The sequence below is a fragment of the Cinclus cinclus genome, chromosome 20 (assembly GCF_963662255.1).
Source record: "Cinclus cinclus chromosome 20, bCinCin1.1, whole genome shotgun sequence".
NCBI lineage: Eukaryota > Metazoa > Chordata > Aves > Passeriformes > Cinclidae > Cinclus > Cinclus cinclus.
In genome coordinates this window covers 5,867,632-5,937,639 of record NC_085065.1, presented here as the reverse complement: position 1 = coordinate 5,937,639, position 70,008 = coordinate 5,867,632, and the positions used below count along the sequence as shown (strand labels likewise).

Sequence of the window (70,008 nt, the reverse complement as noted above, 5' to 3'; positions counted from 1 at the left end):
TTCATATCAACTGTATGAATCATGTGGCATCATATCAACCCCACCAGGCTCCCAGCTTGGCTCCTGAAGCCACACACCCAGGAGGGAGGGAGACCAAAGAGGATACTGAGGGGGTTGCAAGTGTCATATAGTGGCAAACTTTCTCCCAGCACTGAAGAGCTGCTGTGGAGTGAAAGCTGGTGGAGAAAGAGCAGAAACATCAGACAAAGGAGCCAAACATCACCACGTGAAGCCTCCTCCCACCTTCCTCCTCAGAGCAGGGCATGCCAGATCCTTCAGCCCACCCCACAAGTGTTGCCAGGGGCCAGCTTTCAAGCAGCAGCCCAGCTTTCAAATAGCACAAAGCATAATTACAACCAGCCTGACTTCCCAGCCCTCAGTGCCTGCTTCGCACCAGCTGCCAGCTGGAGACTCATCCCTTCCCACTCCATCCAAAAACTCTGCTGGCAGTTTGCTTCCCATAAGAAAAGGAAGTGAGCAACATCCTCTTTAGCCTTGTGTACCAAGAACAAATGAACCTGCTGTACTGCTGTAACTGAAGCTGTCTCAACCTGTCACGGTGCTGTAGATAGCACTCAGTGCTCACAAGGCTGATTTGTTTGTTGGAGCTGTTAAAATACTATCATTATTCTAAACTCTTGCTGTAGCAGTTGAATTAAACTCAAGAGCTCAGAGAGGTACACACCAGCATCCCAAATAAACTAAGCAGAGACCTTTGAAACACAGACACACAAAAGAGTTCAGTGGTCCTGGGACTGCTGGTGCAGACACTGAACAGCTCTTCACCCTTTCTGAGCACACAATCACCTGCTGCTCCTCATCTCATCCTGCTTATGGACTCAGCCACACAAGCAGAATGAATTGTTCATTCCATTTCCTTTAAAGCCTGGCGTGCACAGAACTGGCAAGGAATCGCCCAAAGCTTCACAAGCTAATGAAACACTGCAGAGCAGGTCCTTAATCTCCCAATTCCTTGCCTTAAACATTATTTCCTCCCTCTCAAGTCTCCAGCACAAGCCAAAGGCACCCTGGGTGTCCTGACTCAGTGGCTTGTCTCTGACCTGAAGGCATTTCCCGGCCAGGCATTTCCTTTCATGGAATACCCAGCAAGAAGCAGCAGGATTTTGAGTGCTTCTCCAGACCAAAGCCAAGGAAGACATTTCTAACTGCCTAGTGAGCACAAAGACACTGCAGAAGTTATGAAACTCGAGCAAGGAGCATAATCTGTAGCCTCAGACTCTGCACAGTGAGGCTCATTCACTCCAGGCAGGCACTCCAGTGTCAGTCTGTCCAGCTCAACCATGAGCAGGGTGCCAAGGCAAACTGGGGAAATGAGGAAAGCTTCAGCCATTCTTTCCAGACAGAAATAACTCAGCATTTCTCCCAGCCCAGCCCATCACTGAGGTAAGAAAGGTTCCTGACTCTTTCAATCAATCTTGCTGGACTCAGTCCATAGTTCCTTGGTTCTCACATGTAATTAACAAAGTGCAATTTCCAGTAAGTGATTGCAAATAAATCCTTAGATTTCTAACAGATAGCAGCTCCAGAAAGTCACACAGTGGCATTTAAAGCCCAGATTGAGATCAGCACTGGGATTTCCAGTAGCTGATTGCATTCCACAGCCCTCCATAAGGAGACTCTCTTTTCCTGCCGCTGAGCAGAGCCCAAGGAATTGTCCTGCAGTATGGAAAGTCACACAAAGGCAATTTCTACCACAAATTTAGAAGACAGAGTGAAATGTAAGCTCTTTTCATTTATCAGCCATCAGGAGGCAGTGGTAGATGTCAGCAAACCAGAGCACATAGTGGTTATGGAGAGGTATTAACTGCTTAATCCCCAAAGGCCTGTTCTCAATGACATGTTTGTGTTTTTTTTCTTAAAAATCTCCTATCTTCTAAGCCCAGCCCTGATGAGTGACAACAGAGATTTAGCCCAGAAACCCTCCTCAGTAATCTCGTGTTTGGACAAAAGTCTCTTTTCACTGCCCTGCCCAAACTCCCAGCTGTAACACTATGTGGAAATGATCACAGGCATCCTAAAGCAATAAAGAATTTGCCAAAAGACTCCCAGGTGAGGCTAGAAAATAGACAGATCCCACACCTCTCAGACAAGCTGTAACACCTGACACCATTACCTGCTTTGCATCCAAACCCAAATACTTCAGTGTATGTTCAAGGTCTGCCAAATGCTGTTGGAAAAGACTGCCAAGCCACCCCTCCTCATGGTCTACTGTAAGAAGTTTAAGTTGTCTAAATGATGCTCTGAAAACTCAGAATTGAGATGTTTCCACTAGAATATAATTAAGTATAATAAAAATCAGACATCTGATTGCTGAACTACAGGTAACCTATGATTACAGGTTTGGTGGGCAGTCATGATGTGGGCATAGCTCAGAGCAACTGTGATAACACCACAGCAACACACACAACTGGCACTTGCCAGGTTTAGGGTATTTCATAGAATCACAGAATGGTTTGGGTTGGGAGGGACCTTAAAGCTCATCCCTTTCCAGATCCCTGCCTTGAGCAGGGACACCTTCCACTAGACCAGGCTGCTCAAAGCCCCAACCAACTTGGTCTTGAGCATCTGTAACATTCTTTTCTGTCCCAAATCACACGAAGCATCCACACACAAATCCTCCTGGTATCAGAACATACTCCATGGGTTGCAATAAAGGCAAGAAGATGGGCCATGTTATCCATCTCAGACACTGTTTTCCAAGTGTTACCATTTGTAAAGTCTGAGGCACAGTGGGTTTTGCAGAATTACTAAAATATTTCCAAACACCCTGCCAGGAACTGCAGGAGTTGTTAACACAGGGATTAAAGCAGGTATCTGTACCTGGCAGAGCTGCTCTGCTCCAGCACAGAGCATGTAATTCCCACCTGGCTTTGCTACATGAAACTAGAAAAATAATCCCAAAGCCAAACCTTCTCCTGTTTTTTTCAAAAACACTGAGTCTATTTACACCAAGTTCATCCAGAAGTTAACCACAAGGAACTTGTGAATACAGGAACTGCAAAATATAATTTGAACACAACAGAAAAGGACTGGAAGGACTCAAACCCATCCTCACACAGCACAGCTCTGCTCTGCTCCCCCCTGGAGCAGGGTCAGAAACAGGAGGGAGAAGCAGGAACAGGCTGCTCTGTTCAGAAGAGGCAGCCAGCCCCCATTTTTAATCCTAGTAGTCTTTTTACACTTGATGAACATTTCTCCCCAATCAGAAAAGAAAAAAACAAAAAAAAAACCAAAACAAAACCCTACCACAGCGTAGTGGGCAAATGCACCACACTTCACCTGCCCCAAGAGCCCACCTGCACTGCTCTGGTTTATTCAGTGTGGTGTCTCTCCTGTCAAATTAAGCCCTTTCTCACTTGGGATGAGGGCAGTGTCCCACAGGGAGGTCAGGGGCAGTTTTGGCCTCCACCATCAGCTTCCTCCATGGCTTCCCCTGCTACCCAGACAGCAAAGGCTGGATCCTGCTCTGCTCCCTGGTGCCACACACCCACACTCTTCCTCCCTGGCAGCCTGCAGGCTCACAGTCCCACATGCAGCTCCCAGGACCCCCTGAGCAGACCATTCATTCACAATGCCAGCTTTCACCACTGCTCAGCCCAGTGACCATTATTTTAGCCTCTTTCACAACCTTGTCCGTGAAGAGAACCCAGCACAGTCAAGATCTACTCAAAATACATTCAGGTTCCACTCTGAAGAAAAGTAAAAAGGCACCAAATTTAAGGAAAGAAACCCATTTAAAAAAAAAAAAAAGCCACCACAAGCACCACAACTACAGTTTCAAAGTAGATGGACAGAAACCTAATGTTAAAAATCCTAACATAAACCCAGAATATCTAGAGGGAGAAAACAGACCCACCTCACCCTCCATTTGTAAGTGGAGAATAGGAAATGCAGACCCCAGGACCACCCACACCAAGCTGATGCTGATGACATGGAATTAGGGCTGATAAGAGGATTCAGAGGGGGAGAACAGGAGTCCCATCCCAACAAGGCTCTGCTGGTGCCCCTGAGAGGAACAGGACATCCCCCACCACATGACAGCTAAAATCCCAGTATTGAAAAGAAACATGAACTGAGATTAGTCTTGACATTTCTGGGTCTTGTAATCACAGTGGGTGACAAAAGCAGATTCTGGATCAGAGCTTTTCCCTGAGCAATTTAAACACAGCTATTTTAAGGGAAGACTGAGCTAAACAAAGGGGTGACAGCCCAAAAGTTGAAAGCCACAGGATGTAGAGTCCTGGGATTATGTGATAATCAGGCAGTCCAAGCAGTCTCCAAACATGTATTTTTTGGAAATCAGGGTGAACAAGCACTGTCCCTGCACAGCCTTCTTCCCCTCTCCCCATCCGTGGGTTCTTGTCCCCCCACATGCTATGGAGAGGCACTGCTGGCCAAAATTACTTGACCCCCCCCACAAGGTGAAAGCTCAATTCAGTAGGAGGAAATAATGAGGCAGGAAGCGAAAATTAAATCCTTTCAGTGGAAAATGGAAGGGAATGGTTTTTACATTCATCTCCCCATATTGGCATCTTGTCAAAGGATTTTATTGGGAAACCACAGCTGGAACCAGAGACTCTGGTGGGGAGAAAAGCTGTGTTTTTCCTACTTAAGGCTCAGTGCCTCCTGTGAGATATCCCACAGCAACAGGAGACCGGTTTGAGGTGAAACTTGAACTTTTGGTGCATTTCCCCATCAGATCTGTCCATGCCTTCCCTGGCAGCCAGTCCAGCCATGCTGGCAGAGGTGTGAAGTTGTGGTGCAGGGGCATTTCATGTTTTCCAGCCCCACTGGATCACTGCACACTTCAGGCAGTCGATGGCCCCAGCCACTGGTGGAGCCTCAGCCAGAAGAAACGATGAGAGCACTGGAGGGACAATCCACAGCCACTTCCAGACACTTCTGGCTGGTTCCACATGGTTCTGACAGCTCCACAGCAGGGGACAGCTGAGCCTGTCAGTGATGCTGGGGAAAAGTACTGAAGAATTTATCGATTTTATAGTATTTTAAGAATTTATGAAAACTTAAGAATTATTTATATCGCGATTACTACTAATTTATTATTTAAGAATGTATTTTCTTTTGGGGAAATGTATTTAAGAAAGGGCAAAATGCATTGAGGAGAGAAGGGGAAAAATGTGATAGAAGGTCCTGTGAGCAGCACGGATGGGGGAAAGAGGGGAGGGACAGGTGGTCCAGGTGTTACGTTGCTTTCCAGAAGCCCCAACAGAAGAGACAAATAAGTCTATTCTTTTATTTTTCTTCTTCTTTTTCTTCCTCTTCTTCTTCCTCCCCATGATTCGTTTCACCTCTCTTCTCCCCATCCCGGCTGCGGTGTGGGAGCGGCAGGAGTTAACCGGGGGCAGCTCAGCACGGCAGATCTGGGTCAGATCTCGGGACAAAACCCCGGTGCACGGCCTCATCCCTCCCCGGTGCTCGGTCCGGGGTGTCCCGTTCATTCCCGGTCCCTCCCCGGTGCCCGGTCCGGGGTGTCCCGTTCATTCCCGGTCCCTCCCCGGTGCTCGGTCCGGGGTGTCCCGTTCATTCCCGGTCCCTCCCCGGTGCCCGGTCCGGGATGTCCCGTTCATTCCCGGTCCCTCCCCGGTGCCCGGTCCGGGGTGTCCCGTTCATTCCCGGTCCCTCCCCGGTGCTCGGTCCCCGCCGTTTGCAGTCCTCCGAGCCGCCAGGGGGCGCGTTGGCGGCGCCATCCCCTGTTGGCGGCGCTCGTGCCCGGCGGCGGAAGGACGCTGGTCCGGCACGTGCCCATGGAGCCCGGCGGGTCCCGCCGCCTCAGGTGGGGCGGGCGGGGGGGATAAATGGGGAACTCCGCGGTGAGGAGGTCGAGGGGCTGCCGTGGGGAACCGGAGGCACTCGCGCTACGGGAGGCCGCGGGAGCACCGTGGGAGGCTGCGCTATGGGGGACCTGGGAGGGGCAGACGGAACCCGCGGTACCGGGGAGAAGGAGGCACTGGCGGGAAGCTCCGCCGAGGGGGCCGGGGAGGTGACGGAGCGACCCGCGGTATGGGGCCTGGGGAAGCATCGCAGGAACCCCTGGTACGGGGATCCGGACGGGCTACCGGAGTACGGGAGGGCCGGGGGGGCACCGGGAGACCCGCGGTGGGCGCTGCAGTCCGGGGCTGCCCGCGGTCCGGGCTCCTGGGGCTGTCGGCGGCTGTCCCGTCCCTCACCGCCCCGCTGTCGCCCCGCAGCACGGCAGAGCAGCTGGAGGGTCGCCAGGCCCCGCGGAGCTCCCGCGGGCAGAAGGATTTCTTCCCCGACGGCTCGGCCCGGCAGGCCGAGAGGCTGCGGCGCTGCTGCGAGGAGCAGTGGCGGCTGCTCTCCGAGGAGCGCCCGGAGCGGCCGTAAGTCCGTCCTTGGGAGCGCCGCTGGGAACGGCCTTCGTCGTGGAAGGGGTGATGCCGGCGGGCAGAGCACAGCTCGGGGGTTACGGCTGCTATCCTGTTGGTAGCAGGAGGTGTCGGTCAGCACAGTAAGCCCCTCGCGGTTCACCTGCACTCGGTGCCCGCGGTGGAGCAGCAGCAGTGCGACACAGCCTGGCTGTCCCTGGAGGAGCGCAGGGACATGCTGGCACACCTTTGACTTAAGAAAGTCCCGCACAAGGCTCTTGGTTTTCTTAGGTGCGTGTATAATCCTGTAGCCTTTGCGGGTAGCATGCACTGCCTTCCTGGGCATATTCCCAGTTACAGTGTCGTGTTGATGCTCCTATGTGGCCTTGTGCAAATTTGACCAGGTGTCAGTGTCCCTGCTTTATCAGTTTTGGTGATTTCAACTGTTTTGCCAGACTTTGGCACTTATCATTTGGGAGACATTCACACCCACCTCTCGACACACCTTCTCTGCTTGGCCTGCAGCTATTAATTTTTCCCTGTGAGTCCCCGTGGGTGGGATACAGTGATTTCAGGGTGTCTTGGTAGCAGCTGAGTAATTGTGTGATACAGAATCACAGAACGGTTTGGGTTGAGTGGGACCTTAAAGATCACCTCACTGCACTCCCTGCCATAGTCAGGGACACCTTCCCCTAGGTTGCTCAGAGCCCAATCCAGCCTGGTTTTGAACAGTTCCAGGAGCATGGCAGCTGCAGCTTCTCTGGGCAGTGTGTGTTAATTCCTCAATGTCCACATATCTTGGCTTAGGCCATGCATCTCCAGCAAGTTACTGTAGCCTATGGACCTGTCTGTGTGGTGCTGACTGAAGACACTTTTAATGGGTTGGTGATGATAAACGTGTGCTGCTAGGTCCAGAGGATGATGTCTTTCTAATGCCTTGTAAAAATGCCACCTGGAAATTTCCTGCCTTTTGACACCTTTTTTGAGCTTGTTTTGTTTCTACAGCAGGAGCTGATTGTAGGCCACATTAGCAGTAACAAACTAATCTTTATCCTTCTCAGGGGGAATCTAGTGAAAGCTGAGTGGAAGCCAGAACAGGGCATCGTGGAGCTGAAGTCCCCTGCGGTGAGTGCTGCAGAGTGTGTTCAGTGCCTTCATCTCCTGCTGCCTCACAGATTCCTTAATTTGCTGATTGCAAAGGGAGGGAGCCTGGCTGTCAGCAGGGAACAGCCAGAGCCCATCAGGAATTTGTGCTCCTGTTCCAGGGGAAGTTCTGGCACACCATGGGGTTCTCAGAACGAGGCAAACAATGTCTGCTGCCTGAGGAGGCTCTGTACCTGCTGGAGTGTGTAAGTAGGATGAGGGTACTAGGTCCTCTGCTTGGAGGAGCTGTAACAACTGATAAACATCTGTTTCTCAAGGAACTGTCTCTTTTAGTGTGTTGCTGATGGAATGTCTCTTTTAGTGTGTCCTGTTTGTCACCAGGCTGTGGGTTCATACCCTGTTGTCTCAAGCAGCCTGTGTGTCACTGACAGAGTGTGTTAGTTGGATCTGTGGAAGTTCATTCAGCTTAAGCAGAGATCTTCGGGGCTGCTGCTTGGGATTTCTTCCCAGTATATATGGCAGAAAGAAATTTAATGTGTGAAGTGCTGCTTAGGACTCAGCTGGATTCCTTTGGTGTAGAGAGGGGTATTTTTTTGTCTCTCCACTAAAGCCTATTATCAGTAGAATTGGTGCATTGATCTAAAGGGAACTTTTATCCCTCAGCAGAACACACAGATTTTGAGTGTCTGATGCCATCCCTTAAATCCTGGCAAAGGTAGGGCTTTTTTACCCCTGGCATTCTGACAAATAGTTTGTAAACAAGTTGATGGCAATAAAATGGTTTAGTCCCCCCAAAAGCAGAAAAGACCAGTGAGATGCCTTAAGCCTGTAATGGAAAAGGTGTGGTTCCTAGGGTTTTGTTTTCTTTATGAGTAAACAGCATTAAAACCAAAAAAAAAACAAAAAAACAAACAAGCAAAAAAAGAAAAAAAAAAACAAACCAAAAAAAACAAAAACAACAGGAGGAAAAAAGAGGTGTAGTTTAAAACAGCCTCCTGGAAGTCATTTGCTGTTCCCTGGGGAAGTTGCCTGTGGGATCTCTGGGTCTGTAAAGGAGGTAAATGCTTCTGAGGAGACACCAATTGCTGTCACCTGAAGCTTCCATTCATTCCTCTGCTCCAATTCTCAGTTATGCTGGCCATAAGTGCTTTTATTGTTGTGCTGTGTCCTGAATCACTCAGATCATCAAAGTTAAAATGTCACTTCAAGCAGTGATTATTTTATCAGCTGAACATTTTCCTCCCAGCTGCATCCTCCGAAGAGATGCAGGAGTTGAGAACTGGGTGGGAACTTCTTATCTGGGTGATCGAACTGAGTATGGGAAAGGGACTGTAAGAATTCCAGGTGGCACATGAGGAGAGATGGATATCATGTCAGGGAGGGTGCTGGGACCAGCTGTCAGGACCAGTTGGAAAGGACTGGTGTGAGCTTGCATAGATTTGTTCCTGTGATTCACACCAAGCTTCTGCCCTGCAGGGCTCTGTCCAGCTCTTTTACAGAGATGTGCCCCTGTCAATCCAGGAAGCCTATGAGACCCTGTTGTGCCAGGAGGCAATGAGCCTGTCACATTACCAGGTGTGTTGGGACCTCCAGCTGTTGCAGGAGGATGAAGGCAGAAAGCCCAGCCTCTGCCACACAAGCTCTTCCAGTGGCTGGAAGCAGGGTAGGATGATCTGGGAGGGAAGGGGAGGGTAGTTATCCTCAGTTGTTCCCATTCACCTTCTTCCAGATGTTCAGTACCTGTTTCCCCACATTTGCTTTGGGTACTAACCCTGGCATTTTCTCCTCTGCCAGCACCACATTGTGTTCACTCAGTCATAGTGGAACTGAAGTAAATTGTGTTTAGGGCTGTCATTTAACCTTCTTGCTTTCCTTTGCTCTAAGGTGTTCAGCCACTTGAAGCAACTGGGTTATATTGTACTGAGATTCGACCCCAGGTAACTAACTTTTCCTTTCTAAAGACCCTGAGACTCTCTGTACCCACTGCCTGGCCCCAGGGGATGGCAGAGAAGAGCATTTTGGCCCTGAATTCCACCTCTTGAGAGGTTTAAAGGCTAAAAGTGGCATTCTACCCTTCCTTGCTCCTCCCTCCTGAGGAGGTGATTTGGAACATGAAAGGGGGCATGAACTGAGGGTCATCCTGGTCCCACTTGGGCATTTTCTGTGCCTTTGGTTGCTGTATCCTGGGGACTGAGCAGCAAGTAGTTTCACTACCTAAGCCTGCTCTCAGCCTCCATGTTGGTCTCTCCTTCCAGCACGGTCCCATCTCCCTATGAGAGGCAGCTGAACTTGGAAAGTCACTGCAAGAGCTCTGGGAAACATCATTGCAAGAGGAGGAGAAGTTCCAGCCCCCGGTAAGGATGTGGCCCAAAGCCTTCTCCCATCCTCTTCGGGCCACATTGCCTCAGGAACAGCTGCTTTGCTGCAGTGTTGCCAGGCCCTCCTGCTGGGAGTGACCTCATTTGACACAGTTGCTCTTGGCTGTCCCGAAGTGGTGCAGCACCTTTCCAGAACACTTTGCAGCGTTCCCTTTTGTCATATGTGTGCTTCATGCCAGGGCTAAGAGGGTCACATTACCCCCAAGTGCCCCAACTGTGGTTCTGAGATGCCACAGGAGAAGGGTAGAGAGGTCATTGCAGAAGGAACATGTTCCAGGTGCCTCCTCCTACTCTTTTAGCAGGACCACAGCTACCACAGTGCACATCTTGCATTTATCCACCTCCTCAGTCCAACTTACCTGCCAGGACTCAACAACAGAGAGCAGAGTCACATCCTGGGGCTTCCACATGTCCACAAACTGACCATGAATAATTTTACTCGTAATTCTGGCAGTTCCCAGGAGGTGGCATCAGCCTTTCAGAAACGGGGTGGACGAGGCTGGAGAGTCTCTGTTTACAGTAAATCAGTGCCTGAGGAGTTGAGGAATTGTGGGAACTAGGAGATTAACTGCTGGTCTGAGAACTGTTCCATCTTTGGACTCAGGGTCTGAATCTCACACCAATAAGAGGGTGCTGGCAGGCAGGTTTCTGCCTGGCCTGTGCTGCTTTGGCTGAAGTCCATAGTGTTTGCATGGAGTTGTTTGGGTCAGTGTCTGGGGTGTGGACCTGGCATGGCAGGTTGGGAACATTGTCTATACAAATCAAGGCTGGGATTCTCTGGGGTGGTGAAGTCAAATCTTGAACAGGACTTCTCAGAAGTTTAATCTGCCTTTGGCATTCACTGTTTAATTTTGGCCTGCTTTTTTCTTTTCTCATTTGTCTCACAAACAAGGAGGTTGTCGTCAAGGGTTTGCAGATCTATCTGGGGGTTCCTTCCACCTTTGCTGTCTTTCCTCAGGCTTGGCAGACTGCATTTTCCCTGCATAACAGGGAGCAGGCAGGATTTAAAGGAAACTCTACCACATGCTCGCCCTGAATTTTTTACTGTTCCTTTGTCTTTAGGTTGCATGAAAAGAAACATAAAGCATATGAGGACCTTCCAGAAGCTGAAGGGACCTCTAGCAAAGGTGGAGATGACTATGGAAACTCCATTCCCATGGATGAAAAGCCCTTGTCAGTGCAGCGAAAGGAATTGGATGCTGGCAGTGCAGAGGGAGAGTCAGTGCCAGTTCCTCTTGATACAGGACAAAAGGACTCTCTGAGCTCCTCCAGCAGGCAGAAGAAGGAGAAGGAGGAGAGTAGCACTGGCACCTGTGCACCCCGCTGGGATTTTACCACCATCACCTTTCCCAACGTGGCCTCAGACCAGCCATGCATACATCTGCCCTCCCCTGACAACAGGCTCCTGCCAGAGAACGTGCCGGGCAGGGAGGTGGATGCAGCTTCCTGGTGCACACGGATCAACCAGAAACAGGAGAAGCTGTCACGGAAGGAGAGGAAGCAGCGGGAGAGGGAGAGCAGGTACAAGAGCAGTGTCAATGCTGACCAGGAGGTGAGGCACTGCTCCAACTGGCAGGACTACAAAGCCCTCTTGGAGCGGAGGAGACAGCAGAGAATTTGGAAACGACCGTCACACCTCTGGGACCAAGCTGTCACACCACTGCTGCGGCCAGAGGAAGTGACCTCGCCAGGTACTGGCTCTGGGAATTTGACAGGGACTATTCTCTTCCCCCACCCCAAGTTCTGAGAAAGAGTGCCTGGTATGCAGCAGCAAAAGGGATGACATGGGGAAGTTGAACATCAGTTTTGGGGACAGTACTTTTAGCAGGAGAATCTTTCTATAGCCCACTCAAGTGCCAGTATAAACAGGGCCTTGGGAGGGCTTCTAATCCATTCCCCATGTCCTGCTGTATTGCAGTCTTTCCTGCTGGGCCGTTAGGCATGTACAGTCAGGGCCAGCAAGATCCAAAGCAACTGCAGAGTGTCTGGGCTGTGTGCTGGGAGGAGATGAGGAAGTGGAGGTCTTTGAAGTAGCCAGTGGCGACTGTGGAGCTGCCAGCCATTGTCAGAGGAGGAAGGCTCGTGGGTGGTGTGGAGTGCTTGGGGTGTCCTGGAAGGGAAGTTGCTGGTCTGATTCTTTCCCGTTCCTTCTCCCACCAGCTGCGCTCCTCCAGCAGATCAGTGTGTTGCAGCCCTCCCACATCCTGGATGGAGCCTCCCGGTTAGTATCCAGCCAGTCAGCTTGGAGCTCTTGGGGAGCGGGGAGTGTCTTGTGACTGTCCCTGCTTGTGAGGTCTGTGAGGTGCTCCCAGCAGCACTTTGGGAGCTGCCTCACATCCAGGGTGCTAAGAGAAGCCAGTGCTCTGCTCCGTGTCCCCCTTGAATCTCTAGTGAGGGGGTAACGTTTCCATGAAGTACAGGTCCTGCAGCAACAGAGCCAGGGCTTTTCAGGCCAATTAAAACAGCAGAGTTCTTCTCTTATCCTGCCCTTCCCTTTCTGCACCTGAGCCAGGTATCTCCTCCAGAGATTTGATTGAATTTCACCTGTGCCTCATCCCTGGAATGTGCTGCCATCCCTGCTTCAGTGGTTACAAAACCTTGGCTTTGAGACTTTGGGTTCTGCTCCTGCTGCAGTCTGTGTGGTTCTTGTGTGCAGTTCCTGCAGTGCTTTGCTCCTGTCTTCGTTAGTGCTGCTTCTTGTGAGGGCATGGGATAGATGTGAGCCAGGATCTTGCTGTTGTCTGACTACAGGAAAGCTCTGGAAAGTGATTAAAATAGTTGCGGGCTCAGTCCTTTGAGGAGCAAAGCCTTTCAAGGGACCCAAACTAGTCAAAACTAAAGGGAGTGTTTGCTCCCTCTTTTCTCTGCTGTGCCTGTACCCTGCAGCGTTTCGATCCCATACCTGTGTGGGTGTGTTCCCCTGCAGGCTGCAGGAGGACCCGGAGGCCATGAAGATAGACTTCAACGTATATCAAGCAGACGCGGTGTCCAAGTTTAAGAAGACAAACCCTGGGAAGCCCCATGTCAGGATGTGTGTTCGGAGGTACCTTGAGTCTTGTGCTGTTCCTGAAACTTTGCAGTTGTTGTTGTGGAAACAAAGTGCTAATGGTCTGTAAATGACCCAGCAACTTGTGAGCTTTACGGATCATCAGAGTGTCTCGCTTGAGGGTGGTCCTGCCCAGGATTTCTTTTTTTTTTTTTTTTTTTTTTTTGTTCCTCCTTTGGAGGCTGTGGCTGGCAGTTCCCCCCCTTCTCCTCCCCCCCTTCCTCTCAACCCACACAATTGGTCATCTGGTTGCTTCTCATGCCTGAGTATTACCACGAGTCAGGAGAAAGAAGCCACAGCTTTTATGCAATGCTTGTGAAATTCAGGTAGAACCGAGTGCTACGGGAGCTGAATCCTCAGTCAGTGCAGATCACTGTGGATTTCTGCAGAGATTAACCTCCCCGGAGCTTTCTACAGCCTTTGAGCCATGGGTTCAGTATTTTGATCTTTGTCAACTGTGATGTTAAGATCACTAAGAACAGAAGGTAGATGTCCCCTTTCTTGCTGGATCCAGAACCTGATACTTAAACTCCATAGCTAGGTACAAAGTTCAGTTTCTGCCTTTTCTTATTTTGCTTTACTAAAACTGTCCCTCTGCTCTCTGCAGCTGTAGTAGACAGAGCAAGGAAGGTGGTAATGCAGTTTTACCAAGGTTTGTCATGAGTCAGTAGGATGATCCTTGTTGTATAAATATTTTCATTGATGAGCAAACAGACTCTGCAGAATTAAAAGGAGGGAAAAGCAGGTCAGATGTTGATCCCAGCAACCTAAAGATCTTCCCAGCACAAAGGTATTAAGATTGCAGTGGATTGGCCATTTGCCAATATCCTTGTGAGCCACATCTAATGGGCACAGCATGAAGCAGTGTGCAGTTATCCTTGTTTTTGGTAAAGGTTTCAACAGCTCCCAGTTTCTGGCATGCTGGGTACTCACTCTCAGGGCTGGCAGCCTCCTGCTTCGACTGAAATGGGTGGGGAGGATCACTGCCAGCTCCTCAGCCATAGGAGCTGTTTGTGATGGCTGGCCAGGACAGCTTTGCCTCTGTGTTCCTCTTGCTTGGAGAACAAACAGGATGTTTTTTTTCTCTCTGTAGCTTTGATGAGCAGATCCCATCCCTGCGGGCTTTGAAGCAGGTGACATATCTGAGTGGGGATGTCCCGCTGGTCTTCGCACTGGTGGATCATGGAGAAATCACCTTCTATTCACTGAAGGAGTTCAAGCTTCCCGTTGATGTTAATCACTGAAGTTGCTGTTACTTGCAGAAATGGGATGGGATAAAGGGAAGAGCTTTATTCAGGAGTTGTTTTCCTGATCAATGTAATATTACAGAAAACAGCCTGTAATAATTGGAACCTTGGGAAGTTGACAACTTTATTGGCTCTTCCCACCCAGACTTCGTCCACCCAGGTGGCTCAGGTATAATGTGTAATTTACAGCACATAAGTGTGTTTGGCTTTACTGGGCATTTCTGGGCTGAACTACACACTACTTTGATCTTGAAGCCACTGGCTCTTCAGCTTTTTCACCTCACAGACCACCAGCCTGCCTTTCCCGAGTCATCTTGCTGACTGTGGACCATTAGAAAACACTTTGCTGGTGATCCTTTTGTCACATGTAAAGAACCACTGTACTACACCAATGGAATGGTTGGAGTGTCACTGAGGTCAGTCAGGGACAGAATAAGCTGATCAGTGCTCATGGCCTGAGCCTCTTTGTCATTCAGCTGTGGCTACAACCATCAGATCAGATTTTGGTCTGAAAAAGGCACAGCCATAAACTCAGTCACCGGGAGAAAGTTTCCAGACACTTGAGAGCAGGAAACTGTGCCTTGAACACAATTTCAGCAGCCATAGGTCACAGAAATCCCCAGAGCATTGCAGACAGTAGCTTGGACTCTTGCAGCAGCTGTGCTGAGATGCATTTTGGCCACCCAGTATTAAGCCATGCTTAAAATTTGACCATCACTATCAGCACCCTGTATCTGACAATCTCACCAGGGCTGAACTGCACCCCCTCTCTTTCAGCCCAACATCCTCTTTCCTGGCTGTGGATCCTTGTTATTTCTTTTGCACATGGGAGGTCCCTGAGTGAAGAAAAAAAGCTACAAATTCCTCATGAGCCTTCCAATCTTCTCTCCACCAAGATATCTAGGAACCAAATTTGCTTTAGCCTCTATGCCAGAAGTGCCAGGTGCCAGAAGGTCTGCTCAGTGGGTGGAAGTGAGCTAAGCATGGCTGTTTGATATCAAAGTTTTCAGAACTGTAATAGCAACTGGTTTAGATCGTTTTTATTTGGTATTTTTAAAATTTGTTTTGGAGATGTGTCGAATGGTAAGCAATAAAAAAAATCCATTTCGAACAATGCAAGCTCCTTGGTGTGGTTCTTAATTCCCCTAGAAATATTAAGTGTGCAGAGGGAGACTGTGGAGACTACAGGGACCCGAGCAGCAGCAGCAGCAGCTGATGAATGCCTGCTCAAGGTCATAGAGCCCTGTGGCTGTGTCACCCCGGTAACCCTGCTCCTACGCCTCCGTGCTTGGCTGCAGCCGCTGCCCTGTTCCCGGGGAGGGCAGCGTGACTCAGAGCCTGGAGGTGTCCCTGCATCCGCGTGCAGTTCCTGTCGGCACACGACACCTCTTCCTCGTTCATCTTCCTCCTGCGTGGTCAGAGGTATCGTAGGTGCCGGGGCTCTTGCTGCCAGCGCCTGCTCCCGTTTCACACGCACGCCCCGGTTATCAGATGCTGGAAGTGGGCAGAGCTCTCTCGAGGTGAGGGTATGACGGCTCCTCCCACACTCCCTCCTCTTCCTCTTCGTCCTTCCAGCGCTGCTTTGGCTCTGGTAGTTCTCCTTAAAGCCGGGGTTGGCAGCCTCAGCTGACCTCAGCATTCTCCCAGACTGTTTTACAGATTAAAGGCAGTGGGAAGGGAGTTTCTAAGAACAGGCACAGCCAGGAAAGCTCCAGCCTGACCCACAGGGCGCATGTTTGTCCTGGAATTAGGTCAAACTCACTCCTGTTTCTTTTAATCAGTCTCATCTCCGTATGCTAAGGTGGAATTGTATCGATGAACTCTACGAGAGCCACCCTGTGAGTTTCAGTGGGGTAGACTCCCTGATTCAGCACAAGACAATTACAATGTAATAACCACTGCAGCGAGGATTGAGAAACCGTGGCTGCCTTGCTCAGCACTGTAACATCTGATGGTGCCTTTACCCACCCCAGAAAAGAAGCACGATCCAGGCTGATACCTGTGCTCCGTTTTGGCCTGTGATGCAGATCCGCTGAATGTTGCAAGATAAAAGAACTGAATATTTAACCGAAAAACATAACTTTTGGAAATGTGGGTGAAATACTGTCACTGGGCCCTTGTCAGAGGTAATTTCAAGCTTTTGCATGGATGTACAGTGGGCAACCTTCACCTGCCATTGCCCTCTACACAGATACAGCTTCCTTGTCCATCTGCTGCTTCCTGCAGCAGGCTGCGGGCTGGCTGCTGCGGGGCTGTGCCGCGAGACTTGTGCTTCTCTCTCCAGCAAAGGCTTCGACTTTTTGCAGTCTGACAATTTTCCCAGGCAAGGCTGTGAAAGCTGGGGGCTGGAGCCGGGAGGAAGGGCCCCGGAGCCCGGCCCCGGCTCTGCCGGCCCCCCGTCCCCGCCGCCCTGTCCCGGCACCGAGTGCCCGCGCTCCCCGAGCCGTGCGGTGCCGCTCCCTGATTGGCTGCAGGGACCGCGCTGCTGAATTATTCATGAGCGCGCCGGCTGAAAGGGGGGCGGAGCCGCGGTTCGGCTCTATTTGCATACGATGCCCCGCCCGCACGCGATGTCTGCACAGCGAGGCCCCGCCCCCATGGGCGGTCCCGTCGCAGGCCCCGCCCCGCCGCGCCCCGCCCTGAGGTGCCCGCGGAGCGAGGCCGCCGCCGCCGCCGCGCAGCTGAGGGGAGCGGGCGCGGAGCGGAGCGCGGCCCGGCCCCAGCCCCCGCAGGTGAGCGCCGCTCGCTGGGGCCGCGCGGGGAAGCGGGAGGAGCTCCCGGGGGGATCCCGGCGAGGGGTCCGGCCGGCTCGGCCCCGGCAGAGCTCGCCGGGATGGCCCCCGCCATGCCCGGCCGTGCCGGGCTGCGCGGCGGGGCCGGCAGGTGCTCTCCGGTGCCTGCGTCCCCGAGGGGGTTTCACTTCGCCGGTGCCCGGGCCGGCCGCGTCGAGGCTGCCCACGCCTGAAGCCCCGGCAGCGTCTCCCCGTGGAACTTGCAGCCGCGGCGCTGAGGGCTCCCGGGGGTTTGTTCGCTGCTGTGGCTGTCCCGCGGGTACCGCGCGGCAGATCCGCATCCCGGGATTCCCCGGGGGAGTCGGCGGCACCGGCCGCTCCGGGACTTCCTGCCCGGCCCTCGAGCGGGTCCGGGCCGGGGCCGCTCCCGCTCCCGGCGTGCGGAGCCTCCGCGGGGGCAGCGGGAGCCGCTCCCGCCCCGTCCGGCGGTGGGAGATGTCCCTGCCGCAGCTCGGCCCTGCAGGGCTCCAGTGCTGCTGCCGCTCCAAGCAGAGGGTCTTGGAGAAGAGCAAGAACTGCAGTGACTCGGACTCCCTCGGGATAGTCTATTAGCATTTTCTCTCTCTTTTTATTATTTTTTTTCTCTATGGCCGTATTAAATTCGTCTTGTTACTATTACTGTTTTTTCTTTCCCCTCCCCGAAGTTGTGAGAACTTGCTGGCTGAAGGAGCACGTTACTTCCAGCCGGCAGCAAACAGGTGTAATAAAACGGTGAAGCAAGTTGTTCAGCCTTTGTCTCAAGTTGCCCTTCATTGTGCCATGGGAACAGGCTGTTTCTGCAGTTTCCCCTCCTGGAGCTGAGGCTTAACCTTGTCGTTGGAGAAAGCTTTATGTCTTTGTGTTTAGTGTTGCTGATGGTGTAAAGTAGTAGAATCAGACTCCCGGGTCTGTGTTTCTGCAGCCAGTGGCACAAAGCCTTGTCCTGGTGTGGGGATAATGACAAGACAAGGGGGACAGCTCCACCGAGATGGTAGAAGTTATCCGTTGTCATGTCTTACTTGATGGGGAATGCTGCTCTTTGTAGTCATCTGAGAGCACTTCAGTCAACTGGAATATCTGGCTTTACCAAGTCCCAGCTGAAGCTGTGTGCCCAGAGCAGCTGCCTGGTGATCTTAGCTTTGATTCGGGAAGTTGGTGCTTCTGGCAAGTGGAATGCAAAGTGCCAGTACATCCCAAGGCTCCTCCGTGCATCCTGGCACGTTCCTTGCAGGGATAGATTGGCCCGTGAAAGGGATGAGGATGATCTGAGCCAGTAGTGAGCAGTCCCTAATCCTGCTCAGTGTGGCTTGTACCCTGTCGAGGGGCTCATGGTATTGGAAAGGGAGAAGAGTTCTTAAACATCTTCAAAGGATGGGGCTGAAGAACATCTTTTATTAGGCTTTGAACTAATTTCGTCTGCTATAACAGCTGACCAGAGAAAAGTACTGGAGGAGTTAAACCAGTTGAGAGCCCTTTATCTTCCACTGGCCTTCTGGTATGGTAACATAATTATTCCTGGGTATTGCTTATTGAAGAGGTGTGTCTTGGCTGACACAGAAGCTTGAGAAATGTCAAAGAGCAAGAGAGGTTTTAAACATATGTCTTGCAGTTAATACATGGCAATAAGAGTATGTGATACTGCTAGTACCATCATCTTTCTTTAAAATACCAAAGGGTGCACTGATTTGGTTTCTGTGCAGAAATTGTATGGAAACTCCAGTTCTCATATAAAAGTTTCTCATAGCTGGATCTCTTTGTGATGCTTTATGAAGCAAATTCTTTTGTGGTTTGCTCTATTGACCCACTGTGTATAAAGTGCTGCTCCAAAGTTACAAGCCACTTTTCTGTTTGATTCACACTTCTGAGCAAAGCCTACAAAGGCTTTTGCATCATGGGCAGTAGTGTTGTTCAGTGCAAAGGCTTTTGTTCTGTTGTAGAATTTTGAAACTTTGTGTTGTCATGCCCCCATGACAAGGAGAACACAATAGGAGTCATAATGACACACAAGGTTTGCACAATCCCCAAATTCATTGCAGGTGGGTGGTTCCTGGTAACTCCAAGCACCAGGCTGTTGGAAGTACATGAACTTGCCTGAGTTGTGTGATTAGTACTCAATTATCTTCAAAGAGTTTCTTGGAGAATCAATGTCTGATATTTATTTAATATTGTTTGTGTTTTGGGAGGGCAGCCACGTGCATATGGTGTTGCCACAGTCTGTTCAGTTGTTCACTGTCTATCTCTCCAGGTTCACTGAAATAAATTCTTTTGAGAGGGTCTTTTGGTTTTCCTCTCTGACTATTGTATGCAAGGTGCCCCTGAGAATTCCTGTTTATGAAACTGCAAGTGCTGGGGGTAGCAGTGGCTCAGCAGTTGTGTAAGGAAGATCTCTGCATGATCTCATTAAACTGAGATTAATGTTAGAGCATCTTCCTTCTCCTGGGAAAAGTAGGTGGAGTAGTAGGACTTCTCTCTGTGTACTGCAACTGCTCCTTCCCTTGCTTTAGCTGTTCTGCTTGGCTTGTGCTTTCTTCTTGAGTATCTGCCTTGACAGTGCGTCACAGCCAAGCAGGGTGGTAGAGATGAACAGTTAAAGAATAGCTCAGGCTCATTTCATTGATTTCGAGCTAAAATTGTTCTTAAATTTGTCCTTTCTCAGTGAGTCATGGCACCTGTAATCGATAAATGTGATAAATCTGGTGTTTAAGTGATACTTAGCTCAGTTCTGTTAGTGTGAAATCACTGGTGCTGAGGAAGAGCTTTTTGCTGTGCAGCTGACCCAGCCTCTGTTCTCTTGCTGCTGGCTGTGTTATAACAGCAATAAGGCAAACTCCTGGGTGCAGGAGAGAACCTGGTTCAGACAAGGCCATGGTAGTGACGGTTTGTTACAGCAGCACCAACTGCCTGGACTTCAAACAAAGCTGCTTGATAAGACCTCTTCTATTTTAGCAGGGTTGATAGTGTTATCAGCTGCATAGGTAGAAGTTCTCCCTTTAAGGACCTGTAAGCAGTAAGGAGTGCTGAGGAAGGAATGAGAAGGAAACCTAAATCAAGGCAGGATTTAAGAGTTCTTGATATACTTGCTGGCATTTTGAAAAGAAAGCTCTTGGACTGTATCCCATTGAAAACCTGTTCAAGTTGAGTAAAGGTTGCCAAGGAAGCACACAGATGGTACCCTTGCAACTCTGCTACGTGAGCAAAATAAACTCATTATGAGTATGTTTTTGTTGTGGGGTTCTCTTGAGACTGCATCCACACTTAATACTGTCTACGTAGTAAAAACTTCTGACCCGGGCTCCTCTTCTTGCAAGACTGGATTAACTTGTGTGATTGGGACTTACAACATTTTGGCTGGAAATTCCACTCTCATGGGAGGACATAAGGAAAAATTACAACAAACTTCTGCACAGGGTAGTTTCCTGCCAGCCTTTGTCAAGTTGATGGAGAAAATGATGGAGAGTGTCTCACCAAGCTGTGCACAGGCATCTAGATACATTGCTGTGTGCAGAAGCAAGGAAGCCACAGGAAAATGTGGAGCTCTGGATTGGTGACACTCAGCAATGAGGAACAGTTAATGCTGCTCTTGGGAAGGAGCATTTGTCCTTCTGTTGAATATGGGTTCACATGCCACCTCTCACAGCATCTGAAATGAGTGGAGCTGAGCAAGGAAGACAAAATCTGGTTGTGATGTTAAACTGCTCCTTAGTCTCTGATTGGAAACAGGAGTGTCTTGTGCTTTCATTGCCTTTCTATATGAATTGTGAGGATTCTTTTTTTTTTTTTTTTTTTTTTTTTTTTTGCTGTGTCTGGAGCTAACCCAATGAGGTAAAAAAGGGGACATTACTGTATTTAGCTGAGCCTTCGGGTAATGAAGCAGCAGGAGTTTGATGTTCTGGGCACTCTGAGCTCTGCTGTCAGGTGTCCATGTCCTGAGTACCAGCAAAACTTGGGTTGGCTCAGCCTTGGGCTATTGTTGCCTCTAAACAGCTGCCCTCGATGCATCTTAAAAGAAGAGAATGTTGCACATAGTTTCTGGTAAAAGACTTGTCTTTGTAAGCCTAAAGAATTGTTTCCCTGGAAAATAAGAACATTAGATACATGCAGACCTGGCATAGCTTCAGAGGCTACTGGAGAATTCCTCTCTGGCTACTGGTAGCCACAACTGTTACCAGATGGTTGTAAATGCTGACTGGCAGACAACTGCAGAGCACATGGTGCTGGAGTTTTATGTAAAACTCCAAAGGTGAGTGGGAGAGAAACTGGCCTTCTAAAATGTAAATGTACATCTGGAAGATAAGATTATACAGATTGTGGAATCTATTTCTAGAATTGGAAGAGATACTTATTGTACTAAAACCAAAATTATTTTCTTTGATAAGAGCCTTGTAAACTTGTGATGACAACCTGTGGTGAGGTAGATGCTATTCCTTCTTTGCCTTTGTTCAAAACTGCTTATCCTCTCATCCTCTCCCATAGTATGACACTCAAAAGTTCTTTGGTCAGAAAGAAACTCTGATACCAGTCTATGTGAGGTCACTTTTGTAGCTTGCCTTCTCTGATCCTCTCAGCCCTTCAGGGTGATGGTTCTTCAAGTGAGTTACTGCTCAGTTCAGAACTACTACACTTCTTAGCCTGTTGAACAAGTTATGGGCTGGAGTGTGAATGCTGGAGCTCTTGCATAAGCAGGCTCAAACAACATGCTCCAGGATGCCATTAATATTTCAGGATAAAACATTCTAGCAAGTTGTTAAGTGTAAAGTTGTGTGTCTCTCAAATCAAGCCCCCTCTTCTTTGCTCCTAACACTCAGTTTGTCTCTGCTGGCACAGCTGAGGTCTTTTGTTCTGAAGTGGGGAGAGTAATTAGTAGAGTTTCTCTGTGGGTTTTCCTCGTTTAACAGGTCCAGGATATTGATTGACAGTGGGAAAGGGTGCGTCTCCTTGGCACTTTCCTTTCCTTGTCTGGCTAAGGGCAAGTTGTGTGTTATACATGGGTGTGATGCACTCTTCTTTCATTGCACAGCACCTTGTCACTGCTCTGTAACTTTTGCTAACTTAAAGTGAATGTAGTTTTTTTGAAAATACATCCTTCTCTCAAGGTTGTCTAATAAAAGAAGACTTCAATCTGATGCTATGAAATTTCAGTTGAGGTGCTAAATCATTGTAGAAGGATTTACTTTCCAAGCAAACTACACTTTTATTCTTCCTCTCTTTTCTGAGGTCCTCATCCATTTGTTCCTGTGCATGTTCTTCACCCCTGCATGTGCTGCTGGCCCACAGACACCTGTAGCTGCCCTGCTCAGAGCCAGTTTTTCTGTGTTGATTGGTGCTGCCTGTGATTCTAGGTGGCTGGAATGTCACGTAGGTGACATATTCCTGTCGCCTAGATCCTAGTAATTCTAGGGACTAAGTGAATGGGGTGAATGGTCCTCAAGTGATCCTCTGAACCAGGGCTGCATTGCAGGCCTTTGGTGAGCTCAGGGCAGTGCTGCACAGGTGGCTGGAGATGTTGGAGTGTGAGCAGGAAAGGTAAAAGGGCAGCAGTGCAGCAAAGAGGTACGAGTTCAAGCTCAGGGAGTTTCTAAAGGGAGTTCTCAAAATATGCCTGTGGAGCATCCTGTTTATCACACCATTTCCTTCTTTTGGACCTTCACAGCTGGTGCAAGGCCTTGCTGGGAACTCTTAGAAAAACAACCTAAGCTCCTCAGGAGTGGCTGCTTTAGGTCATTATCCAAAAGTCAGTGTAGCTGGCAGGAGCACAGAAGCAGCCACCCTGTTTCCAGCTGTGCTATTTCGATCTGTCCAGGTGTGACAGCTCCTCCCCTCAGTCACTCACCTCCAGCCCCACTGTTTGAAGGGTTCAAGGTTCACTGTTCACTTGACAGTTCCTTTGGTGCTCCTGGTCCCTCTCTTTCTCATCATCCCCCTGCTCCCCACCTTGCTATAGGTGTATATGAACCTCCTCTGACCATGTATAATATCCATTCTGATCCTTCATTGCACCTCAGGAGTTCTGGCCCCTGCTGCACATGTGTGTCATGGCAAATTGCTCCCTGTCCAGCAAATTAAAATACTGAGGGAAGTGTCTGTCACCTGCAGCCTGTGAGAGATGGCCGGGGCAGGCAGGAGCACTGACACCAGGGTAAGTTGTCAGGATGTGAATTCAAGCCTTTGCTCTTGAGTTGGCAGGGTTTTACTTGTCACTTAGTACCTGTGCACACGGGAGGTGTGACAGCCTCCTGAGCTGTGGAGAGTAGGGAGCTGGAGCCTGGGATTCCCCGTGTGATTGCTGGCTTGGATCAGGTCTGATTTGTCCTGCTTGGATCCTCCTGTTGCTGTGAGAGACCAGGCACTGGGACTTGCTGCTTTGTGTTTCAGCTGCATGGCGAATTGCAGGTGCGAAATTCCCTTCCCCTTCCCCCATCTGGAGCAGGGAGTTGATATTTTACAAAAACAAGTTAATAATTAATGCAGCTCCCCTGCAGGCACCACAGCTCCCTTTCTGCCATGCCCAGGAGAGACCTGAAAATGGGATTCTTTCTCTCTTTGGCACAATAGCTGGAGGGTTACCTGGGGTGAAAACTGATGCTAGTCAATAATGCCTGAGCCTGGGAGTTGGCTTTTAGGTTGGGTTTGTCTGAATGTTTATGCAAATCTTGCAGTTTTGCCTTTTCTTTGGATAAGGTCAACTCAAGGGGACTGCAAAAGAGCAAAACGCTTTTTATACTCCTCTTGTTTTATCTGTACTAATTTGCTTTATCAATGTGAAAATGGAATTGTGAAGTGCTGCACCAGAGAGCTGTGCTAGACTGGTATCAGGTTTTAGTCACTCGATAGTGATGTTGTCTCAGTCTGCTCTGGCTGATTTGTTACCTGCTAAACTAAAATAAATAACCTACTTCTTCCTGCTTTCTGCTCAGGCTTCTTTTGTTTATATAGGCTTTTCTTTTCTATTTTGTTAGGATTTTTGTTGCCGAGATACTACAGCAAAGAAGATGAGAAGGTTCTTAAGACCCGGACACGATCCAGTGCGAGAGAGGCTCAAACGTGACCTTTTCCAGTTTAACAAGGTATGGGGCTTTCCTCAGACTTCAAGGCAAATCTGTCCTAAGCCACTGCATCCTGCAAAAGGAGGGATAAACTACTTGAGTGTGGGTGGAAAAGTTAAATTTAGGAGAGGTGCTGGTTGATTCTTTTTTCAGTTCTGTCCTTTTCTGCCCCGATGTGCCTGAGTAGTTTCCTTTAAGCTCCTGGGCATGTTCTCAATTCTGCCTGTCCTTTTTTATAAGGAAGGATATTGTGATGCTGTTGAGTGGCACTTGCTGAAAGAAGAGTCTTCACAGCAGTTTTTCTATCCTCTGAGTGGTCTGTCACTTGTCCTGCTATGTGTTGAGACTGTTTCTGTTATAGGTAGTCCTTGTAAGGAAAATAAACATTTTTCGAAAGATGCACATAAGCCACAGCTTGTTACACAGCTGTAGCCAGAGTTCTTTGTCCCTAAATATACTTTGGATTTACAAGTGTACCCCTGCTTTTAAATGTGCATTTAAATGGCTGTGTTAGCACCTAGGCAGCACAATGGCCATTAATAATGAATTTACTATTATCTTAGTCTGAATCTGTTTCAAGGTTTTTTCCTTCCCTCTGTGAAGAAGAAATGGCAATGGCTGTGCTATCTATCCTACACTCTGGGCATTTTTCTTTTGAGCTCTGGCCAGGAGCATAGTGCTTTTATCTTTGAAAATGCCTAGTATTAAATCATGGCTAGGCTAATGGCTACTTACCCTTTCTTTGGGGAGCAGAAATATATTTGTAGGTTTTTGTGTTTCCAAGGTTTAAGTGGAATTTTGCTGAAAAGTGTAATGGATAAATGAAATCAGCCTAGGAAATAACCTTCTTGATTCATTGGAATTGTAGTGTAGATGGATACTTGAAGTGGAACTGTGGATATTTGAGATAAATGATTTAATGTAATTGGTACTAAGCAGCACCAATTCCATGCATACCTTCCTGCCACTGGGGAGACAAAGGAGCTCAAGAGTGCTTTGGGTCTGTTTTCTGCCTCCTACCACCAGGAAATCCTAGTGCAAATGCAGTAGAAAAATCAGGGAATGCAGATCAGGTTTGAGTTCTTTGCATCTGGCTAAATACAGTGTCAGCTTCAGAAAAGACGTCCCAGGGATGGGCCAGAGTTGCTTATAAGCATTTAAAATTATATATACCTTGGAAAAACTTTGCTATTTTAGGGATGGCTCTTCCTTGAATATGCCTTTCTCTTATGTTTGGCTAAGCTTTACTTGCCAGAGACATACTAATTTGGATAATGCAAAACAGGGTTGAAAGAGCTAACTTTTACAGCAGAGGGAAACTTCCAAATACATTAGAAGCTGACATCAGGATTTGTGACTCCATTTGATTCAGTCCTGAAGGTAAAAATGACGTCTTGTTTCTAGGGAGACAAGTACTTTGGACACTTCATAATGGTTTACTCTTATTAACTGCTTGGTAATTAAAGGCCTTGTAAAATGCATTTGCACCTTTAAGCCACAGTAACTTGTTCTTTCCTAATAAAAATCAGAAGAGAATGAGCATTATACCAGAATCTTTTGCACTCTACTTTTTTTCTTGTGTAGAAGTGAGGGGTTTTTCTTTCTCAAGTCTTGTGTCTCCCTTTCGAGTATTTCCAGAGATAATGGGTCATTTGAAAGCTTCTATCCTTTCATCCAATAAACATCTACTCACAGCTAGGTAGACTGAGAAAATCTGGGAAAGTCGGACCTTAATTTTGAGCTGTTGAATGTTGTGGCTTCAAGAAGCCAAGAATCATAGTGCTTTGTGTGCCAAAGCTGTCCTGGTCTAATGTGCTATTAGAGCAAGCACATTAACAGGTTGTTTTTTTTTTTAAAACACTTGTTATTTGAGGTCTTTGAAAGACTTCTGGTTAAGAACCTGCTTGGGAAATACTTTGTGGGCCTGTAAAGTTGCTGATCAGAGAAATTGCATGGTGGATTTGCACCTCTTCAGTGTGTGATGCCATGACTAAAGGCAAGGTCTGTACCTTAAAGGTGCTGAGGATTCCTGCCCTCATTTTACACTGAAGTTGAATACAAATGCATGATGCACACAGACTTAGTGTTAGTATAGTGGAATGTATTTGACCACGCTGGCCTAGTATGGACTTCAATTTAAAAAGGCTATTTAATTGGTGGTGGTGGTGGTGGATTTTTGTTTTTGTTTACTCTGTCAGGTATAAATAGGCTGTGATCTTCTTAATGCTTCTCTTGAATTTCTGTTTTGCATAAGAAGTGGTCCAGATGATTTTAAAGGACTGATTGATGACTGGACTAGTGCTTCAAACTGTTTTCAAAGTTGTGTTTGTTTCAAAAAACACCTTCCCAAATTTTGCTTGTCACTTAGTTTTGTGTATCTATTTCTCTGTGTGAGTAAGAACTTCCCATACTTGTGTGTACCTGTTGCAAGGATCTGTTTTTAGCTCAGTGGATAGAATGAAGGATAAGGTATGTGGACTTGGCAGTCTACTTCGAGTTTATTCTGCTTTTGGAAGTAGTATTTGGATGCCTTTGGCTCAGTCCAAGCCCTGTAGAAGAAACATGTTCAGACTGGCATTGTCAGACTAGATGATGGGTAACACACAGGTGAACTAGCCTGTCTTACAGCTGAATGTTACCCAACTGGGAGCATTGCATTTAATTTATGGCTTCATGTTTTTTCCCCTGTTTTCAGCCTTCCTGCCCCTTTGCTGATGGGTGTGATGGAGAGCTTTCTTGAAATCTGAATTAGTGTCTAAGCAAAGTGGAGTTAGCACATACAGGTTTCATTGTTTCTTCAAAAGATGAATTAACAAAAGGACAGGGCTTGGATTGCCTGTGGTTGGGTTTATCTCTGCTCTGTCATAAAACAATCTGAGAGGAAAGCAGAGACAAGTGGAAGGAGAAAAACAGAGATGAATTTCATCAGCACAGCTTTAACGTGGGCTGGGAGCAACTATTCAGTTTGGCCACATTTTTCCTGCAGTAAATATGAGTGACATGAAGCATTTCTGTCAGTGCTGCTGACACCAGGCTTGCTTGAGTCTGACAAATCTGTGGAGAGTAAAAAAAAAAAAAAAGCTCCTACCTTTCCCCATAGAAACAAAGGCCCTTTTGAGAAAGAGGGCACATTGTGTGCACTCCAGTTTCTTATTTCAGCTCTGCTGAAAGGCTCCATTGTAACCTCTGCTGCCTCCTGCTCCCCTGTCTCCCCCTTGCTGCGTTTACCTGCTGGGCAGGTGAAAGGATTGGCTGATGAAAGCTGCCCAGGGGAAGAAAGGAGGGCAGCCCAAAGCTGGCTTGATGTGATTTAACAACTGGGTGCAAATAAGTACAGGGAAAAGATCTGGGTAATCAGGACAGTAAATGTGAATGCCTGGCCCTGATGGTGTCAAATGCAACCCAGAAGTCACCCTGAAGCCTTTATTGTCCAGCCTGGAAACAAATGACATAAGAGAGAATTACCTTTGTTGCATCTTTATGGGCATCTTGGTTGAAGATTCAGAGCTACCAGAAACCTTTAGTACATTTACTGCTCTCTGTGAGCAGCTGTGTAGCACACTGTGGTTGTTACTGATACTTTTCTTTTGTAAATTTGTCTGTGGGATGGGGGGGTACTTCAAATTTTTGGTTGAATGAAAACCTGGAGGAAAAAAAATCACCCTCCTATTATTATTACTGAATCATACACACCTGGTTGTGAAGTTCATAGGTCTCATACTTGAAAATTAAAGCTTCTATTGACTTGTCTAATGTGTTTACAAATTAACACATCAAACCCAAGTTATAATTAGGCCAGTATTAAGGCTGGTGTTGACAGCTTCCTAACAGGCACTGCAGTATTGTTTAAGTCATGGTTTTCTGAGAGTTGTGGCTAAAGCTTTATCATCTGGGCTGGATGAAATCTTAGAATAATCGCAGTTTCTAATTGATGTGTCACTGAAAATTGCACCTGGTTGTGCTGATAACATGACAGTGCAGTGACTGTGAACAAGTTGAAACTGAAACTATCAGGGGAGTTACACTGGTGTCTCCCTAACAAGTTCCTCACTTTGTTTTGGGTGAGAGTGGAATGGTGTTTATTGCCCATGCTACACCTGATTCATTTAAATGTCTGATTTGTTGTTGAGATAATGTTGCCTTGGATGTTCTTCCCAGAATTCGCACCATAGCTTTATACTCCCACAACTTTGACAATTAGGAAGCTTTTCTGTGTTGCCTCAGTAGCTATCACAGTGCAGAGAAATTCTTCTTTGCCCTTGCTGGATTAGGAAACTGCTCTGTTTCAATTCTGAGTCCATTGATAAATTCCTGATTTCATACAGCCTTCTCCAGGAAGTTTTATATGTGTAGCTATGCAGAGGTTGGTTAGCAGCAGCTTCAGGGGTGATGGTAAAAAGACTGACAAAAAGACAAAAATTTGTTTTTAATACTGCAAACTTAACACTTAAAATACCTTCTTAGAATATCAGTAGCTAAGGCTGGAGATTAAGCTGTCAAAAAAGGAAGTAAACTCAGTGGTCTTGGAGCTTGTAGTACTAATCTTGGCTTACTAGCTATAAAAAGTAAAAAAATTACTATCCACTCTTTTTCCCTAATGAGCAAGCATAATGAGTTGGCAAGCAGAAAATTGGGAAATGCTCCAATATTTTCTGTTTTATCTTCTAAAGAGGCTCATCTTCCCTTAAGAGAACCTCAGGCTGGGCTACCCAGCATTTAGAGGAGGGAGGTCTTTTCTTGTAGTTTAGGAACTGTGATCAAATGGGTAATACTGAAGCAAACTGGCAGACTCTGGAGTCAGCTGGATCCTCCTGTGCTGTGTCTTTGAGCAGGACATTAAAGTGCTTTGCAGCAGCTGGGGCACCTCGGGCTATGCCCGACCACGGAAATGAAACCGGCTCCATTTGATTCTCGTGCAAGGGATTAAGTTGGGAAATCACTATGCAGGAAATAAAGTCCAGGTGTTACTTTTAGACTGAATAAAGCATAAAATTTAAGTGATGTGGTAACTTTGCTCCAGACACGATGGAAATGAGGATGGGAGTGAGGTGCACGTGCCGTAGATGGATAGTTCTCTGCTTTTTTATTTTTTCCCAAGAACGAGTGTAATGGATTCCTCTTCTGCAGCTGGCCAGCTTGCCTTAGAAGAAGGTACTTTCCAAAAGTTTGGCCTGTAAGGGTCAGCTTTTTCCAGGAAGCATCCCTGTTAATCATCCCTATTAATCTGTGGGCACACCAGCCCTCTTTACCTGGCTGTGTGTTGGTACATACTGGTTTTGCCTAGACCAGAATAAGAGCTGTGCATTAGCACTTCTGAAAACCTCACTGAGCTGTTTTCCAAGCAGCTTGGTGACATCCTGTAAGCATGGCAGGATATTATTCCCTGGTGTGTAAATGCATCAGGCGTGCTCAGTGTGGTGTGTGCAAACACTCCAAATCTTCCTCCTGGAGCAGCTGTAAATTGTACTTTAGGGAAGACACCAAGGCCAGGCAAAACTGCTCCCTGTGACAGTGACATCTTTTTAGTCCCAAATGTCTTTGAGTTACTCTGAGGTGGCCTAGCAGGCTCCTGCTCTCATTAAATTTCAGTGTTCCTCGTGTTGCCCCTGGAAAATGGATATGGATTACATTAGCTTTCCTGACTGCTCACAGGAAATCTGCTTTGTTTCCTTGATGAGCACTGGTGTTCACTCCTAGCTCTGCATTACTTTGCACCATTTCTTCATGTCAGTCACCAAAAAGAGGTCAGGAAGGCTGACCTGTGTGGAATTTGTCAGATAAAGCTGATCTTCCAGCTCACAGTATTTGTGGCAGACTTTGCAATTGTGCTGAGCAGTTGGTTTACAGAAGTGCAGCTGATGTGGAGTGATGGAATGTGTTGTATTGACTGACTAAGCTGTGCTTATGCAGAGTTATTTATAATCTTAACATCAAGAACTGCTCAGGCTACTGTTTTCAGAATATTTCTCTTTCATTTCTGTTCATTTCACTTCTGGATATCCTGGCTGTGGAGCCAGGGATTCTTGGCATACGTTCGTCGTTAGGCTGTCGTTCAGGAAATCAAAAAGATTTGAACACCTTTGAGCAGATAATGTGCCATTAAGTGCTGTGTTTCAGAGTGCCATGCTATGTTGACTTTCTGCCCAACAATGCCCATGAAACAAGCCACTGATCATGATTTTTCCTTCTCTCCCCTAGACTGTGGAACATGGATTTCCCCACCAGCCCAGTGCCCTGGGCTACAGCCCATTTCTCCATCTCATGGCCATTGGGACACGATCAGGAGCCATCAAATTGTATCCTTTAAACACTTTGGGTGAGAGTTCTCTAACCTCAGCAGAATTAGTACAGCTTTGAAGACACTTCAGAAGTTAATTTAAGTATGAATTTGCAAGCAAGGGTTACTGGAACATTGAAAGTTTGCCAGGGCTTGGAGTGATTTTGGTCTGATCAGGGTGGGATTATCTTTCCAAGAGCTGAGCTACAGCTCCAACAGAAGCTGAGCTGATGCAGATATTAAACAAGACTCTGCTCTTGCTATGCGGAAGGTCAGACTAGATCTGGCCTAAGTTTAGCAATCCTTCACGTTGTAAATTCCAGGGTTGTTTAAATATTTGGGGCAGGGTTCCTTTTTATTCTTTTTTTTTTTTCCTAAAGCAATTCTGTTTCAAAGGTTAAAGCTGAAGTCAGAAATGCCTTCTACTTCCTGAGTTTTTGACCATCCAGGAATTAAAAACCTAAACACTGAAGGTGGTAATTTATTTATTTTTTTTTTAGCTAATGACGTCCAGTCTGGTTTTTTTGTGTGTGTGTGAAATGATTCTTATGGCAGAGACCAGTTAGATGAGCTGTAAAACAGGCATGTCACCCAGCCCAGAAAGGAAAAGTTGGTGCTGTCTCTGCCAGCTTAATCATTCATTGCTGGTGTTGTTTGTGCTCAGAGGCTGGGCTCCACATGCAGGCAGTAGCCATCTGTCTCCTGGTTACAAATTAGTTAAGCAGGATTGTAGTGTCTGGGAAACCACTGAACATCCTTGAGAAAAAAACAGGGTCCAGGCACCTCTTCTGAATATACTGAAGGAAGAAGTGAACTTCCCTGTTCTCCACAGTGAGCACAATCTGCAAATTTAACAAACATGTAAAATCAAAAGTAGATTTGCATTGATTCTTTGCAGTCCAGCTCACCGACAGTAAAATGTGGTTTCAAACTAATCTCTCTTCATCTTGCTTGTTAGCAAGCTTCTTCTCAATTAATTGTAGCTGTGGGTCACTTTGAATACTGTAGATCCTCAACAAACTCATCAGATATGGTGCTCCTGGGGTGGAGTTCATGGGTTTACATGAAGAAAACAACACTGTAATGCAGATTCACTTTATACCTGATCAGGTAAGTGCATTTTCAGTACCTCTGTGACATAAGTAGATCTCTCCCAAACAGGTGTTGGTTTTATTCCAGGGATCTGGGCTCCTATTACCAAGTGTATTCAAGTGCTGCTTGGTTGGGAATGTTTATCCCAGTGTATTTTGTGCTCTCAGCAGCGCTTGTTGCTGTGGAGATGCTCAGTAAAACTAAAAGAGAAGCTTTAAACTAAAGAGTAGCTTTATTGTTCATAACTGTTAGTCATTTATCTCCAGCAACATCCTGGGAATGGTAATAAGGCCCTGATAGTTCAGGCAATCTGCTGCAGAAGCAAGAATTTCCTTTTCCTTTTGCAGCCCCTGTTTTTTTAGTAGTACTGGGTGGTCTTTCCTCTGCACAGCAGATCGAACAGGAGCTGCTGCTGAGTTGATTTAATTACTTTCAGGAGATCAGAACAGCACGTCTAACCTCATCTGCTGTTAAGTTTGTTGCCTTTGTGTTTGGGGGTATTGAATCTTGCTCCTGGGGATTGCTGAGCAGTTATTGCCACACTCTAAAAATAGGAAAGCAGAATTTTCCATATGTCTGGTGGCTGTCTGACCACTTTCCCTTTCCCTTGACTGTCAGACTGGTGTCTTGGTCACAGACTTTGCTGCCTGATGCCCCCAGTGTAGCACAAGTGGCCTCTTTATGAGAGGTATTTAATTCTTGAGGTGGTTTTGGGTGTCTGTTTGCTTAACTAATGGTATAAACTGAAACTCCCATGGGGAGTGTTGCACCAGGTGTGGCTGCAGCAGGTAAAATGCTTCAATTTGAACATCCAGCCAGCAGGGCTGGGCTCATAAAAGGGTTCTGACACAACCCTCCAGAATGAGGTTGGACACGAAGAATGTGAGGAGTGTGGTGCAGCAGTGTATCAGCCCCACCCAAAGCTGGGGTGTGTTCAGCAAACCTGTGCTGAGCCTGGAGGAGGTGAGATACAGCCTGCAGCTGCATGGCCAGGCTTTACAGCACTGCCTGATCTTCTTTCAGGAGCCTAAATCCTTGTCATCCCCCTCAGTGATAACATGTGCCTTTATAACAGGGTTTTTAGCCTCTAGGCTACTTCGTGTCTCCCTCCATCCCCCAAATCCCATTGCTGCAGTGTTTGTCCACTGCCATGAAAAACTGAAACAGCTCCCCAGTCCTGTTTTAGCAGGGAATTATGAACAGCAGCAACTCTACTGCTAAGTTTACTGTGTTATATTTAACACTGGCATTCTGAAAAAAGCAAGTTGTGTGATTTTGCAGTGCCAGCTGGTGACATTGCTGGATGATAACAGCTTGCACCTCTGGAGCCTGAAGCAGCATGGAGGAGCATCTGAGCTGCAGGAAGAGCATCGTTTCACCCTCAGAGGGCCACCTGGGTGAGGCACAGCAGGGGCTTGGAGCTGGTCTGGGGATAAGCAAGCCAGAAAATTCTGCTATTGTTTAAGCTAGAGCCTGTCCAGTTCTTGCAGCCTGCCACTCCTCTGAATCCATTGTAAGGGCATCCATAGAAACCAACCAGGAGCTGGCTAGGGCATGGGAGACCAGCTTTTAAAAGTGCTCAACCAGTGCAAAGGGTGACAGCTTTTAAAATATTGTGCATTCACTGCTGTGAATATGGGAATTATTAATCTTAAGATTAGGTAAATTTAACCATGCCTTAAGTCAGACTTTGAAATGCTATTGTGCTTTTAGTTTCACTTGATCTTGCCAGTTTTAGGTGAGCTATTTTTAGGAACACTTAGAGGGGGTTCTGTAAAAATAAGATGTCTGGTTCTTTGTCCATGCACTTGTCAAATTACTGACATAATTTGTCTTAAGGTTAATGTTTTCCTTCTTAACAAAAAATATGCCTCCAGAACAAATGACACTGATAAATGTCCCTGTTATGTTGTTAACTCTCCCAAATTCAGTAACAAGAGTCTCTTTGCATCCCCAGCTCTCCACCAAGTGCCACCCAGGTAACAGCTGTGCTTCCACATTCCTCAAGGGAGGTGCTGTACCTCGGCACAGAGAGTGGCAACATCTTCGTGGTGGAGCTGCCCTCACTTCGAGTGCTGGAGGACAGGACCATCACCCCTGAGGCCGTGCTGCAGCGGTGAGTGAGCAAACAAGAGGTGGAATCCCATTACCAGACACATCCTTTGTTAAAATGTCACCCCAGATTATGTACTGGGGCCACACTGTTGTGTTAAGCATTGTCCATATCTGCCTCACTCTCATGAAAGTAACTTTTAGTCCTGGTGTGTGTTAAGTAACAGTTTCTGTACTGGTCCAGTCTGATGTTATCACTGTGGAGGGTACAGCATGTTTTCACTTGGGGTGAATCTGCAAACCTTGTGCCCTAGCCCTTGTGTTTAGTTTTGGAAAAAAAAAATATGTATTTTGTTTGGCTGTATTTTTTCAACCATTGGCTGAACATCTGATGCTGCTTAGATCAAATGGGGTTTTTATCACTCTGCTGAGTGCTGCTGAAAACTGTCCTACTTCACATCTCCTACTGACATTTCCATCTTACCTTTGTTGTATAAGAGAATAGGGTGAGTGGTTCAAACTGTCTTTACAGTCCTGGGTTCCAGTCCTGGAATTCATTGTAAACCTTGGCCTTTCCTTGAAGAAAACAGGACTGGGTCCATGTCCCTGTTGTTGGCCTGGTGTGACATCTCCCATACGATATTTCTGCTACTTGAAGGATTTGTGGGAAGATTGTAATTAATTGTTTCAACTTTGTAGCTTAATTTCTCTTTCTTACACTTTTTATTACAGTCCTTTCAGATCGTACCTGGAATTAGCTTCTCTTGGTTTTCTCTTCTGCTCCTGCAGGATACCAGAAGATAACTGCAACAGGCGATCCTTTGAACTGGTGGAAGCACTTCAGGAGCATCCTAAGAATCCTGACCAGATCCTAATTGGATACAGCAGGGGCTTGATTGTCCTCTGGGACCTGCAGAACAACAAAGCAACACATCATTTCCTGGGCAGCCAGGTATTGATTCAATCCAGACTCAGTTCAGCAGGGCAGGAAGGGCTCTCACTGACACTCTGAAGGCAAATCAGGTGCAGGAAGAGCCTGACAAAGCTGCTTTTTTTAGTAAGAATGGGTTGTTTGGGGGAGAGAGCTCTCTGGAGAGCAGTCATTTGTATGGCTTTTTTTTCAGCAACTGGAGAACCTTTACTGGCAGAGGGATGGCAGTAAATTCATTAGTTGTCACTATGATGGAAGTTACACCCAGTGGCCAGTATCCAGTGACAACAGGCAGCCAGAGCCTCTGGAAAACACTGTGCCTTATGGTCAGTAAGTGAGGTTTAATGTTGTGTAATTGTCCAAACTCAAACTAATTCTGAGCTTGTGTAGGATATTCAAGTCACAGTTCTCCCTGGTATTTAATGGCAAAATGCAGAGGTGTTTCTTGAATAACTTGTGAACTGTCCTGAGGGATTTCAGACCAGGTTTTCTCTTGGATTTGAAACTCCTTTGCATTTTTGAAGTCTGTCCTGAACATGGAGAGCAAGTCTTGACAATATTAGTGCCCCTTATGAAGCAGGGTGTTGGTGATTCACTTTTTTCTTTCAGCTGGTGTCCTGTTCAGCAGGAGTTGCTTGGATCCTGTGTAATTAACAGTGAGCTGAGTGTATTTTTTGTCAACCTGAGCAGTGATTAAATGAAGCTTCTGATTTGCTGGAAACCATGAAATGGGGATGATGTCACTTTTTGAGTGCAGAGAAGCTTCTGAAGCTCTATCACTTTATATTAGTGTCAGGAATGACTGTGATTTTAGCAGTCCTTCCTAGTTAATCAGCTCCTCCAGCAGCACTTCACTCCCTGGAAGTTTGAGGGAGTGGCTAGCCATCAGCAGCATGGTTTAGAACTTCCCCTGAGCCTGAGCTGTGTTTTGCTGCAGAGTTCTGTGGTCAGTGTGTCCCAGAAGACTTGTCTGATGTGGCTTGGTCTGGGGAGGCTGTGCTGGCTCCTACTAATTTCAGTGGCTCCCCTTGGGGTGGAGGGTGAGGTGACCTGGCTGAAGCAATCAGCAACTTGTGATGTAAAGATGCACTTCTTGAATTGTAGCAAATAACTTTGTTTTCTCAGGTCCTTTTCCTTGCAAGGCCATCTCAAAGATCTACTGGCAGACAACAAAAAATGGGTGAGTTTGTGGTGTGTCCCTTCAATTCCCCTATTTGAAGGGTAGTGTGCAATGCCATATGAACCCTTTAGAGGAACGTTATAACAACTTGTTGTCAAACTTTCTTTGACATTTCTATAAAATTTTTCTTGCTCCTCACTTCAGCACAGACCACTTTAACTCTTTCTTTCTCTTAAGGCTTCCTTACATAATATTCCAAGGAGGAATGCCCCGGGCTAGCTATGGGGACCGCCACAGTATCTCTGTTATCCATGGCAGCCAGCAAACAGCCTTTGACTTTACCTCACGAATTATTGACTTCTTTATAATCTTCAGTTCAGATCCTGCTGCAGGTATGTGGTGGAAGGGCATTACTGAGGAATTAGGGTAGCTGTGTACGTGTGTGGGAATCTGCCTGGTATAAATAGCATATGAAATGTGATAAAGAGGTCAGTTGTTTGGGGAGTTTCTGAGACTTCAGCAGAGAATCACTGAATCATTTCATTTGGCAAAGACCTTTAAGATCGAGTCCAGCTGTGAAAGATTCCCATTTAAAAGTGAAATGTAAAATACTGGTGTAAATAAAGGGTTAGTTACAAATGCCATACATTCCTCAGAAAAATTAGGCTACTCTGTTAATGAGAAGAGATCTCTTAGGCTTATATCTGTTTAAGCTGGACATTGGGTATAACCAGGTCATGAAATGAGAATCTGAATATTGTTGTTTGGAAATAGCACTTCAAAGGAGGCTAATAATTAAAACCGGAATTTACTCCCACTGAGACACTGCTTCTTTTAATTAGTACCTGGATTTGTGTCTGGAGCTCTGGGTAATAAATCAGCAAAGGGTGACATAGTACAAAGGGTCAGTATATGAAGAGCTTAATATCCTTATTGCTTGTGAATATGAATGTAAACTGAATAGTTCTCATTCCTGGAATTGAGTAGAGCTTGTCAGATTCTTGCTTCTGTTGAAGAGTTTTCTTGCCCTTACTTCTGCAGTAACTGTACATTCTTCCTTTTCATTAAACTTTAAAGGATTTTCCCCAAGCACTCTTTGTTTAGTGCTGGTGTAGTTCCTGCTTCTGGCTAACTTGGAGTAACTGGGTATAAAATGCTATTTCAAGCTCCAAAAAGGTGCAGTGTTGGAAGCTGGATCAGACTAAACTGCAAATTGTTTAGGAGCTTGTAAGTAAATCTTCTGTTACTGCATCTTCTCAGGCTTTCTAGTCTCTGATGTACCTGCTAGACTGGTTTCCAAACCAATTTGTCCTGTGTCCTGCCAGGAAGGGTGGTGACAGCCACCAGACTCCACATCGGAGTCTGTCGGTGCAGGCTGGATCCCTTTGGCCTGTTCTGGGAAGCAGAGCATGGATCCATGGGAGGAATGTCCTGGGAGAAGAGGCAGAAAGAAACAGCTTTTGGATTCCCTCTTGCCTCTCTTCCTAGATCTTAACAGAGCCTCTCAGGTCACTGAAAAAAGAGCAGAGAAATGCAGTGTAACTGAGCAGAAGTGCCTGTATGTGATACTGATTTTCCCTGTACAGCACTTTATAAGCATCTTCCAAGTGTGCAGAACCTACAGGTCTAAACCTTCAAGCTCACAGTGCTGATAAACTTGAGGTGCTGTTTTGTACCTCGAGTTCAATACCTTGTGGTGTTAACAAAGGACACCCTTTTACTTTCTGTGAAATTGTCAGAGCGGAGATTCTGGATGATGGAACAAAAGTCTTAAAGATGAAAGAAATCTGAGTTTTTTAGGTCAGAGTTGTACTGTTTAGAGTTCAGGTTCTGCATATGATTAGAAATCCTTTAGGATGAAATAACTGAACAAACAGGCTTTGTATTTCTACTTCCCAAGAATTGAATGATCCAGTTAGCACCACTGCTGATGGGTTCAGACAGGAGCTGCTACAGGAAATTGAAACTGTTGCACTCAGATGAGGAAGTTTTTTACAATAAAATTAGGTTTCTGTGGTTGACAAGCTTCCTTGTGGCTGATTGCCTAAGCTTAGTGGATCCACCTAGCTTGCCTTGTTTGCCCTTAAGCAGTCTTCCCTGCAATGGCAATACCAAGGTATTAATTGTATACCAAAGCCACTTAAATTAGTAAGCACAAAGCTGATGCATTGCAGCATGGTTGTAGCTGGTGACTTTCCATTACCCTGAATATGCTGTGGAAACAGTTTTTAAAAAGGCCAGCCCTTCCTTTTTTTTTTTTTATTTTTAATTTTTTTTGTGTTGTTAGTATTGGGTTTTTTGTTTGTTTTTTTTTTTGGGGGGGGGTGTGTTTTGGTTTTGTTTTATATTTTTAAATGGGGTGGGCGAGTGTATGGCAGTTCTGACAAATTCTACTGTGCCTGTTACTTCAGCAACTTAAAATAGATTCTTGCCATAAGAAATGTGCTCAGGTGTGTGTTTTTGCAGGGAAAAGCATTGTTAAAACAGAGCGCTTTTGGTTAATGTTGGCAACAGCAAACTGCAGGGCTGTTACAGTACAGGAATGGCATTATTTGTTTTACTATGAAGTCCTGTGGGCACCTGCAAATGATGGTACCTAGGAAAGCAAAGTAAAACTGAATTGAAAACATTTTTTTTTTCATGAAGAAACGGAGCTAATTAGTGATATGTTGTGGCTGGGCCTAGTCAGAGGTGAAACTATTGATGCCAAGTACTAATTACTTGAATTTAATTTTGCTGAGTGAACAGTGCTGGTATGTGCCTTCTTGCAAGTGTGTACCAGGTAATGAACCAAGCAAAGGAGGGAAGTAGAAGTACAGTTTAGGAGGGAAGGTCAGGGAAAAGCTGAGTTTGGTAGTTTGTTAATGGCTCACTGTTTTATCAACCCCATCCAGCTTTATATTCACTCTGATTTCTGTAGCTGTGTTAATTGTCACTGCTGTGAACTTGTCTGTGGTTTTGGTTTCCCCATCAGTTTGCTGCTGTGGCTGTCTTGGGAGCCTTGCTGCAATAATGTCCTTGTAGACTAAAGATTTTTTCACTCAAGATTTTCCATTGTAACCAGAAATTAAAGTTCTTGTTTGTGTCAGATGTCACCAGTCAAGTTACATTAACATATTTCCTTTGTAGTTGTTCCTAACACGCATAAGAATTATTAGGTGATGTACACATCTTTTAAAGGAAAGTCTAGAGGATGTGTCAAAACATATGAGAAGAAAAGATGAAAAGTAAAAGAGCTGAATTGTAAATACTTGTCAGTTCAAGGAGAGAAGCATTCTGCAGAACCCAAGGCATTAGCATGTTTAAGCAGCTTAGCTTGGATGGACTGTGGTCCTAACACAGCACTAAATGGGTCACTGCTGGTATGCATGTTTCTACCCAATGCTGTTAATTAGCTGCAGGTAAAGTCTTCTGGCTGTTACAGTAGTAAATATGAACTTTGTGTTATTTAGTCATTGTTAACAAATTTTTTACTCTGCAGTGGAATGTATTAAAATGGACTGTACTGTCACAGTCCCAGGAGTGATATAAAGAAACACAAATTTGCAGTAAATCTGTGTCTTCAGTAGGCTCAATACTCAATATGCCCAGTTAACACAGAAGTATTTGAAGTTTTTGTGCATCAAAAATGTTGATGTGGAGCTATGTGATGACAGTTTTCAAAGCAGCTTTACAGGAAGCTTGTTTGCAGTCACCTTGGGCAGTCAGTTTTGTCAGCCTCAATGAATGTTGTTTCTGCAGAGTTTGATGACCCCTCTGCCCTGGTGGCACTGGCAGAAGAGGAGCTCGTGGTCATAGACTTGAAAAGTGCAGGCTGGCCAGCAGTGCATCCCCCATACCTGGCCTCCCTGCACTGCTCAGCCATCACCTGCTCTCACCACGTCTCCAACATCCCACTGAAGCTCTGGGAGCGGATTATCAGTGCTGGGAGCAAGCAGAACGTTCACTACTCCAGTATGGTATGGCAGCTGTGTCCTCCCCTGTGCGTCCCCCCCGTGTGTTTAGGTCAGTGTGACTGCCCAGGGTGTGGGTGGTCTGTGTTGCTGATGATCTGCAGAGGGTTCAGCCCCACTACTCGCTGTCCTGCCTCTTAACAGGGTCGAGATAGGCTTTTTCCTAAAGCACCACCAGTACACTTAGACTGAGGAATTAAAATGTGGTATTTTTTTAAGCTTTGACAAGCCAGAGGAGAAGTCTGAGTGTTCCCAGCTGTTGGTGGTGACAAAGTTCTCATGTATAAGCATGAAGCTTCTTGAGGAAATGTGTAGAATGCCTTCTAAAATGCACAGTTGGTGTCAGAATGGGAACATCTAATCCAAACAAAAGCTGACAGCATGGACTGTTTCACTGCCACTTGCACTGGAGTTCATGCCCTCCTACTGGCTTTATATTCTCTCCACACTGTCACTGCCTGGGCAGTCACACTTCTCTTGCTGTATTTGTAGCCGTGGCCGATTGATGGTGGCACCAACATCGCTCCAGATCCTCCGCAGAGGGACTTGCTGCTCACGGGGTAGGTACTGACCTGAGAGCCATCAGGGAGCCCTTCCCAGTTCCAGTTCCCCTTTTTTGACTGACTGAGGTTTTCCTGTGGATTTGAAGTCTTATGATCTTTTAGGGCAGAGATTTCAGCTTTACATTGCAGCTTCTCAAAGCTGTGCTGCTGGCTTTGTAAAGCAAAATTATTTTGCTACTTCCGAGCAAATGGGTCATGATGTCCACAGATAACCCAGAAAGTGGCTGATCTGTAGTTTTGTTGTGTTATCCATTCCCCCTACTCCCAACATGTGTAGGAGTGCAGGCACTAATCCAGCCTGGTTCAAAGGCAGCAGTGTAAAAGTGGAGCTTAATCTTTCATGTTTTGGAGCATTTTTCCCTCTACCTTACACTCTGAATCTTAAAATAGGACTGCTGTCTGCTTTGATCAGCATGAACAGATCTAGCTAAATGGTGGAAGTAGCTACCAAGAGATTGTCTCATTGTATAAAAATGTACCATTTTTTTTTCAAAGTACTTTTGAGAATTTCCAGGGCTGTTCCTGAGATTTCATTCTTGATGGAGCATGTTAGATGCTCCTACCCTTGTGTTGGAAGACTCTTACAAATTTTCACCTGGAGAACTAATAGTAAAGCTTTTTTTTTTTTTTAAAACGTTATTTTTCCCTTCACTTGTAGTGACAGTATTTTTGCCTGGATGAGTTTTTCCTTCCATATGCTAAACTTTTTGCCTTTTCCATGTCTTTTTTGGCGTAATATTAAATTAGTGTAATGGTGTCAGATCACCAAGAACAGCTGGATTAAAGAAACCCAACAACCTAAAACAAAACCAAAGACCGCAAAAACACACAAGAAGCCAAAAATCTTTCTCTTTGTGGTTTGTTTTTTTGGTTCTGTATTTCCCCCTCTGTTTTACCCTCCACATGCCTTTCTTCTGTGTTTCACTCTCCACATGCTGTCTGTGATGTGTGCTCCTGTATCCTGCCCCCCCAGGCATGAGGATGGCACAGTGAGGTTTTGGGATGCCTCTGGTGTCTGCTTGCACCTCCTTTATAAGCTGAGCACAGTGAGAGTGTTCCTGACAGATGCTGATCCCAATGACAACATGAACACCCTGGGGGAGGATGAATGGCCTCCGCTCCGCAAGGTAAGAGAGCTGCTGCTTGTACAAACTTCCTGAAAACCTGGGCAGTTCTGATTCCTGCCCCTGTTAAAGACCAGCCCCTCTCTGTTCTCTTGCCTTAGGTTGGTACTTTCGATCCTTACAGCGATGATCCAAGACTTGGGATCCAGAAGATCTACTTGTGTAAATACAGTGGATACTTGGCTGTAGCTGGTACAGCAGGACAGGTATTGGAATATGAACAGTCAACATAAACATTGTTTTCAGTGCAGTTTCAGTGTAATCTGGGGATCTGCTAAATTTTGAAATGCTCATTTCTCTCATGGTAAATGGATCTGTTTTCTGGAAATGCTTCATGGGTCTCTGCTCTGGTGAAGCCCCACCTGGAGCACTGCAGCCAGAACAGGAAGCACATGGAGCTGGTGGAGTGAGTCCAGAGGAGGCCACCAAGTTGATTAGAGAGATGGAACAACTCTGCTGTGAGGGAAGGCTGAGGGAATTGGGATTGTTCAGCCTGGAGAAGGGAAGGTTTGGGGTCACCTAAATTCAGCCTTCTGGTACCTGAAAAGAGCCTAGAAGAAACATGATAGAAACTACTTACAAGGTCCTGGAGTGACAGAACAAGGGGAGTAGCTTCAAACTGAAGGAGAGTAGGTTTTGATTACATATTAGATAGGAAGAACTTCTTTGCTGTGAGGGTGGTGGGCACTGTAACGGGTTGCCTGGAGAAGTTGTGGATGTCCCATCCCTGGAAGTGTTTAAGGCCAGGTTGGATGCAGCTCTGACCAGAAAAGTTTCCCTGTGTATGGCAGGGGTTAGAAGTAGGTGATCTTTAAGGATCTTTGCCTTCCAACCCAAACCATTCCGGGATTTTCTGCTTTCTGCAGTTGGTGTTTCAGAAATTATCTGCTGTTATTTATCTGTCCTGAGAGGTGCTGTAGTTTAGCATCTTAGCAGCTTGGAGATCTGCCTGCACAGCAAAAGCTGCAGCAAAGTTGTTCTCTTCCTTTCAGGTGCTGGTGATGGAACTGAATGATGAGGATGCAGAGCACGTGGTGGACCATGCTGAAGCAGATCTCCTGCAGGACCAAGAGGGCTATCGATGGAAAGGTCACGAGAAGTTAAAAACTCGAGATGGACCTGTTCGGTTTGAAGCTGGTTTTCAGCCATTTGTCCTTGTGCAATGTCAGCCACCAGCTGTGGTCACCTCTTTGGCCCTGCACTCGGAGTGGAAACTTGTGGCCTTTGGTACCAGTCATGGGTTTGGGCTTTTTGACCATCAGCAGAAGCGACTGGTCTTTGTCAAGTAAGTGTCATCTTTCCAGGGAGGTCTGTGGTAATCCTTATGTAAATGATAGCCTGGTATTACTGACAAAGCAAGGTGTGATAAGTGATTTCTCAAGAGCTGTCACTGTAGCAAGAACTGCTTCTTTTTTCTCGCCCCTTGAAGATCTTCCAGAATATATAAATTTGTTCCAACATTTATGTGTATCCTGTTGGACACCTGGGAGTGATTACCACCCAGTAGAAAGTGACCATGTGGCTTCTTTCTCTCTCTTCCAGGTGCACACTGCATCCCAGTGACCAGCTGGCCTTAGAAGGTCCCCTGTCTCGGGTGAAATCCTTGAAGAAGTCCCTCCGTCAGTCATTCCGGCGGATCAGAAGAAGTCGCGTGTCCAGTAGGAAGCGGCGAGGAGCTGCTGGGAATGCTTCACAGGTGAGGGGTTCACCTTTTTGGGGTCTGTCTGTTTGCAGCTTGGAGCCTGCTGAGATTGCCTAGAGCAGGAGGTGGTCTCAGCCCTGCTATCAAATCGATAACTAGTGGTATGAGGGGAAAATGGCAATTTCTGATGCAGGCACGTTTTTAGAGATCAGTTCAGAGGACAAGGTCACTGGTGTGATTCTGCTGTGCCTTTCTATTCCTGCCACACTCCCTCTCTCTCCCTGCTGTGTCTATCCCTGACTGAGTGTCTTCTCACCTGTGAAGGTGCAAGAAGCAAATGCCAAGTTTGACCAGGATGCGTTGCAGGAGATGGAACTGGCTCCGGTGCAGCGCAAGATCGAAGCGCGCTCAGCAGAAGATTCTTTCACTGGCTTTGTGCGAACCTTGTATTTTGCTGATACCTTCCTGAGAGACAGTGAGTAGGAAAAGCATCTCTCTCTTCTTCCAAATGGGTTTTTACTTCTCCTGCCAAGGAGTGTATTAGAATTTACTGCCAGGAAAAATTTGTCACCTTCTGTGTCCTACTTTGTGCTGTGCTTAAAAACCAATATAGAACAAGAGCATATGTTGTCATGTAGAATTGTAATTTAGCCATTCTTGGCTGCTGGCTAATCCAAGGCAAATGGCCATTCATCTTTGAATCAAGTGTTTATATATGATTTTCAAATGTTCTGGATTGACATCTAACTTTTTAGTATAAACTTTTCTTTCTCTCTTTGCTCTGAGGTTCACCCCTGTCTCCAGCAGAGCCTTTTAATTTTGGTGAAGGTGGTGGCTGGTTGTGTATCAGAGCCCAAAGTGATAGCATGCACAAATTTACTCTGCTCATCTGTAGTATAAATATGTGAAAACTGGACACAGCAATTGTGATGGTTCATGTGGTGGTACTTTTGCCTTTGTCCATGTGCAATGCCCTTTCTAAGGGCTGCTGGTGTGCATGTATTGGGAAAAGAATTTTAAGAACTTGCAGTTTGCCTGGCAGATGTCCCCTAATATAAAGATATGTAGGGTGCAAAGAGAGGGAGGTTTTATATAGCCAGGGAAATCTGTTATGTCATGGATGGTGCCTTGCTCATGGGCTTTTTTGTCACTGCAGGCTCTCGGCACTGCCCGTCCTTGTGGGCTGGCACCAATGGAGGGACAGTCTACGCTTTCTGTTTACGGATTCCTCCAGCTGAGAGGAGGATGGATGAGCCTGTGAGGGCAGAGCAGGGTAAGTGCCTTGTGAAAGCAGGGTTCTTCTGGGTTTGAGCCATCACTCACAGGAGTTATGGCCAGAAAAGCAGGGTCATTCTATTAGTGCTGTTTAGCAGTGATTGGAGCCGAGTGTGGCAGTGTCTGAGCTAAGCAATGCTCACTGCAGCAACTGAACTGGAGCTCCAGCACTGCTTGATGTGCCTCAGCCTCATTTCCTACTCACTTCAGAAGTGTGAATTTGTGTCAGCTGTCGCTGAAGTGTGCCATCAGCCCTCACTGCACATCCCTTGTTCTGACAGCTGGGCCTGTTGTGTTTATGTAACAATGGTTTCTGTTTAACACAGACCAGTGGACTCAGAATGCCCTAATGCCCTTCAACTACCAAAACTTTCTAGGTAGCATTTCTATAACCATAGGTCTCCAGCACTGAGTGGATGTGAATGACTTTGTAACAGTGTTTCTGACTAGACTCTTGTTTGTTTTTTCTGTTTGTTTTTTTCTCCTTATCTTGCCTGTCTAGCCAAAGAGATTCAGCTGATGCACAGGGCTCCTGTTGTGGGGATACTTGTGTTGGATGGACGCAGCACTCCCCTCCCAGAACCTCTAGAAGTAGCACATGACCTTTCCAAGAGTCCTGATATGCAAGGCAGCCACCAGCTGCTGGTGGTATCTGAAGAGCAATTTAAGGTGAGTGTCACCTACTGAGGGAGGGAGTGCCTATGAATTGTGCATGAAATCTGCTAAAGCAGTGGGCACTGCTCAGTGGAGAGAATTCTTGGGAGTGCTTGTTCTCCTGTACCTGAACAGCCCTGGGACAGCACTTCTGTTTGGTACAGTCCATAAATCACGTGTGTGCTGGTAAACTGGGTGTTCAGCATAGTGCTGCACATGCTGAATATAGAAATTTTATATCTATATTACATTATACTCTTTGGACAAGACTGTTTGTGCTTTTGGATAAGAGCTTTTCTGTCATTAGTGCAGAAGCAGGAGTTTGTAGGTATATTTATGAAGTAGCTTAAAAGATTTTTGTTTTGCACACTTACTCAAACCCTGTTCTCCTTCTGTATTAATTTGTAGCCAAATACGGAAGAATTTTGAAAAAATAGGGGGAGAAGTGTGTTTACAGGCTGAAGGGTAAAATTGATGTCAGAACAGGAAGAAATTCTCACACTGCCTGTGGCTGATTTCCTTCTCATGCCACGAGCAGGGGGTTGGCTCGGGTTACACCTGTGTGTATTCCCCGTGAATGGAAACATTATCCAGGGAGGGAGCAGCAGATGTCCTGGGGAGCTGCTGCTGAGTTTGTGCAGGAAGAGGTGTCAGTGTCTCATTTCTGTGACAGGTCTTCACATTGCCCAAGGTCAGCTCCAAGCTGAAGCTCAAGCTGACAGCCCTGGAGGGCTGCAGGGTACGGAAGGTGACAGTTGCCAACTTTGGCAGCTGCAAGACTGATGATTACAGTGAGAACGACCTGGCAGTGCTGACCAACCTGGGAGACATCCAGATCATCTCCCTGCCCTTCCTCAAGCTGCAGATCCGCTACCCCTGCATCCGCAAGGAGGATGTGAGTGGCATTGCATCCTGTGTCTTCACCAAATATGGCCAAGGTGAGGTGGGCTCGTCCCAGATCACCTCTTGTTGTGTGTTTGAGACAGTGGGAAGCAGCTTAGTGTTTTACAGCTGGCTGTGTACACATGTGAGACTGTTTCAGAAATGTGTTCATTGTGTGTTTCTGGGCTGTACCAGCTGCCAACAGGCACGAACACATGAGTTAGAAGAAGCAGGAGTGAGTTTATTCCATTACTGTTAATGAATACAGGAGTGAATACTGGTTTTCAGCTTGGATGTGCCCCTTAGATAACTTCCACCTGGCCACCCTCCTCTTGTCTGGTGTGGGGGGAATAGGTCTCTAAGCAGCAGGCTCTGGGAAATGATTCCACTGTGCCTCCTGCACATGCCTGTGTCTCAGCACTCACACTGCTTAAACTGGGATCCAACATCCTATGGCTGCTGAAGATGGATTGCTGCTTTCCAGTTCATTTTTTGTGTCTTTCTCTGCTGTTTTTCCCAAGTGTCAGCACAGGACAACAGAATTATGTGTCAGCATAACCTCAAATTGCAGTCTCTAGGCTAACCAGAGGGGAGCTGGGGTAATATCTTTCTCAATGATCCCTCCTTGCTTAGATAGAAGGAAAAGCAAACCTTTTCTGCCAAACACAGTTCATGTCATAGATCATGGGATCACCTTTGTTTCTGGAACTCTTTGCTGAGAATGGCCCTCCTAAATTCCCAATCCCCTGCAGGTTTCTATCTGATCTCACCCTCGGAGTTTGAGAGGTTTTCCCTTTCCACCAAATGGTTGGTGGAGCCCCGGTGCATAGTGGAGGTGCCAGAAGTGACCAGCAACAACCACGTGCACAACAAGTCTGGCACAGAGAATGCTGCAAGGAAATCCAGGTAATGTCTGTAACAGTCTTGCACACTGGCTATGTCTCAGTAGGGAGGAAAGAAAACCCCTTTGAATTTAACAACATTTAACATTCATGGCATCAGGAAATGTAACCTTCCCCCTGATGGTGTTCCTACTTGGATACATTTGATGGGACAAAGCAGGAAGCTTTAGGACTGGTATCCCTAAGCTGGAGTCACAAATTTAGGGCAAGCCCTGGCTTGTTTTGTTTTCAAGTGCTGAGGCTGAGCTCTGTGAAGGCAAATCCAGCATTCCTTCTCTCCTCTTGGAACATCAGCGAGTAAGAGTAGATCTGACACAGAGATCCTAGAGGGATTTTATTCCAATAGTTTAGAAGTGTTCTGTGGTGCCTCCAGACTTTTGCATCGTCAGCATGTTCCTACACTCAGTAAACCATTTAGTTGATGTTCACCAGAGCCTCTTGTAGCTGCCAAGAACACACAGGAATTCTCTGCATCCCTGTTCCTCAGCATCAGTAATTACCTGCTGCCTCCTTTCCATTTTTAGGGGACCAGGAAAGAGCCCAGGTGACAGTGGAGAAGATGGTAAGTGGAAAAAAATAAATGTACTGAATAAAAAATAAATGTACTAAATATTTACACACTGTGTGTAAACCTCAAAATGTCTTTTCTATTGCAACAGTTGGTATTTTCTACCTAAGAAAGGGAAAAATAAAGGAGGGATGTTGGGGAAACATTGTGACCTGCCTGGACTGTATTTAGTTGATAGCTCTGAAGAAAGTTGCATGTGGAAGATTCCCTTAAAGAATAGAACAGAGTTTTTCCTTTAGGAAAGGTCTGAACTTTAGATCTTCTGTTATGCAAACTAGTATTGCTGGGAAAAAAAAAACAAACAGTTTAGTGTGTGAGAGACTTTTAAGGATTTGTTGCAAAACATTCAGTAAAGTCAAAATGTACTTAATGTGGGGGGGGAAATCCTGTTCATTGTGCATTTCTCCAAAACTGCACTTACTTTAGGAGAATGGGAAACTGTTGTTAGGTAAAAGCTTTTTTTCCTACTCTTTTTTAGAAAGGAAGTCTGGGAGGCTGATGGAACATGCTTTACTCAATGACGAAAGTGAGTGAGATGCAATCTTGGTGCTGGGAGGGAAGGTGCCTTTCTGGGTGGGAAAAGAAGAAATATGTTGGGAATTTTGTGGATTCCAGTTCCAAGGGATCTGTAATTACTGGTAGAAATGCTGGGTTTTCTTCAATCCCTAGAAGTGAGGGGTTGGACAGATAGCCATGCCCTTGGGCAGGGGTTATTCTGCAGAGCTGCATTCCCTGCTGAGATAAGAGAAGGATCTTTATTTCTAGTAGGACTTGTGTGAGATGACAGCTGGAACAGACAGTTCTTTTGGGGCTCTGGTACACAGGGATTGGCAACATTTCCTCTGGCAAATGACTGCTTCAGGCCTGTGTGCCAACCTGCCTGCTAAAAACCTGGTTGAAGAGGCAGTGATGATCTAAGGAGTGACCTCTGAGCTGTGGGGGAGGCAGGTTCTGGAGGCTGTTCAGGGGGAGGTAGAATGTGGTCAGGCAGCTGCCTGAAAGCAGATCCCTGCTGGTTTGGCTCACTGCTTTAACCCTCTGCTTTCCAGAAGTGCTGAAGGAGATCCAGAGTACTCTGGAGGGGGACAGAGGGTGAGTATCAACCAACCTCTCTTCCTGTTGGATGGGGCTGGCAGGGAGGGCAGCTTGAGGTGACAGCAGGGGGGTGCCCACTTGATGGCAGGGATCCTTCTGCTGGAATCTGGTCACGTGTGCATCCCACAGACTACCAAAGGGCAATAATGAGAAGCAGGTTCTCTTTCACATGCTGTCCCTTGATGTATTTTTATGAATAATGCTTTGTCTCTTTTTCTCTCCGAAAAGCAGGAGAGATCACATTCCCACATCCCCAAGGAACAGGACTCTGAGTATTCGCATACAGGTTTCTATTTGTGTCAACCCATACTGATCTAAGGGCAGGCCACACGGGCTTAGTTGGTCAAGGATGGGACTCTGGAGTTTTAATCCTGGCTTGACACTGTCCCTTGGATGTGTTCAGTGTCTCTGCTCCCATTCTGTCTGTACAATAGAGCTGAGCTACCACCACGGCTGCGGGGCTTTATCTCATCTCCCTAGAGTGGTCAGGGGCTACCAAGTGTAGGCAAAGGACTACTGTCTGCAACGGATGCAGGAAGCTTGGTGGGATTGGTAACTGCTGGTGTGGAAGGATCAGTGACTGCCTGACATGCTCTGCTCTGTGCACTTCCTCTGGACACTACCTCATCCTGGTCTTCTGTTGGCATCTGGGAGTGGATGGGATGAGACTGCATTGCAATAAGGAATCTCTGCTTGTGTCATTGCAGGAGCTATGCAGAAAGAAATTTGGCAAGAAGTCCGTTAGGACATGGACTAAGTAATGGAGGAGGTAGGTGAAGCTAAAGATACTTGAAGTAGGGAAAGGAAGCAGAAAGTGGAATGAAATTTCTTTATAAGCTTCAGCTTAATTAAATGCTTTGTGCAGAACTCTGACCTGAATTTTCACGGTTGGAATCTGAGTGGTGTGTGATCACTGTTCAGCACCTTATGTGCTACACCAGTGGTAAAGGAAGAGCTAAAAATCCTTTGAGAGCTCCTGACTCTTAACCTTATCACAAAGTGAGCTGGTGAGATAGGCAGAGCTCCCAGCAGAAATCTGAGTGTATCAACTCATTAGGTCTCATTACCTTTCAAATGCTATTTTCAAATGGCTTTTGCATTCTTCCCTCCTCCAGCAGATTGACCAGAACTCATCGAGGACTTCCTGGCATTGGATCGAGTGCCATAACACTACTGATGGGCAAACCGTCCCTGGGGAGAAGGCACCAGTGCTCCCAGCAGCCAAACTGGGGGAGCTGCAGCTTCTGTGCTGTGCTTCTGCCTCTGCCTCCCCTTTAGTGCCTCCTGGAGACCTCTCCTGCTGGAGCCTGCCTTGCTTTAGGACAGCAGTGGATGCCAGGTCTGATGCACCACAAGCCTCTGAGTACATCTAACATTCAAATGTTTGCACATTTCTCTTTTCTACTGGGCTGGGTTTTAAATTATAAATGTTTTACTGCCTTGGTGCAGGATTTTAATAAACGCACACTGTTACCTCCAACAATTATTTTTTGTACTTTTTTAAAAAAATCTTATGGGTATTTCAGTTTTAACGGAAACATTTAGAAATTTACTTTAAGAAAAAAAACCATTAAGTAATATATGGTAGATTCCTGTGACTGCTGTATGTGGTATCTGAATGAGTAATTTTGGGTTTTGTTTGTTATGGTACTGTTAACTGGCTTTATGGATTTGGGTAGAATCTATTTTTGTAGCCATTCAAATTGGAGGAAAACTAATTGGATTTGATTTTTGTTTCAACGCTACGTTGCCTTTTTTTTTTTTAATAAAACTCTGAATTCCCTTTTATGATCCTTGTCTCCTCTCATATCTATTCTGTCCTTCAGCAGCTTCTTTTATATTGCCCACAGATTCCTGGGAGAAGGTGGAGCTTCCCTCTGAGCTGAGGTGGGCAAAGAGCACTCCTGGGGGCAAGGCAAAGTGGTGGGTGGGAGAAGCAAAGTGATTGTGTCACCATCCTGCAATCCATATGGGATGGGGGATGGTTCAGATTATGGTTCCTGGAAGGTCATTGCTGGTTTGTCCTGAAATAATGTGAGTGATAACACTGAAGGCAGGCAGGATTGATCTGGCAGTGCTGCTGTGCTGTCTGCCAGTGGATTTGAAATTGAAGCTGGTGAAACTCTGCAGAAAGAAGTTTGCTCCTCTTTAAAATTTCCTTCTTTTCTCTCCTCACACCACTTTTTTTTCCAGCTAAGAAAAAGAACAAAGTGTTCTGGAATTTCTCTATTGTAACTTGTTAGTAGCACTGTGACAGTGAGGAAGAACTAAATCCTACTGGAATGGTGCTGAGTTTCTGTCTTTGACACACTTTGGAAACCTCTCGTTGGAAGCTCTCTTGTTTCAGGCTCTGTCTTGATCTTCCCAAGCAAGGCTTGAGGGATCCTTTCTTGCTTACAGCACTGGGATGGCACATTCTATTCTGCAGCAAAAGATGCTTGTGGAATTGCTCAGCTGGTACTTCAGGCACCCTTCCTTCTAAAAGTATTAATACCTCCTTTGAGACCTATTTTATTGCTAATGAGGTTTTAGAGAGCCTTCTCTTTCAGTTTCCATTTCCAAAGTAGTTTTCACTTCCTTATTTCTGTTTGCTTCATTATTTCCTTGTCTCTTGCTGCAGGACTGAAGCTGGCAGGGACGTGTCCTGCTGTTTCCACCTCTTGTGCCAGGCATTGATGCTGCAAATTTACAGGAAATTATGGTTTAATCAACAGCTTCTGAGCTGGTGTGACCCTGTGCATGTGCATCATCCTGGTGCACCCAGCTGCTTTTTTCTGCTCCTCACAGATGGACTGATTCTAAAGCCTTTTCTGAGTATTTATTTGTTGGCAGGCTTGGGATGCGACAGTCCTACTCAGAAAGGGCAGAAGCAAAAAAAAAAATCTTCTCCCTGTTTTCACCCACATAATTTGAAAAATCCAGTAGGTCCACGGGAAGAGTGAGTCAGTCACAAAAATGCTACCATTTTTTGTATACCCTAAAGTGCATTTAGTTTCAAAACCAACAGTAAAAAAACCAAATTAGTCCAGGCTTTTTATTTTCCTCAAAGCAAAAGCCAGACTACAAGTGGGATTGAATAGTTTAGGATATGTGCTGAGATATGGCAGAATTTTTTTTCTAGCAGAGCTTCAGAACTGAAGGATTCATTGGAATGAGATCCTTGACTTGTGGGCAGAGATATTAAGAATCCTTTTAGAGCTCCTATGCCTAAAATACAGGAGAAATTGAAAAAGGACAAAGCAGAACAAGACTGGAACTCATGAACTATGCTTTCAGTTGTGTTCTGAATTGAGCAGGAAGGGATGGAAAGGCTTTTGACAGAATTAGGATGTATTTTTTGTGCTGTCAGAAAATGAGCAGCAAGTAAAATTGCTGATGGGATGAGATGATCATGAAGGGTGGAGCCTTCAATGAATGAATGTAAACAGCTTTTGAATGTAGTGGGGGAAAAAAATCCCTCTTCATCTCTCCCTTTCAGGAACTGCCTTCTGAGCCTTGTGGTTACTCTTAGCCTGCCCCTCAGCTGACACTAAAAATAATGGCCTGCTTCTGATCAGAGGATTCAGCTGCTGCCAAACCCCTCGAACTTTGTGCCTACTCTACTTTTCACTTGAACTCCTTGTCTGGGATCTGATAGAAGTTTGCTGGCCCTCTCCAAGAGCTAATGCTTTAATGCTTGGAAGCACTCTGAGGGCTCATTGGCCCTCATTAAGGTTATTGCCAGTCAGGCTTTGGCAGTGCTTCCCCCTTCTCCTGCTTTGTGCAGCCTCACAGGGCTCTGGCACTGGGAAGTGTCCCTTGGCTGCAGGACCAGAGTTGCTGTTAACACTGACTTGAAAAACTCCTTCCAGCAATGCTGGCATGGTGTTCCCTGACCCCCACAGACCTGCTTCTCTGCAGAGGGGACAGTCTTGGATCACAACTAAAGAACACATTTTCCACATCTGAGTACACATATTGGGTCCCTAATATGGGATGCTGTTTTATAGTGGCCTGAGTTTTAGGTCAAATGCTTTCTGGTAATATGAGCTCTTTTATAGGGTGATGTGTTTGCTGCCAAAATTCTCTACTCCTAGAAAAGCTTGGCCTGGAGCTTTCTTTTATTATTATTTTTTTTTTTTTAATTTATTTTTCAATAGCAATACAAGCTTTCCTCAGATGTTTAGCAATTGAATATTTGCAGAATTTCTCTCACAGTTCTCTTAGAAGAACATAATGTTTGAAGGAAAAGTACTTTTCATCTTGGTCATGAAGCCTGAGGCCTGTCTGGTTAGTGAGAGAGTGAATGTTTTTTTTTTTTTTTACAGCTTAATTGGTCTGCTTCTTAGAATATGGTTTGTGTCTACGACAGCTTAAGAAATTTCATGCCTGGACTATGGTCCTGAACTCAGCCTCCAAATCCCTGCCTATGTGGCCTCATGGATTGGGATGTCTTTAATTGGAGCAGGAGTTGGTGTGGCTGAAAGATGAGACAGACTTTAGTGGAAATTTGCTTCTAAAACCCAGCAGTCCTTGCTAAGCCACATTAGACTCTATCTCTTTCAAGCAAGGACCGAGGTTGTGTTTCAGCTGTAGTTGATTCCCAGGGGTAAACCAGGTGGAAAAATTCCTTCAATATCTGCTACAAGCCCTTGGTCACAGGGTGCTCAATGCCTTCACTCACAGCCACAAGCCCCAAGTGCCTGGGTTATTTCCATGCAGCACCTCAACTTCTTTCTCCAATATTATGATGATGGGGGTGTCTGATGAACTTTCTGGGTTAGGTGCAGCTTCCCAGAGGATCTGTAAATCCCTGTGTGAAAAGGCTGCTGTAGCAGGAGGGTGGTCCTGGAGATCATCCTGCTGTCCCAACTGTTGCTCAGGTAGATATGGCCCCTCCCAAGAGTAATTTCCTTGTAATGAAACTGTTGTTATGTCCAAACTCCTCATTTCCATCTTGCCTCTCATGTCTTTTATGCATATTGGCTGATCCATGGGGATGGGAGGGATGAGTTTGCTGGAACACAGCCAAGACAGGGAGAGCTAAAAGGCTCTTTGCACTTGTGGCCTGTTTTAGTAGGGAGGAAAACAGATAAAAACTTTGAGGCTCTTCCCTCTGCTCACCTCTTCCCCAGCTAAATGAGTGGAAACTGATCTCTGCAGCTCTTTGTGGCACAGCTCTTGTATGCATAGAGCTAAGTTATATTTTAAAAGAGCTTTTTGGCAAGGGAGCCCTCTTTAACATGGATGGTCCTGAGCACATGCTGACAGCATCAGGCAGAGTCACCTGAGGTTGGAAGGACCTGTATCTCCAAGTCAGCCTGTCCCTGACTCTTGCCCTTCAAAAGACAAGGATCTCTTCCTCTTGTTTGCTCCTCTGGCAGATGAGTCTGTGCATTGTGTGTTTATTCCTACAGACTCTGCATATTGTTAATTTGTTTAAAGGCAACCTCCTCTTCTCTGCTTACACTTAAGGCAGAGACTTGAAAAAATGAAGCTTGGATTCTGCTCACACTCTCCTTCCTTAAAGGGAACTTATCTGCATCAGATTGCTGTGCTGAGCCCTTGAAAAGCAGGGTGAGCTCCTAAAAAACCCAAATTGGCAACACAAGGACATCTCTGAGCTGCTGAACATCACCCCAAAAATCAAGCCCTGATGGGGTAAGAGTCCAAGGAAGCAGAGAATACAGCAGGATAAAGAGAAGGCTTTGTGTTATTTCTTAGGCAGTATATCGAGGCAAAGTTGGATTCAGCTATAGCTGGGGGAGCATTATTCCAAACTGTAAGTTAGCCACAGGAGTAGAGTTTGGGAGAGGTATTTTACAAGGGTGTGATTGTTCTGCAGACAAATACATCCTCCTGACTTTATTCTGACACACAGATGAAATGCAGGCTGTGGCCAAAGGAGGTATCACAGTCCTTAATCAGTTTGATTACCTGTGATCTTGTCAGTGCTGTGACAGTTTGCTCAGAGTTCAGACCTGGTGATATTTGCCTGTACTTCCATTACAGCAGTATGTTTTGAATATAAATTAACAGTAATGAATATGTGAAAAAAAATCCATCTGAAGGAAATTCAGTTCTGTCAATGCAGATCCATGAAGCACAGTTTCTGGAAATAATAACATTTAAGCATTAAGTGATAGTTACTATGGATTTAACCTTTGAAGAAGACTGGTTTAATTTTATGCTTAACTTACTGGAGCTCCAGAGCAGGTGGCAGCACCTCATTCCTAAAGGTTCCTGAAGCCCTTTGCCAAGAGCAGTGTCAGTCCAGGCACTGGGATTTCTCTTGTGCAGCATCCAGAGTCCATCCTTAGAGCACCCTCTTTTGAAACTGTGGTAAGTGATACATGAGAATTTCAAAGTGAAATAATATCTTGTCATCTCTCTGGAAGTGCTGTGCCCTTTTAAAGCCTTGGATTGGATAGAAACCACTCCTGCTCCGATTCATCTCTTGTCAACTGATGTTGCACAGGCAGATTCCTTCTGACAGTTCTCTCTGCCCATTCAGCTGTTCCTTAGAGGGTTTTTTTTTAAGCCATTAAAAAGTCCTTTTTGAGTGTAGGATCCTCAGCTAGTAATTTTTAGTGCACAAGAAAAAAATGCTAATTTCTCAGTAACTAAATTCATAGGCATGAATTAATGTATCAGAGCTCCATGTGCCTCATTAATTAATAACATGGGATGCACGTACCATTAACCTGGTAGATTTTCTTTGAGGAGAAGGAACAAAAAGTAGCTGTGGTCACTTCTTGTTTCATAAGACTGACCAGGCTTGATTCTGCAGGTGAGCTGGCTCACTGATGTGTTTGTTCTGGATTTGCTTATCCACAGAAAGAACTTCCATTGCAATGTATCCTGCATGGAAGTGGCTCAAATTCTATAAACCATTTCCTTGTCACAGTGATATCTGGTGAGAGAGATTTATGTGAGGATCTCTCCTGTGCACAGGGAGAGGTGAGACCTCCCATAAAATGATAGAGGGTTCTTTCTACATTAGGTTAAGGGAGTTAAATACCTGCAGTGGAACAGAGTGTAAGATACAGGGTAGTTAATATTAAATAAGAGAAAATATTTGTCATCTTATAAAATAAATGTCAAGTTTTGGAAGCAATCCCCTTGAAAAGAATCTTTGAATATCTTCAAATGCCTGGTTCAGCAAACAACTCCCAGGTTGTTTCAGATCTTCAGTAGCAAAGCATAATGATATTGCCTATGCCTCAAAATTGTAAAGACAGTATCACAGGGCATAAAAAAATGTGTGTGGCCCAATATCTCATGAAAGTTTGTTATTCCACTCTAGGATAATCTGCTTTTGACAGACCTTCTGTCCAGGTTTCCAAATCAGTTTCTTCCAGGTACAATGAGTCTTCCTGTACCCTCCACTTCATTCCCTCACAGAGTTCAGGAGCTCCAAAAAAAATTTCACCTTTGTGGCTAAGGTCTGTTCTGCCCTCCTGTGTTGCTTGTTCCTGCTCCCTTTCTTTTCTTGGTGCACATTTGTGCTTTTAAATTTAATTTTTAAATAACTAATGCCTTATGATCTGGAATATGGGAATAACCAGCAAGAGCAATTCCAGGTAAGCAGGCCACTCATTTAGGAGGAAGCTCAGCATTAGGTCAACTTACCTGTAAGATCAAATTGTACCACCAGCACTGGTACAAAGGAAACAGCTGGGGAGCATAGAAGACCCTGGAAGGAAGGAGTGGCCCCATGAAGTCAGTTTGGCTGTAACATGAGAACTCACCCTTAGCTGCACCATTCCTTCTACCTTTATCTCTGCAAGCTTATTACAATCTGCTGGGGATTTTCGACTACCTGGGTGTAATCATTCCAGTCTGCACAATCTGATATTGCACTTAGAGCCTTTGATTTGTACTTTGGGGGCTCAGCTGCTTTCTGCAGGGCACTCATTTCCCACGGGAGAACTGCCCTGGGGGGGCTGTAGCCCACCCCCCACCATTAAAAAGCCTCTTGCTTTCATGTATAATTGGGTTGAAACCCAGCTTAAATCCAAGGGATTTCACCGACTCAAAGGAATTCTCTATCAAGCCCATGGTTCCCAGCTATGCAGAAACAGGGAAGGAGAGCAAGGACAGCTCCTGCGAGGCCACCCAGGTGCCTCGGTGTGCCCAGTAAAAAGAAAGTGCAAACATCACATCCCGAGCCCCGGAGCAGCACAGGACACAGCAGCAGTGATGGGATGAGCCATGGACCTGTTTCTGGCTGCTGCTGCTGGCACTGTTCTGCCAGGAGCTCACTGGTGTTACCAAACTGGTGCTACCAAACCAGGACTGAATTTACTGTAGGCTTGCCTGGCCTTGCCTCCTGGGTTTGCTCCTTTTAGCCACGAGTCACAGAGGTCACTCAGGGGATTAGAAGGGAGAAGTCTGAGCTGTGAGAGTCCTTCAGCTCACCCAGACCAGCTCCATCCCTGCCCAGAGCCTGGGGCTGTGCCTGACCCCTGGGATGGGGCCACAGGACACTCACTGCCTTGCAGTGAAACAGGATCATCCAGCCCTGCAGACAATTGGGCAACAAAGTGCTCCTGAAATATTTAAGGGGGCTGTTTTCAAACCTATGTAACTTAATTGTTTTGGTTTCTCCTTGCAATCATGAATATTTTATTTGGCTTCCTCGGGTTATGGCTGGGGAAGAAGCCCTTGGAGACCTTTTGGCTCATCTTAAAATAGCTGGAAGAAGGCAGCAGAGCCCTTACCAGTTTGAAACAGTGAGAGGTCAGGAATTCTCCCTCACTAGCCTGGGGTACAGCCTCAAAGGAGAATATTTTCCATCAATATGAGGCAGCATATGATATGGAAGCAAGAGTGGAGATATTTTATATTAATGCAATGGGGGATGAGGGGAAGGGAGATAGATAGATAAAGATATATTTTTAACATGTTTAACAGGCTTCAGGGCCATGACTGAATTGTCAATTCTACTTGTGGATTCAAAGCAAGAGGAGACCCTATTTATACATTTAGAGAGTTTAATCTTAAAAGCAGATATTCCTAAGAATAACTTTGACCAATCTCTTTACCTGCACTATTACCAAACAAATAAGGTGGCTGGGAATTTATGCAAAGTGTAATTTCTCTGATCAGTCACAGCCAGTTTCTACTCTTTTATTTGTGTGATTTAGTAATTTTTAAAAATGGAGTTACCTTTTCATGTCTCTTTTATGCAATAGCATCTAAAGCTTTTATGTGTTTGACTTAAGAATTTGCAGTGAAAAGGTGATTCTGATGTTTGATCACACTCTAATAACTTTTTAAAATCCTAGTGGCTGAATTCTGGCTGAAAGGACCTGGTATTTTACATAAATGAAGAAATCTTTAAGAAACTCCACTATCCAGAGTACTCAGGGATCTGGAGCTGAAATCTGGAAGGGTTTCATCTTTCCTGGTGCTTATCTCCCTCCCCCTTAACGAGATATGAACCAACTGCCAGCATCTTGCCAGGAGCACTTTAAAAGGCAAACAAATGTGTTCAGTCTGTGCAGAGAATTCAGGTTAGAGGTGCTGGGACAGCCAGCCTGGAGACTGGGCTGGGGAGGGAGTATCTGCACAGCACCAGTTCAGCCTTTCTCATCTCAGGTAGCTCAAAGCAGACAGGAGTCTGAAGTGAATGTGGTCAGTGGCTTCATCTCAGCCATCCCAGGGTGAAACCCAAATATCTGAGGCTCCTGACAGATCACAGAAATCAAAGCAGCAGCTTTGGTGCTGCCTGGGCTACACAGAGCCTTGAAGAGGCTCCAGCTGATGCTGATGGGGTTTGTTAGAGACCTTTCCTCCTCAAGAGCTGTATTTTTCAGAGCAGTTTCTCCCCCCTGCCATGCACACACACATTAGAAGCTTAGAGCTAAATAGCCCCGGGGCTTTTCTCCAAGATTTGTTAAGGAATAAATGATCCAGATGCCATCAGTCATTCTGGGCTTTACAGGAGAGATTTCTCTTTTCTGCAGAGAGGGATGGAGAATTATTTGTGGACAGTTCATAAAAGAATGTGATGAAATAATTAATTACGTTGTTGCTCTACAGCCTCATTCTTGTAAACTAAGAGAAGTGGAGGATGCAGGGACAGAAAGCTCAGCTAAAATGTTTCTTGAGTTCTTAGCTCAACCCCCAGTTTTTATCTTTGCTTCTTAATGGAGGAGTCCTCAAGGGACAGAACATAACAGCCAGGGGCTCTTGGAAGGAGGTGGACAAACAGGTCCCACTCAAACTAATGCTGCCAAGCATCTAAAATCTTATCACATTTCACGTTTGGTTCACTTGTTCTGGTAGCTGGCCAAACCTGAGTTAATTTTGTTTAATCTCCAGCTCCTCTGGAAAGGTTTTCTGGGAGGGGGCAGGAGAGCTAACAGAGCCAGGGACATCCTCGGAGCAGCTAAATCCTGCTCTCCCTGCAGCCTGGGGAGGCTGCACGGACAGCTCACATTGAACATCTGTGCCTGCTCTGTTACCTGATTTCTTGAGAACAACCCAGGCAGGGCAAAACCATCCCTGAATTAATCAGAGTTTCATGGACATAAGCACTGGCTGTGAGTAACCTCAGCCTGTCTGCAAGAGGACGACTTTATTTGGAAATTCAAATTGAAAAGAGATTTAGTCATTCTGCTTGATTTGGACTGGATTTAGGCATAATGAGGGCAAAAATTATGCCAGTTTTGCTGTCTTTTCAGTGCCAAGCTGGAAACTGCTTTCCTGTTTCAGCAGAAAGCTTGGTATTGGCAAGGACAGAGCTGAGGCTGAGCTGTCCGTGCTTGGCTCCCTGGAATAAAACTCCAGGGCTGCAGAAGAAAGGAGCCTATGATTTAATTCTTTGCACTGACCTAAGCTTTATTTTTTTTTTTTAGGTAGTGTTCACTGTGCCTTGTCTGGTAGCCTCTTGCATTATAGCAGGTGTGTTTTGGTTTTGGAATTGACCCTTTCAGTCTTTCTTTGGGACTGTACCTAATCATACCACATCTGACCCTGACCTAGGTGAAATCCCACCTCTTCCTTTATCCCAAACTCTGCAAGCCAGCTGCTGATATTGCTGGTTGAAAAGTTCAAAAGGTACCATGAGAATGCTTGAATTATTGATGCCACTTTCCTTCCATATACATGCAATTATCTGCCCTTGGGGCACAGCCCAGCCAGAATCCCTGTTAGACTCCACAACTGGGCAGGTTTGCAAGAGCTCTGGAGCAGACCCTGGGCTGCATGGAAAAAAGGCCTGGGAGAGGGAATATGTTACACTGCATGGATGTGACCTGTGATCCAGGTATGGGGCAGCTTGCTGGAATCAGTGTAGGTATGTTAGAAAAAATTACTGTGCAGAGTGATAAAAGAAGGGATTTGAGCAATTTGTACTGTGAATGAAAATAGAAACTTAAGAATTAAGTTCCAGGCAGGTCGCTTTAATATAAATGATTGTACTTTCTTCTGTATGAGTTGGGAGAATCCTCTGTGTTCAGGGAAGACAGAAAATTCCCTATTGGTCTTAAAATAGCAGCGTGAGCTTTCTGCTCTTCTTTTTATCTGTAGGTTCATGCTGTGATTCTTGATCTCCTTTCTCTGATGTCAGTTATTCTCATTTCATCTAAAAAGGGAGAATGCCATCGAATTGTTCTTTTCCCTGTAGTGATTTAGGTGAAGCTGGTGTGGTGAGGGGAGCTGAAAAACTGATGAGCAGCATCGTTCACCTGCTGCAGTGTGTCCAGCAGGCAGATGGTCCAGGGCAGTTAATCAGAGCAGGTCTGATGTCAAAGGAATTGTTTATATAAGCAGTGATTCAACTTCCCATCCCCAGTAATAATAGTGGTGTTACAAACCAATCTGCTCTAAAACCCTGTCTCTGAAGAATTGTGAACTCCAATTTTTCACTTTCTAACCCAGATTCAGTCTGGGGTCCTGTCTTTACTGTGAGTCAAACCAAACTCCCGTGTCTAAGCTCCCTAAAAATTTGGGCAGTGTACCTGACCTTCCTCCTCATCCAAGAATTTCAGCATTTTTGCTTTGTGGAAGGCTTTAATTCTGCAGACACATGACTATCTAGTGACAGCACATAAAAGCAGACTTTTATTTATTATTTTCTCCTGCATTTGGCACAGTAGAGAAGCTGAATCAAATGTAAGCCTCCAGGAGGGCAGAATATTAACAACTATTCTGTACTGAGGATTTAGGGTCTAGTTCAGCTGCCATTAATCTCGGTAACAAAAGTCTTGTTGCAGGATTTGGAGATCTAGGCCAGGAGTATTGGGGTATTAAGTGGGGAGGGGGGGCTGAAATGAGGTGACCAGACACCTACATATGACAGTCCTGTTCCAAGAGAGGGAGGGAAGAGGATTGGTGTTAAGAGATGAACTTTGCACTGTGCAGAGTGGCCAGGAGGGCTTGAACAGAGGTTAACTCTAGACCACAACCAAAAAAAAAAAAAAAAAAAAAAACAAGTTTAGAAGGAACCCCAAGAACACATTGTTGGGGAACCCCCCTTAACTGTATGTAGCTGCTTTCAGAGCAGCAGCTTTTTGTTTCAGTATCAGAGTTGCAGCTGGGGGAAAGGGTGATGCTGTTTTTCCCCACTGCAGATTGTTCTGTGGGACAGAACAGCACAAAATAGGTGGTACAGAAAAGGAACTAACAATTGCAATAAATCCCTGTGCTTTATACACCAAATGTACTTTTCTTAGAGCATCATCCTTCCTGAGCTGTGGAAATCTCAAATGTGGTTTTGCTGCCCTCCTTGGAGTGACTGGGGTGAGACACTGAGTGGTTTCTTACAGAGTTGCTCCCAGAGTACTGGAATGTACTTTTTAATGGCCTTTTTTTCAAAATTTATTTTAATAACTTGGACAGGTTTCAGTCTGCAATCAGGTCATAAGATACTGTGGAGAGTGGCTGGATTTTCGTCTTCCTTGAGGTACTGAGTGCTAAAAATTCTCATTCCTTGTCAGATTTCATAGCAGCTGTAAAGGTTTAAAGCTTTTAAAGCTTGCTGAATTGTAATCTTGACTGTGTGCTTTTCTCCCATCCCCTTCCCTGGGGCTCCACAGGGAGGTGGCTGTAGATGGAAGTTCCAGGAAACCTTGGCCAAAACTCTTTTGGGCTTGTAGCCTGTGTACAGATATTGCACCCACAACCACTGGGGTGCAGGGTCAGAGTGTCAGACAGGTAAATATATTGCCAGCATCCCATAATAGTCTAACAAGTGACTGCAGGCTTCCAGATACTGGATTTCAGCCTTTAAGAGAGTTAACATTTGGTGGAGTTAGGAGGAATCAGTAACAAAATCTTGACTGTTCCATCCTCTGTTACCCGCTGAAATAATTTGTAAATCTGTGATGGCTGGAATTTCTCTTCTGCTTGTGGAGAATCCACAGAATTGGCTGAAAAACAAAGTGAAAGGAAAAGGAGAAAATGGAGAGAAGACTAACAGAGAAAGAGATGAGAGGACAAAATATATCATAGAATTTCCCTGTCCTGTATGCTGGTTTGTTCTCTGCTCATCACTGGGTAATTTCCAAGATAGCCCCAAATAGCCCCAACAAGAGCCTTTTTAACTTTTTCCTTTGGGAAGATGTTGCAGACTGATGGGTTTCCTTGCTGTAAGATTTTTCCCTTAGTCCCATTCTCCTCATCCACTCACCTCCAAGTTTTCCTTTTCTCTGATCCATCATTTCCTTTCAGTTGTGCTCTTACTGTTTTATGGTTTGGAGCCTTTCCTTGCAGTGTTTGGTGTTGTGGACCCAAACCCAGGCTCTGCCAGAGGTTGACTCATAAATTAAATGGTCTGGACAGCTGGAAAGGATAGAAGTGATATTTTGCATCAGCCTGAGAGATCAGGACCAATCCTTTGGACACTTTTACACCCTTTATTCCATGCATATGATTAGAGGGAAGATAAAAGATAAACAAGTTAACACGTGGGATAGTGAACATTTCCCACACTGCCAGGGAGCTCCAGTGCACTCGGGGCAGGTGAGTGGAGTTTTATGACACACTGGAGTAGTGCTTGCTTCTGACACTTATTTCACATAGGTCATTAGATGTGTTCCTCTCTTCTTCTCCACATAGAAAGATACTGGAGAAGCAGAAACTGAAATTAAATAATCATTCTATCTTGAACTACAGTGTGTCCAAACCTTTGTCAGCTGTAGAAAATCATGGAGACCTAATGATGGGATTCTTGGTGTGTCCTTGTGCAGGCACAGGAGTTGGACTTGGATGGTCCCTTCCAAGGTCACCATATTCTATGATGGCATGATTCTAATAAAAGAGGAAAATCAGGGTGACTTGTGACAAATTAAGCCAGAAATTAACCTGGAGCAGGGCAGTCAGTTTGGCACTGCACAGGCAAGACTCTGCAAACATTTATTTAGCTCCACAGAAACGAGGCAAATTAGTGTGGAAATTAGGGAGCATCTGGCTTCCCTTTGGAGTTTATTTCACAGAAAAATGCACAATGTTTCCTCTCACAGGTGAGTCCAGATAAACCCTCACATATTCCTGAATACTGAGGAAATGCCTCCTTCCCGATCCAAGACTCAGCAGAAAAAGGCTGGAAAAGAGAAGGTGCTCAATTGTGAGAAAAACTCTGCAGGAGAATCAAAGATCCACTGTAGGAAGCAGAGGGAAGGTAAGAGCAGGGGCCAGGTGAAGGACAAAGAGTCACTGCCTGGACAAGGTGACAGCCTTGGAGAAGAGCCCTTAAAAATCCAAAGGCTGGGAAGACCCCAGGAAAGCAAAGCAAATGACCACAAGAAGTTATTGCGGAGAAAAAGAGCCTGCAGGAGAAATGATAAAAGTGAATCTGGTTTGGGGGGAAAACACAGAGTGTCCAGGTTGGAGGAGAAAAAAGCAAAGGTCTGCAAGCAACGGGAAATGACATCAGGGCAGGAGAGCGAGGACAGCAGTGACAAGGAGGGGAAAAGCACCACGAACAGAAAGAAAGAGAATTTTAAAAAGAGGTGTGGAAAGAGACTTGGTGTTCATGAAACAGGCACTGAGCTGGGGGCTCTGAAGGCGATCACAGAGCAAGGTGCTGAAGGTTCTTTTCAGCAACAGAACTTGGCAGAAAAGGCACAGAACCCCAGGGGAAGGCACAGAGGGAATCAGGACTTCAAGGAAGTTTCTGAGCAGAAATCAGGTTCTCAATCCCAAGGCAGTACAGCACAGGAAAAAGGTGAGAGGACTAGGAAAAAGCAAGTTGAAAATCTTGCCAGGATTGTCATCACTGAAAGTGAGGATGAAAATGTTGTGGAAACCTCAGGTAACTCCTGCTCTGACTCCAGCAGTGAAGCCCATGGAACCCACAAAACAGGTACAAAGGGGGCTGTGGTGGACAGCACTTCCTGCAGTGAAGAGAAAAACAGCTCCTCTGAAGAGAAGAGCAGCTCTGCAGAGGAAGATGGCAGCAGTGAGAAAGAAGTTGTGCTCCAACATCCTCCTGTGAGTGAAGGAAAAGGCTACAAGGAACTGGTTTATGAAAGCAAGGACGCATCTATTGAACTTGAAAATGAGCAGGTGACCACAGGTGGAAAAATTGAATCAGAGTCTGAAGGCACTGAATTTGCAGGATTGGAAGCAGAGGAGAAGATGAGGAAGTCAGACAACATGGTGAGACAACCAGAATGTGCTTCAGCTGAGAGCAGTGAGGCAGATGAGTTAAGCACTTCAGGACTCCAAGTTAGGAGTGATAAGAACAGGCAAAATATTCAAGTAGACAAGGAAAAGATACTAGAAAATGACAGAGTTAAAGATCTGTCAAAAGATGGACATGTGAATTCTGGCAGCAGTGGGAAGAGCAGCACTGCAGAGAACATTGGTGAAGTAAGAGAAAACAAACCAGAACCAATCCCAACTGCTGTGAAAGCAAAACTCCATGTTCACCTTAGCAAATATGGTCAGGAAGAGAAGGTGAAGGATCAAGACAGAGAGCTGGAAGATGGCTCTTTCCTCTCCAAGCAGCAGAGGACTTTGAAGGGGAAACCTGGGCAGTGTGAGACCCCAGAACAAGGTGAGGAGGCTGGACATAGACAGAGGCACAGTTCAGACTCCAGCAGGCAGGACCTACCAGCATTGATGCTTACAAAGAAATGTTCTTCTCCATCCCAAATCCCCCTCAGTCTGGAAAACCAGCATAAAAGTGCTGAGACCAAACTATCACCAAGCCAGAAACCAAATCCTGCCCAGATGGCTTTGGGAACCAGCTCAGACCTGAGCAATGTTGAAAGCATCTGTTCAAAACCCATGATTCTAGAAACTCCCAGTAAACAAAAAGAACCCAACACAGCTCAGAGTTTTGGAGAGAAAATATTAAATACAACAAGCTGCTCCACAATTACCAAAAAATTGTCTGATAAGCAGCTCCTTGGCAAGACAAAGAAAGTTGGAGAAGTTATTGGAAAAGTTAAACAAAGTTCAGGCCAGTCTACAAAGGTAAAAAAAGGGAAAGCAGAAGAAGGAGTTGCAGAGGCACCTTCTGAAACAGAACCTGTGCACGGTGGGGAAGGATCCAAGCACTTGCACACCCGTTCTGCTTTTAGAAAAGTCACCGGCTGGCTTGGCCAAAAACCTGCCAAGAAAGCAAGGCTGAAAGCTCGACTGCTGAGTGTGGCACGTGCAATTGGTATCTCCAGGTGGCTCTTGAAGAAATTTGGGAAGAAGAAGAGGAGCAGCAAACCTTTGGGATTCCCAAGTAGAACGGCAATCCGGATTCTGAGCACTGCTGGGTGGGTTGGTCGGTCTGGCAAAACCTTCCCTGGTGCAGCTGGACAGCTGGAGAGGGCTGAGCTGAGGGACAAAGAATCTTCTGCTTCATTAGTGGAGGGGAAAGGTGGTCCTGAAATGGTAGAGGAAGTGGGACACATTGATTTGCCTCCTGGTCATTCCCCTCTTCATGGAACCAGTTCCTTTCCATGCTCAGATGAGAACAACAGTGCTACAGATGCCAGGTTTGCTGTAGTGTTCTCCAGAGCCCACAGCTTGGTTAAGGCTAGGAGCTCCTTGTCCAGGGGCTCTGGCAGTGGTTATTCCCTACAGAAAGTGAAATCTCCATCAGAGAGAAAATCTGAAACTCCTGTGCAGGAGGGTTGCAGATTCAAATGTGACCTTCCCAGATCTCTGATGGATCCAAGCCAGAGAAACCGTGAGCAGGGTTTCCTCCCACGTCAAGAAGAGGAGCCAATTCCTACATCAGATTATTGCAGTGAGGTAGATACCAAGGAAGGTTCAGGTGTCCTCCGGACTGCAGGATCCATGGTCACTCCTGGTGTGCACTGGTCCCAGCAGCAGGGGCAGGGATGTGACCCTGCAGCGTGGCTGAACTCCCAGCTGCTGCTGCCACGAGCAACCATGGAGAACCTGAGCAAATGGGCCATCTCCAAGGACCCCCAGCTGGCCAGGAGCCTTGTGAGGGTCTGCAAGGACCACTGGGAGGAAGAAGACGTTGCTGACGATGTGCTGGAGATGGAGTTCATGCAGAAACAGGTACAGGTGTTGTCCCCAGTACTGGAATGAAACTGAACTTCCCTTGATTTTCAGTCATGTATCTGTGCATTTCAGGTGTACATGTGTGAAGAGCACTGTGCAGAAGTTGAGGAGATCGAAGATCTAACCAGACTGGAGTAGGTGTCCTCAGTGTCTGCAGCTCCTTCAGGTCACAGGGGCTTGCTTGTTATCCTGCAAAGGTCGCTCAACAATAGAAAACACATTATAGATCCCTAGCTAGATAGGAGAAAATGAAATTTTTCTTCCATGGGAGAAAATAGAATTGATTGTATGCATATCATAGCTGAGTAACTGTTGCTCTGCTGAAAAGCTAAGTAAAAGACTGGATTTTAGTAGCTAATTTATGGACCTACACTGAACCACTGGGGAGGAGCAGAGGTGCAGAGGGAACTCCTGACTGTTACATATAGTGTGTCCCCAGGCTCTGCTGCACAGAGAGGGGACATTGAACCTCTGCAGTCACAGCCCAGAGCCAGCAGCTCAGCCTGGTTAACAGACTGCTGTACAGCTGCATCCCTGGCACTCTGTCTCTCCTGTTAAATGGCTCCCAGTCCTGAAATGGGTTCTAAAACAACTCCTAAAATACTTAATGGGTAGGGGAAATTAAGTTTAGAGGCTGATACTACTTTTGTGATGCAGCAGAAGGACAGACTTGGGAATTTAGCATTCATTTCTTATTGTGTGAAGTGAGTGGTAAGAAAGGACAGCTTGCAAGATGAGAAGCACATTTCTGTGTTCTTTGCCTACTCACACTGGCATCTGTGGATTTGGTGATTCCTGTTGCCTTCAGCTGTGAAAAATTCAGGTGCTACATGTTTAAGAGCTGTTAATCCCTTGGTTCACTGCTGTTGTTGACCCCTACACTGCTCCTCAGACATCCTCCCCTCCTGTTGAGATAAACACCTGTAAAGGCTATGCAAGGAGCTGTGATCACACAGAGGAAGTTCTGGGCTTTAATGCTCCATTCTCTGACGTGTTTAATCCTGGAGATGTTGGAGCCACAAAGAGTTTCAGTCCCAGCTCCCCATAAAATCTTTGATCACCATACGGGCCATTCACTTTGGAGTTGGACTCCATGATCCTTGTGAGTCCTTCCCAGCTCTGAATATCCTGTGATCCTTGGGAAGGCAAAAAGGTTAATATTTAATATCAACACATGCAAGTGAAGCTTATGGCTGACGAGTCCTTTCCTCTGCTTGTAGGGAAGTCTCTGAGAGCTCAGTCCTGCTGTGCCTGAAGAAGAGGTTCCATCGCAATCTCATTTATGTATGGATAGTGATGTTTGGTTTGGTTTATTTCAGTGCTTATCCACTCTGAACAATGAGCTTTAGGAGAAAATAATTTGTATTATGCCATCAAGCTTTAATAATGCAGCAAGCATCTCACTCATTACTGGAAACAGTGATAAAAAGTATACTCACACAGCTTTTGCTCAGAAATCAGGTAGCATGAAATATTTGGGGTAAAATCTGAAAGTTCCAGAGTTTCTCTGTAATTTTGGTATTTGTTGCCAACCTATGAGCATACTTGGGCTCCTTTTTTTTTTTTCCTCAGCTGCTCCTAGTGGGAATCTCCTATTTTAGCAGAGAAATTTTGAGTTTAAAAATGTAGATCTTGAGAAGAAACCTTAGAGTTTCTGCAAACATTTCACAGTGTTGTAGCCCAGATCTGATTTTGGATGGTAAATTGTCCTCTTTTCCATTTACTGGCTCAAGTGTTCAAACCTGTGCTTTTATGTGGAGCTTGGAGAATAGACAGTGGCCAGAGAAGATGACCACAGACCAGTGAGTGCTCACTTATCCCAAATTATTAATGACAGAGCTTTGAAAATGACCACTGAAAAACTGTGGCCTTGATAAGTTGGCAGTATAGTCAGAATAAATAATAGTCCTTTAAAGGGAATTTGTGTATTTGTATTAATATATGCATTCAGCTGCAACCCTCATTCAGAAAATTCTAAGAAGCCACCAGCTTTTTCCCCCTTTCTTATTTTTGTCCTAGACTTATATTGGGCAAATTTTGATTTCTGTGAATCCTTTCAAAGACCTCAGCATCTACTCTGAAGATGTGGCTACCAAGTACCAGCAAGGAACTCTCTCAAAGAATGCCCCGTATGTTTTTCTCTCTCAAATAACTCTTTAAACCCTGTTCTGTTTGTGCTCCAGAAAGTGTTTAATTTTCCTCCAGTTTTCTGGTAGAGCAGGGTGAATGTCACAGGAAGGGAACAGCCCATTTGGCAAAGCTCTACTTGCTAGGGTCTATAATTCTACAGAGCTAAAGTTCATCCCTGGAAATGTTCAAAGACAGTCTGCACAGGGCTTGGAAGAATCAGGTCTAGTGGAAATTGTCCCTGTCCATGGCAGAGGAATGAGATGGTATTTAAGGTCCCTCCATCCCAAACCATTCTGTGATTTTTAGGTTAAGTTTCTTTGATCAAGACACTGGCTCGTCTCTAATGTAGATCCTTGATGGGGAACCTTTGGGTGCTGCACGTGTGAGGTGGAAATGTGGGGTCAGTTAATGAGAGTGTCCTTCTGTCCATGCAGACACATCTTTGCCATAGCAGAGATGGCTTACACACTGTCCCAGTCATCAGGGCAGGAGCAGTGTGTCATCATCAGGTAGGAACTGAAGGGCTTTGTTGGAGATCCTTTTATTTCCTAATGTAAAAATTCCACTTTTGTACTTCACTGCCTGTGAGTTGATCCCTCTGGCTCTTATGTGAACTCTGCCTGTGGAGAGCCTGAAAAAGGTGGATTTTTCTTTCACTCTGTGCAAATACAGCTTGAATTTCATTTCACTTCAATTCAGAGGAGTGGGAGGGAAGGAGTTTGATATTCCCCAGGGGAATTGGGCCCATTTTGCCAGGTTGTCTCAGTGTTTCAAGCACTGGGTGATAAATCTTCGGCTGTAAATCAGCACAACCCCTCTGATTTGCTGTGGCAGGGCTCTGATGTGCCTAGATCAGGTACCTCTGTTTTGATGCCAACTTCTCCACCTCTCGCTCCTGCAGTGGGCACAGTGGATCAGGTAAAACAGAAGCTGCCAAAGCCATTGTGCAATACCTGACCATGCTGTACCGGGGATCTGACAGCCACAGGATCAGACAGGTAACAGGCAAGTGAGCTTGGCTGGAGGCTGTGAGGGTTGGGCAGGGAAAAGAAGCCTAAAACCGAGGAGAGGGGCCATGCTGCTGGTGTTATTTCTTTGGCTGGACCTTGGGAGGGTTTGTGGTCCAAGGTGAAGCTCCCATAAAGACTCGAGGAGGGCTGATGTATTTGTAGTTCTGTACTTTAATACCTGGGAGATCTGGTGCTGTGAAGAGTGCTGTATGTGTTTGAGCAGAGCTAGTAGCTGCCATGGGGAGCTTTTAGCAGAGTCTAGGAGGTGAATCTGAACAAGCACAGACCAGAAGTAAAGTGAAAGATCATAGCAGTGGGGGTAAAGAGCTCACAGAGGAGCTCACCACTGGCTAGAGATAATGATACCAGGATACATTTAAAAATACATCTTTTACCCATGTGAGAACTATATCAGTGAAGTCCCATTTTTTTTTTTTAATCTTTTCAGACTGACAGATACATAAACCCCTTTTGAGTTTAAAAACCCTTGTTTGCTACTGAAGTTCTCTCTCCCTCTTTTCTTCATAGCCCTGCAGTGTCCTACCCATCCTGGAGAGTTTTGGAAATGCAAGAACCATCCTCAATGACAACTCCAGCCGTTTTGGGAAGCTGCTGAATGTCCATCTTCAACAGTGAGTTCAGGCTAGTCCACAAGGGTCCCTCCAGCTGCCAAGGGGTGTTTGGGTGAGACCAGGTGGAGCAGTGCTGAGAGCTCAGGCAAAAACCCCCTCCCCTTCACCCTTGTTACCATCAGGGTGGGAAGGGGGTGAGTTTACATTCCTATTTTGCTTTTTTTCCTCGGAAAAGGAGCAAATCTTAGTTCTCAAGATGAGTGTTAAATTAAGAATGTAAGAATGGCTGAAGTGGTTTATACCAAGGACCCATCTGACCCATCTGCTGTGCCCTCAGCACCGACCTCAAGCACTGCCTGAGGCAAGAACAGCCCAAATGCACACAGTGCTTTTCCCACACAAGGCTTTTCCCTAACACCCCTTGAGCTCTTTAACACTTGCAGCAGCTCAGGAGTTTTCCTCAGTCTCCCGAGTTTTTCCAGTTTCCTCTTGGACTCCTACAAACTTGATGCCTCTGCAACAGCCTTCAACAAGTGTTCCACAGGTCTAACCTGTTCTGTGAAAAACACCTTTCTGTTTTAAGCCTGCCTCCTTTCTAACTTCTCGGTTTGGTTGGTTTGTTTGGGGTTTTTTTCTGACTCTTGCCAAGCTCTGAGCTGATCCTTCCATGGAATTGTCTGTCAAAACCCTCAGGTCTCAGTCCTAAGGAGCAATGGTTAAATTGGAGCCTGCCAGGTGGTACGTGA

The 70,008-nt window shown here is 45.9% G+C and overlaps 2 protein-coding genes across 4 annotated transcripts; both read left to right on the top strand.

Moving 5' to 3' along the window:
- The first annotated feature begins 5,935 nt into the window (after positions 1-5,935).
- TSEN54 (tRNA splicing endonuclease subunit 54) lies at positions 5,936-15,071 on the top strand. The gene is given in 12 exon segments (XM_062506575.1): positions 5,936-6,064; positions 6,067-6,383; positions 7,430-7,493; positions 7,634-7,717; positions 8,949-9,047; positions 9,357-9,409; positions 9,728-9,826; positions 10,913-11,541; positions 12,011-12,071; positions 12,777-12,893; positions 13,504-13,548; positions 13,990-15,071. Coding segments are annotated over 12 exon segments (1,848 nt in total). The 3' UTR covers positions 14,141-15,071.
- Positions 15,072-23,903: 8,832 nt separating this feature from the next.
- Positions 23,904-48,848, top strand: LLGL2 (LLGL scribble cell polarity complex component 2). Of its 3 annotated transcripts, none has more exons than XM_062506574.1 (25): positions 23,904-23,978; positions 30,156-30,253; positions 31,263-31,344; positions 32,608-32,723; positions 33,284-33,442; positions 34,168-34,330; positions 34,503-34,635; positions 35,435-35,489; positions 35,667-35,821; positions 39,171-39,388; positions 39,875-39,942; positions 40,919-41,072; positions 41,171-41,275; positions 42,062-42,354; positions 42,612-42,765; positions 43,036-43,186; positions 43,868-43,984; positions 44,489-44,655; positions 45,314-45,578; positions 46,275-46,428; positions 46,949-46,986; positions 47,471-47,518; positions 48,042-48,084; positions 48,319-48,373; positions 48,795-48,848. In XM_062506574.1, exons 1-25 carry the CDS (start codon positions 23,904-23,906, stop codon positions 48,846-48,848), a joined length of 3,120 nt encoding a protein of 1,039 aa, XP_062362558.1. The 3 variants fall into 3 exon arrangements, with proteins under 3 accessions (XP_062362558.1, XP_062362555.1, XP_062362556.1); XM_062506571.1 differs by having other exon boundaries at positions 48,316-48,373; XM_062506572.1 differs by having other exon boundaries at positions 46,949-46,990; positions 47,475-47,518; positions 48,316-48,373.
- The last annotated feature ends 21,160 nt before the right edge of the window (positions 48,849-70,008 follow it).

What these genes read in the sequence shown, in the direction of transcription:
- LLGL2 (XM_062506571.1), top strand. Translation starts at nt 23,904, where the DNA reads ATGAGAAGGTTCTTAAGACCCGGACACGATCCAGTGCGAGAGAGGCTC. An exon ending in ACCTTTTCCAGTTTAACAAG is followed by an intron (nt 23,979 to 30,155) that starts GTATGGGGCTTT and finishes TCTCTCCCCTAG; the next exon opens with ACTGTGGAACATGGATTTCC. An exon ending in AAGCGACTGGTCTTTGTCAA is followed by an intron (nt 42,355 to 42,611) that starts GTAAGTGTCATC and finishes TCTCTCTTCCAG; the next exon opens with GTGCACACTGCATCCCAGTG.